Source organism: Ostrea edulis, chromosome 5, assembly GCF_947568905.1.
Source record: "Ostrea edulis chromosome 5, xbOstEdul1.1, whole genome shotgun sequence".
In the NCBI taxonomy this organism is placed as follows: domain Eukaryota; kingdom Metazoa; phylum Mollusca; class Bivalvia; order Ostreida; family Ostreidae; genus Ostrea; species Ostrea edulis.
Window position 1 is genome coordinate 61,800,419 of NC_079168.1, and position 72,089 is coordinate 61,872,507.

General features: G+C 36.2%; 4 protein-coding genes across 5 annotated transcripts in view; 2 read left to right on the plus strand and 2 right to left on the minus strand.

Moving 5' to 3' along the window:
- The window catches only part of LOC125648868 (glucosamine 6-phosphate N-acetyltransferase-like), a 73,212-nt gene extending 68,488 nt beyond the window's left edge, over positions 1-4,724 (minus strand). Inside the window, exon 1 of the mRNA XM_048875899.2 lies at positions 4,596-4,724. Coding sequence (XP_048731856.1) covers positions 4,596-4,604 — 9 coding nt within the window. The 5' untranslated portion in view covers positions 4,605-4,724. The remainder of the gene's footprint in view (positions 1-4,595) is intronic.
- A 17,435-nt stretch (positions 4,725-22,159) lies between these two features.
- LOC125651089 (uncharacterized) lies at positions 22,160-30,381 on the minus strand. Its single transcript, XM_056166116.1, has 4 exons — positions 30,189-30,381; positions 29,550-29,655; positions 23,225-25,603; positions 22,160-22,907 (listed from the first exon to the last, which is right to left on the minus strand). The coding sequence occupies exons 1-4, from the start codon at positions 30,379-30,381 to the stop codon at positions 22,160-22,162; spliced, it is 3,426 nt and encodes a 1,141-aa protein (XP_056022091.1).
- A 2,446-nt stretch (positions 30,382-32,827) lies between these two features.
- Positions 32,828-35,608, plus strand: LOC130054629 (uncharacterized). 2 transcript variants are annotated; one of them, XM_056165045.1, is made up of 2 exons: positions 32,828-32,952; positions 33,078-35,608. In XM_056165045.1, exon 2 carries the CDS (start codon positions 34,605-34,607, stop codon positions 35,526-35,528), a length of 924 nt encoding a protein of 307 aa, XP_056021020.1. In that variant the 5' UTR covers positions 32,828-32,952; positions 33,078-34,604; the 3' UTR covers positions 35,529-35,608. The 2 variants fall into 2 exon arrangements, with proteins under 2 accessions (XP_056021020.1, XP_056021021.1); XM_056165046.1 differs by having other exon boundaries at positions 32,841-32,952.
- A 1,986-nt stretch (positions 35,609-37,594) lies between these two features.
- LOC130054630 (uncharacterized) lies at positions 37,595-39,398 on the plus strand. Its single transcript, XM_056165050.1, has 2 exons — positions 37,595-39,193; positions 39,319-39,398. The coding sequence occupies exon 1, from the start codon at positions 37,991-37,993 to the stop codon at positions 38,702-38,704; it is 714 nt and encodes a 237-aa protein (XP_056021025.1). The 5' UTR covers positions 37,595-37,990; the 3' UTR covers positions 38,705-39,193; positions 39,319-39,398.
- The last annotated feature ends 32,691 nt before the right edge of the window (positions 39,399-72,089 follow it).

A 72,089-nucleotide genomic window follows, 5' to 3' on the forward strand; every position in this document is an offset into this window, starting at 1 on the left:
TAAGATGGTCTATATCTAGACACAGCAAAGTTTGTTTATACCGAGCAAAGCTCGGACGGGCCGAAGGCCCGTCCCGCAAAGCAAGGCTCTAAAGGTAATACGTATATAAAAGAAAAAAGTTAAAATCAGCAAAAGAAAAAGAGATAATCTCTATATATGTTCACCGAAATTTTCGTGATCCATATGGGTGTCGCCATTTATTTTTTCATTACCTGCTTCAACAGTTATTCGTTTTTTATTTTGAATGCCAATAACAGAAGACTCTGACATGCAATTCGTAATTTAAACACCCAATTTGCTCAAAGTGAATAATATAATTATCATTGTAACAGGTTTTAGCAAATAAATACATATAAAACCGTAATACGACTAAATAGATGAACGAGTTCATGAGTTTCTTTGAATAAGAATATACGATAAAATTACGGTTACTTTTTTACGATTTTCAATTTATTGGTTAATTTTGTTTAGTGTTAACGGCCTTTTTCATTGCATACGGAATGTATTATTATTGTTTATAATTGTTTGCTTTGAAAAAGAGAAATAAGTCGAGGCTAAATGTGACGTCAAAATGCACAATTTTCCAGAGGGGATATTTATCAGCACAGTTTGACATACAAAGGGGGTGTAGACAAGGGGACCCTATAGCACCATATTTATTTCTCATGTGTGCTGAAATTCTTGCAATATTGATAATACAAAACAATAATATTAAAGGCATATGTATAGAAAACACAGAACATAAAATATCACAAAATGCAGAATCTGATGATACTTCACTAGCCCTTGATGGTTCGTTCACCTGAATCCCTATTTGAAGCTTTTATTAAAAATACCATCAAATTTTTCTCTAGCTTTTCTGGTCTAAAGATTAATACTTCTAAAACAAAAATCATTTGGATTGGTTCTAAAAAAAATTCAGATCAAGTCTTTCATCATACAAGATGGAAATTGGATTGGGGATCTACAACCTTAAAAATTTAATCTATTAGGTATTCTATTCTCTGTTGATCTTAGTGAAATTGATGACATAAACTTTGGACTCCAAATTCCAAAAATTACTGCACTTATTGAGCAGTGGAATAGAAGAATTCTCACTCCTATTTGTCGAATTACAGTCATTAAAACTCTGCTAATCCCAAAATTAAATCATCTGTTTAGATCACTTCCTATGCCATAAAGGGAGACAATTTCATATCTATGTAAAATAATGTATGGATTCCTATGGAAATCTAGTATAGATAAAGTCAAGAGGTCTGTGATAACACAAGACTATCAGGGGGTATAAAAATGGTAGATATAAACAACTTTATTATATCCCTGAAATGGTCATGGATTAAGAGACTTACAAAATCTTGTAAACTGTGGATGAATATATTTTTTGCAGTCTATGGAAAAGATATCTCAAAGAAATTATATGACTTTGGTGACAGTTTTATTGTAGAATGCTTACTTAAAGAAAATAATACATTTTGGAAGGATGTTTTGAATTCTTGGCTTTCCTATGTGAAAATTAGACAGAATCCTCCAAATTTAAAAAGCAATTTTCAAAATATTCCAGTGTGGTATAATTCTAATATAAAAATAGCTGGTAAACCAGTTTTTATCAAAGTCTGGCATGAGAAAGAAGTTAAAGTTATTCAAGATTTTTTTTATGATGATTGTAATTTCTTAACCTTAGATAAATTTCAAACCACTTACAATCTCGAAAAAGTGTGTAATGAAATATAATAGCATTATAAAAGTAATTTCAAAATACTTAAAAACTTTGTCTATTGATAGACATTCAACCAAAAGAATCCTTAATCCATGTTTGCCAATATTTTTTTAACCTGTTTTGTTGCATGAAAAATGCTCCAAAATCATTCACAATCTTTTGAATGAAAAAGAGGATATCCCAACTTCTGTAGGCAAGTGGAAGGCTGAATTAATTCCACATGGAGTAGATGATTTTTCTGTGCAAAGTGTGTTTAAGATTTGTTTCAAAACAACAACTGATTCTTCAGCTCAATGGCTACAGTTTAGAATTTTACATAGAATCCTTCCTGTTGGGTATTATCTTAAGAAAATTAATGTTAAAACATGTGACTGCAGTAGATTTTGTACAAAAAATGTAGAAACAATGATACATATTTTTACTTCATGTGATATAATCCAAACATTGTGGAGTGAGTTGAGTCTTCATATATACAGAAAGACTTCAGAAAGAGTTGGTTTTAATGTGTCCAATATCATATTAGGTGAATTTCCATTGTCTTTTAATAACACAGTTATTAATTTTATAATCCTAAATGTCAAACAATACATATTTACTTGTTTAATGCAGAATAAAGAACCAAACTTGGTTGGATTATTATGTCATGGTTTAAATACCATGTGGAAAAATATGTTGCAATCCAAAAGTTTAAACTGTACAGCTTTGATAAAATGTGGACCAGATGGAAGTTTATTTTTGATTGATTTGTCTTTTATTAGCTACTTTTCACTTGTGTTTGTCGTTTTTTTCTTCTTTTTTTTCTGTTTTTTTTCTGGGGTTTTTTGGGGGTTTTTTTTTTGTACAGCAAGTAACCACAGATTTAATTATTCTATTAATGAATGAATGAATCAGTGTGAGAGGGTAGTATATGTATGTATATATGTGACAAAAATCGAATAAATTATAAAAAAAAAAAAAAGAAGAAGAAGAAAAAAAAGCAACCCATTTGTAAAATTGTCTGTTTTTGTTTGAATAGTGTGTAACATTCGAACGATTATAGTTCTACTTAAAAAATTATAGTTTGCTTATTCACATTTACTTTCACTGTCTGAAACAAGACGTTTGGAAACTTTGTAATATTTAAATAATAGGAAACCATGGACAATACTGACGAAGAAATAAGTTTTCTAGAAGAGAAAATTAAGGAACTTTCTAATGAACGTATGAGAATTAAAGAACATAGGGCACAATCAACACCTGGGACTGTGAGATACTCAGGCATTGGAGGGTCTGGGCGTAAAATAGAACATGATGCAGAGGAAAACTATGAGGCAAAAGGAGGAGGACCTAACTACGATTAATGCTCAGATAGAACATTCATATGAACTTTATGAAAGAAAAGACAGGTCTCAGGTGGAAACTACACCAGTGGTGTCAACCCAAAGCAGCGGGACATACACAGCATGCATCCATACAGAATTTCAGTTTTGGAAAGACATACAAGTCTTCTAGTACTCAGACTGAGAATCAGTCTACTGAGGGACAAAAGAAAGTCCTCAAGAAACGAAAGTTGCATACAGAATAAATGACAATGATTTTAAGACTCTGACACAGACAGAAAACTGTTTACAATTGAAACATTGTAGTTTACTTAAGGATAACTATAATAATAATGATTTTTTTTTAAATTGTTTGTTTCTTTGTTCCATATGCAGGGTCACATATATTTCGGAAACGTGGGTAATGTAATGAAAATTCCTTTGATTATGTAAATGAGGCAATCAGGGTCAATCAAGTCTTGTTAATGATTCTATTCCTTACAAGTATGTTGTACATTGTCTCAAACATTTTGGAGACTTGAATATGATTCAGCAGAATTGAGTGGAGGTATAAATAGAAGGCATTTCTGCGTATCTGAGTTAGTCTGCTGGTAGACGGAGAAGAGAGAAGATCACATCTCGAATCCAAAATTTAGGTAAGGTTTATTGTCTCATATGTGGGACTTCAAATTACTGCGGGTGGACCATTTGAGACATTATATTCCTTCAGAAGATAGCCCAGGAGCAAAAGCTTAAATAAATAAAGGGACTTGTAGTTTGAAACAGCGTCTGAAACAGACCAGAGGTTGAAACACTAGCCTAGTGATTAGACTAGGCAAGGAATAGTTAGAGAAAAATCATATAATAAATCAATAAGGAAATAATCATAGTGTTTGATTCAAATTGATTATCATCGTTTAGAACTATATAAGTTTAATGCAATCAATTATCATTTAGAAACGTAGGAAATGTTAAAGAAAAATTATTATCCGTGGAAAAATTGAACCCACGTACGTGCTATACATGTATATGTTACAGGTATATTTAAACAGTGATATATTTAACGTCTTAAAGATTACAGTGAAATTCATTAGAGACTATTTTGAATATAGAAGTCAATTACTTAAAACTACATAAAATTGATGTAAACATTATTCAATGATGTTCAATAGGCCTTTCTCCCAATTATTGTAATTGTGTTTGTGCCAATAAATATTTGTGTATACATATGAATAGTGCTATATACATATATATATTATATATATTATATATTATATATATATATATATATATATATATATATAAAGCACAAACAAACAATTATAACACCCAACCTTACGTTTACCCCTAGGATCTAAACGATACACACACACACACACACACACACACACACACACACACAGCGTCAACAGTCACTGCTAAGTAACAGAGAACACACTCTTATGTCGTCGGAATGTAACAGAGTAAATTCGGTTGGTTCCAAGAAATGTAATGACACAAGTACACGTTTAAATATGAATTACAATATAAAAACCTGACAATATAAGACAGGAAAGGGTAGCTGAATAAAGTATCGTTACCGTCGACATATTTAATTCGAAGTGCCACGTCACTCTTAAGTCTTTTCCGATCGCATCAAATCCAAAAAATATTCGGGTATCGTGTCCATTCGTCTTATATTTGCATTTGGCCCGAGTCCGTTCGTCCCCACTCTTAGCAGAGAATAGTCATGCAAATTATTTGGGTTTCATAGGGGACAAGTGACACTAATGCATTTTGATATTCTTTTTATGCTTATTACGTACATATTACTTTGCTTTTTAGCTCACCTGAGCTGAAGGATCAAGTGAGCTTTTCTGATCACATTTTGTCCGTCTGTCAGTCCGTACACATTTCACACTTTAGTAAACTTTTTAGTACATTTTTAGTAAACTTGAAATCGCTTAACTTTTCTCAAATCAATAACATCAAAACCTATGACTTTTCAACACTTTACACGACCATTCCTCACGATAAATTAAAGACTAGACTTTTTGACATCATGGACAGTTAATTGCTTCTTCACCATAAATGGAAAACAAAAATATTCATATCTAGCGATCAGTCATCCAAAAATTACTTTGTTAAGGTATCTCCATCCTCATGTGACTTATCAATATTAATTGGTTAAAAGTGGGGAAAACTTTATCAATTTCCACTCAGTATAGTTCAATTTAATTAATAACCAACGAAATTAAGCTTTGCGCATGATAGAAATATATCTTTTTGAGGAATTTTATTCACTGGATATAATAAAAATCTGGTAAACTATTATTACTGAAAAAGTTTATATTTTCATAGATAATCAATTATTTATGATTTAAAAATTGTTGTCAAGGGCAATAACTCCTATGCTGGAATTTTCCCTACTGGATGTCTATTATACATTGGTTTCCCTAATGTCCACAATTAATCTATACATATTTATGAATTAGCAGTTTTTTTAAAACTGTTAATATTTAAATTTTGTCATTTCAACAAGTTTTTATCTATTTTTATTATTCTGTTTCACGTTAAACAGAATAATAAAAATTGATCTAGTTTGCCAATACAACCTATCATTGGGTCAAATGCTGTCTGACGTGTTTCATACCGATTGTTAGACCGTTCTTGGCACACTGATTTTGACTGCGGATAACTCAGTTTACCTGATCAAGATATAGGCCTTTCCGAAAACGTGAGTTATCTCTCTTTGTATTCTTACATTTAGTGTGAATATGACAACTTCCGGGTAGTAACACACTCAGGCTGCGCATATATTATAAAAGTTATATTAGTATGGGTGTTGTTCAAAATCGTAAACAGTTGAAATAATTTGTACGAGAGAGTAAGAAAATGTTAATGGAAACAAAAACGAATTTCTTGATCGAGTCGGCTGTGATTTTTCGGGGGGGGGGTGTTAAAAATAATTTGTACGAGAGAGTAAGAAAATGTTAATGGAAACAAAAAGGAATTTCTTGATCGAGTCGGCTGTGATTTTTTTTTGGGGGGGGGTGTTAAAAACTGAATTGGAAATCACGCAGACATTCATTTGTTTACATATGTCTCCAATAACGACTGACATAATTATTTTGTATGAAATCAGAACAGAACTTCTGATTCTCAAGAGATGATGGTATCTCATCAACTCAAAGCTCGGGTTTTTACGAGGATCGACATGTGCAAAGATCTTGCATAACATGCCCCCCCCCCTCTCCAAAAAAAAAATCAATTAAATTAGGAAATCAACGCTCTCATTGTGTGTGTGTGTGTGTGTGTGTGTGTGTGTGTGTGTGTGTGTGTGTGTGTGTGTGTGTGTTATATTCTCAAATGTACTTTCTGAGGGAAGGTAAGTTTAACCCCCAATAGAATGCTTTTGACGTCTCTGTATCTTCCCTCTTTTATTTGTTTTAGCCCCCTTGAAATGTAAGTGATTATATATAGGCACGTATCGTGTCATAACAGAAATTGCAATGACAGATTTAGATCCCCCCTTTTCGCCACAAATTTACAAAATAATTTGAGTAAAACTCCAAATATTTTACCCCAAATGGCTGTATTTACAGGTACACACTCTTGCCGACTATAAATTCAGGGCGTTCAATTATAAGTTATTTTATTTTCAAAACAATTGTATGTGTAAATGTCAGTTTAAAGATGGTTTGTGACGATGAATTTCTTTATGGTTATACTTGTATTTGAAACTGTATAAAATTTGTGAGTAGTCAGCTGGAAATCTGTCAGTGGACTCTCACTTATAAGTACAGGCTGGGATAAATTTTACTCGCCAATCAAAGAGATGGACATTTTCAAAATCCAGAGGTGTCAGTCCGACATACCTAGACGTTCATCGTGGCAGAACTGTTATCGCTGAATGTACTACATTGATATTGAACAAGTAACTTCTGATATTTTATTATAAATCTGACTATTGAAACACGGACTAAAGATCCTGATGAAATGTATGCAATATATAATATATACTAATTTCAGTCATAAAACACGTGAAATCCTGGAAAGTGGGAGGGGGAAGGGTAGTTAGAATAATCTAACTGCGTCTCATGACAGGCCCGCCGTAGGAAATTACATCACTTTAACGATAGAACATTCTATCGGGGAGGGGGGGGGGGGTCCTCCTCTACTTATAACATTAATTTTCTATTATTTTTACATGCAAAGTTGGTTATTTTCACGTGTATGAAGTAAACTTATGCATTGGGATTTTTTATTAACGTTAACATATTTGTTGGCATGATTACTGTAAAATTATACAGCAATATCTTTGCGGTCTTCTGCACTGTTGATAATGACGCTTCTCGAATATACTACCCGGAAGTCTTAAACTACTGTTACGCAAGGGCACTACGCTCCGGATTGATAAGGAAAGATAACTCATGTTTTCGGATTGGCCTATAGCCGGGCTCATAGCGGGTGTGACCGATCGACAGGGGATGTTTACTCCTCCTAGGCACCTGATCCCACCTCTGGTGTGTCCAGGGGTCCGTGTTTGCCCAACTATCTATTTTGTATTGCTTGTAGGAGTTATGAGATTGATCACTGTTCGTTATCTTCACCTTTCACCTTTTATAATAAGTGATTTGAGGTCCTCATTTTCAACTATATCAACATCAGTAATGACATGTCCAGATGGACTATAGTTGAAAGAAGATGAAGAACACGTAGATGGATTAAGTATAAGATGGTCTATATCTAGACACAGCAAAATTTGTTTATACCGAGCGAAGCTCGGACGGGCCGAAGGCCCGTCCCGCAAAGCAAGGCTCTAAGCAAAGCAAAGCCCGAGGGACCGTGAGAGCGGAGCTCTCCCTATAGGTAACACGTATATACATGTTTAAAAGGGAAATATAGGAAAATAATGAAAAATTAAACCATACCTATGGAACTTGAAAAGTTTGGTACCAATGGCGTCGATTCGAATATTAGCGCGTGGACATGTATTCCTCCATTTTGAATCTCGTCTACCCTAGTTCACGTCGTTCTGAGATGTTACATAAAATTCGTAAAAGCATGTAAATCTTATTTTCTTAATCATATATAATCACTCCACGATTAACGCCATGTTTTTTGTTGTGGTTCAAATGCTATGTTTGTAAATTTGCTATATAACGACGCTGAATATGACGTCACAATGTACTGTTTACATCAATTGCGTTATATTTCCCGCGTTCAATATATAGGCGGATCAAATGTCCAAAATTAGGATGCTTTGATACAGCTCCGTCCGCGTGCTAACTTCGGGTTGTTTTTTGTCCTGTTTTGGATATAGATACTAATGCCAAAACTTTTTTGCTTCGCCCTTAAACACGGTCACGCCGTAAAACATAATATGATTACGGTGTGACCGTTGGGGCGAGCGCATCATATCTGACAAAAGATTGAAAGTTTTCTACTTTCAAATCTATATATCTATATCGACATATTTTTTTATCACGATATATCTCAAATGAAAAGGGGGGAGGAACGTTGTACTTATGTTTACGGTTTTAAAAAAAATCAGACGTCCGGTTGTTTGCGAGGTCATCAAAATTTACGGAAGCAGCCGAACGTATGCCTCATGCAATCGGAACATCACTCGGCCTATTACGGAAGGTTCCGATTGATGCCTCATGGTCTGGCGGAAACATATATGAAAAATATACTTCAAAACATTATTATTACATTTTCAAAATTTGATATTGAAAACAAGGAAAACTGATCTGGTTCACTGTCTTGCTCTTCTCGCCAAAGTAGGAACCAGTTTAGCAGGAAATGCAACGAGCGTGTTGTGACGTAGCCTGGTAGTTGTGACGTGACTGTTTACATTTCTTTAGACAATTTTAAAAAGAAAAAGAAAGGGGGAAGAATATGATTGCCATCCTTTCCGATCAAATAAGAAAGGTTTGTAATACAAAGATTTTTTTTTATTATTATTATTTTACGAATCGAACCATCCGCCATTTTGTACTAGGGACTTCTGGGATTGGCGTAAAAAAAAAAATTCTTGTTAGAGGTTGAGATTCAGCTCGGATTATTTCCCGCGCTCTAGTCATTAGAGCTCGCAGTACGAGCCAGCGCTCCGCGCTCGCTCGTGCGCTCGCTATTACGTATATACATGTTTAAAAGGAAAATATAGGAAAACAATGAAAAATTAAACCATACCTATGGAACTTGAAAAGTTTGGTACTAATGGCGTCGATTCGAATATTAGCGCGTGGACATGTATTTCTCCATTTTGAATCTCGTCTACCCTAGTTCACGTCGTTCTGAGATGTTACAAAAATTCGTAAAAGCATGTAAATCTTATTTTCTTAATCATATATAATCACTCCACCATTAACGCCATGTTTGTTGTGGTTCAGACGCTATGTTTGTAAATTTGCTATATAACGACGCTGAATATGACGTCACAATGTACTGTTTACATCAGTTGCGTTATATTTCCCGCGTTCAATATATAGGCGGATCAAATCCTGCTAACTTCGGGTTGTTTTTGGTCTGTTTTGGATATAGATACTAATACCAAAACTTGTTTGCTTCGCCCTCAAACACGGTCACGCCGTAAAACATATTACGTATATAAAAGAAAAAAGTTAAAATCAGCAAAAGAAAAAGAGATAATCTCTATATACGTTCACCGAAATTTTCGTGATCCATATGGGCGCCGCCATTTATTTTTTCATTACCTGCTTCAACAGTTATTCGTTTTTTTATTTTGAATGCCAATAATAGAAGATTCTGACGTGCAATTCGTAATTTAAACACCCAATTTGTTCAAAGTGAATAATACCGAGCGAAGCTCGGACGGGCCGAAGGCCCGTCCGCGAAGCAAGGCTCTAAAGATAACACGTATGTAAAAGAAAAAAGTCAAAATCAGCAAAAGAAAAAGAGATAATCTCTATATACGTTCACTGAAATTTTCGTGATCCATATGGGCGCCGCCATTTATTTTTTCATTACCTGCTTCAACAGTTATTCGTGTTTTATTTTGAATGCCAATAATAGAAGACTCTGACGTGCAATTCGTAATTTAAACACTCAGTTTGTTCAAAATGAATAGTATAAGTATCATTGTAACAGGTTTTAGCAAATAAATACATATAAAACTGTAATACGACTAAATAGATGAACGAGTTCATGAGTTTCTTTGAATAAGAATATACGATAAAATTACGGTTACTTTTTTCCCCCACAATTTTGAATCCATTGGTTAATTTTGTTTAGTTTAACCGCCTTTTCATTGCATACGGAATGTATTATTGTTGTTTATGATTGTTTGCTTTGAAAACGAAAAAGTCGAGGCAAAATGTGACGTCACGATGCACTGTTTACGTCGTCTTGCGTTTTATTTCCCGCGTTCAATGAATAGGCGGATCCCGTAAAACTGTTGTCCCCATATAAACCCCTTTAATACTGAGATGTTACTGCGTGTTTAGCGCAATGAAAATTTCATTCAAAATATATATTTTTAAATGAATCATAATCTATCGTACTTAACGGAATTATGATTACCACTTGGGACAGTCCAATGACCAGTACATTCTTCGCTCGGTCCAACGGTCACACCGTATACATATTATGATTATCATTGTAACAGGTTTTAGCAAATAAATACATATAAAACCGTAATACGACTAAATAGATGAACGAGTTCATGAGTTTCTTTGAATAAGAATATACGATAAAATTACGGTTACTTTTTTACGATTTTCAATTTATTGGTTAATTTTGTTTAGTTTTAAAGGCCTCTTTCATTGCATACGGAATGTATTATTATTGTTTATAATTGTTTGCTTTGAAAAAGAGAAAAAAGTCGAGGCTAAATGTGACGTCAAAATGCACAGTTTACGTCGCCTTGCGTTTTATTTCCCGCGTTCAATGAATAGACGGATCCTGTAAAACTGTTGTCCCCATATAAACCCCTTTAATATTGAGATGTTACTGGGTGTTTAGCGCAAGGAAAATTTCATTCAAAATATATTTTTTTAAATGAATCATAATCTACCGTACTTAATGGAATTATGATTACCACTTGGGACACTCCAATGACCATTACATGCTTCGCTCGGTCCAACGGTCACACTGTATACATATTAATTAAAAGGTTTGGATGCAATAGTAGAAATATATTTGTAGGAAATACTGTGTATAGACTTGAACTTGACTAAGTTGGAATACACAACTGAACTCTTTATGACGAGAATGTTGCTTATGTTGACGGCATCTATTCCTTTGTTTGTAGATCTGAGCTTATGGAACTGGCTGGATGATTTGGAAGGACTATCATCCATGACCCGTGGTGGATAAAGAGCTTGTGATTGGCAACATCCATAATCATAGAGTTCAGTCTATATTCAGGTGTTGAAAAATCCAAGTATAGACTAGCTGTGGCTTCTTCAAATAACGTATGTAAAACTCTCAATGGAACAGAGTAAAGTTTTGTACGAATATGATGTGGCCATCGTCGGAAACCCATGGTTGAGTACGCTTCGTTCCTCTCTCCATCACCTGTGGGTCCATTCATTCCTACTCGCTCGTTCTCATGAATAAATATTTTAAAATATCGTCCAATCAAAGTAATCGTTATAGTAAAGGAACTCTTCTGTTTTTAAAGGTAGTATTAATATAACAACAATTGTATACCGAAATTGGACTGAAAGCGTCTTGTTGATTGGACAAATTCGCTTAGGGTTTTCCATGAGCGCCAAATCAAATTGCCTCATTAATTATTCATGAGAACGAGCGAGTAGGAATGGATGGACCCACGGGTGATGGAGAGAGGAACGAAGCGTAATCAACTGTGGATTTCCGACGATGGATATGGACCTAATTGTCTATTGACAAAGTAAAAGTGAATCAAACTTTACATCATTTATGCTTGGTCTTTTATATGAATGATGTCCGTGACTGCGTTTCCGTCTTTGAGTATTGGGAAAGAGTCCTGGGCATCACAATCACGTTATGTCCTTGTGGACTAGTCAGATTTCCCACATCATATATATTCTGCCATTACTTTTGCAGATAGTATAACCAAAGACACAATAGTACGGTGCGTAGTCTTTATTATGTACTTCATGTGTGGTAAAAGACTGAAACAAGCAAAAGGAGTAATAAATATACTGTTAAATTACAAATGAATAAATAAATAATCAAAAATAAACTTGAGAAATGTTACAAAAAGAAAATAGTCAAAATTTGGATTTAATTTTATCACAGACTTGTTTCCGTAGAAAAAATTGTTAAGCGCGTATATTTATGTGAAATATACATATGACACTAACGGTGTTCCATAGAAAATATTCAGATCTATGCCACTTCTAAATATGATATACAAGAATAGCTAACAAACCAATATAAAGTAAATATGTATTCAAAGGCTAAGGGAATCATTATAATGAACTGCAAAAGACTACTTACAGTGTGTGCTATCTCTAAGTAGAAATGAATGATTGGAACAATCGACCGATGCGTGAAACACACTCACAGGTAAACAGGAAGTACGTGCTCGAATTAAGAATGGTAACTCTAAACGGGTTTGAAGTCTAAGTCGTAAAGAAAGATAATTCAATATAAAAAAAAAAAGAAAATATTTTAACAAATAATGATAACTCTTCACACTCCCCGTCTGATATCGGGAGATATCACTATATGTCTCTTGTAAAGAATTTCAATAATTCAAAGAAAATACTGTAACGTGTAATGTGGGTTCAAACCACGGATAATAATTTTTCTTAAACGTTTCCTACGTTTCTAAATGATTGCATTAAACTATAGTTCTAAACAATGATAATAAATCAATTTCAATCAAACAGTGATTATTTCCTTACTGATTTATTATATGATTTTCCTCTAACTATTCCTTGCCTAGTTTAATCACTCGTGTTTCAGCCTCTGGTCTGAATCCACTGTTTCAGACGCTGTTTCAAACTACAAGTTTAAACCCTTTATTTATTTTAGCATTTGCTCCCGGGCTATCTTCTGAAGGAATAATGTCTCAAATGGTCCACCCGCAGTAATTTGAGGTCCCGCATATGAGACAATAAACCTTACCTAAATTCTGGATGTGAGATACGATCTTCTCTCTTCTCCGTCTACCAGCAAACTAACTTAGATGCGCAGAAGCGCCTTCTATTGATACCTCCGCTCAATTCTGCTGACTCATATACTAGTCTCCAAAACGTTTGAGACAATGTACAACACACAAGGAATAGCTAATCATTGACAAGACTTTGATTGACCCTGATTGCCTCATTTACATAATCAAAGGAATTTTCATTACATTACCCACGCCTCCGAAATATATGCGACCCTGCATATGGAAGAAAGAAACAATTTTTTTTAAAATCATTATTATTATAGTTATCTTTAAGTAAACTACAACGTTTCAATCGTAAATGGTTTTCTGTCCGTGTCTTTTTTTTTTTAAATCATTGTCATTTATTCCTCATATTCGAATTCTTCTTCTTCAATAATTTCCTCATCATGTTTGTTATCTTTGGTGTAGGTCGACACGACTTTATGCAACTTTCGTTTCTTGAGGACTTTCTTTTGTCCCTCAGTAAACTGGTTCTCAGTCTGAGTACTAGAAGACTTGTATGTCTTCACAAATCTGAAATTCTGTATGGATGCTGTGCATGTCCCACTGTTTTGGGTTGACACCACTGGTGTTGTTGTCTTTGGTGCGAACAGTGCAGCTGGTTCAGTGCGCTTTCGCACAACTCTGCCCTTTTCCAAAGGACTACTGTTTCCCGGTATTGTTTGGCGTGTTTCTTTCTCATTATCAGTTTTATCTTCATTTGGTACGGATTGAGACTTCTGCATTTTGATTTCTTTTGGCCTTCCTTCACATGTCTCATCTTCTTCATCACTGGAACTTTCACTTGAACTGGATACCTGTCCAATTAAATTCCCTGGGTCCTGTCTAGCCAACTCTTCGTCGCTCTCCACACCATTGTGATTCGTTGATTCTTTCTCATGGAACTTCTTCTCGTGTCTGACCAGATATTCCTTCTTCTTGAATAATTTTCCACATGTTCCACATGGAAACTTTCCACCCGTGCAACTCATTAAATGTCCAGGCCAATGATTATTCTGCACTTCTCCATCACACAATGGACATTGATTTCTTACTTTGGCTTTAGTTACTTTCAGGTTTGGCATTTTCTACAAAATAAGATAAAACAATTTGCTGTAGTTAACTTTTTTTTAAAGTTCCATGCATCTCTAATAGGACCCATAGTCCTCTAACCACTTTGGTGGACCACATTTTCGTCTTGGTTTGGTAGACTTAACAAGTTCATCGACACTCTCAACAGTTCTATCAGGTTCTTGCTCTATTTCATTTGCTTCAATGTCACTGTCTAACAACTCGATTATCATACAGGAATCTTCCCCTCGGAGGATTTGGTCCCTCTTTTTTCGCATTCGATCGCAATGTATTATCTGCCTTTCACCTTTTCTTCCACAGTTAACAGCATAGAGCACTTCTGACCACTTTTCCAGGACTTCGAAAGGCACACGCCAAAACGAAGTGAGCTTCGGAGAACAACCTATTTTCTTTTGTGGAAAGTAAATAAAAACTTGATCACCTGGTTTAAATTTCTCCCAGGACATCTTCATATCATGATAGTTTTTCTGTCTACTCATGGCAGCATCTGTGTAATTGCAAACAAAACTGTGGGCTCTCTCTATCCTTTCTTTAAGAATCCAAGCCCATTCATTTGGACTCCTACCTTTAAGAGGCTCTGGCATCTCATACTGCAAATCTAATGGCAAAGATGTTTCTCTTCCAAGCATTAACATGTTCGGCGTGAAACCTGTCGACTCATTCTCTGCTGACCTATATGCCATCATGATATAGGGAATATGAGTGTCCCAATCTTTTTGATTCTCCTGTACATATGCGCTTAGAATACATGTTAAGGTTCGGTTAAATCTCTCTACCATCCCATCAGACTGGGGATGGTAGGCCGTGGTCCTTGTTTTCTGAATGTTCAAAAGTTTACACACTTCACGGAAAAGCTAACATTCAAATTGTCTGCCTTGGTCAGAATGTATTATCTTAGGCGTTCCAAGTCTTACAATAAATTCTTCTACAATCAACTTAGCCACGGTCTTAGCCTCCATATTTGGCATAGGAAAAGCCTCCGTCCACTTAGTGAAGTAGTCTGAGACCACTAAAATATATGCAAAGTGAAGATAACGAACAGTGATCAATCTCATAACTCCTACAAGCAATACAAAATAGATAGTTGGGCAAACACGGACCCCTGGACACACCAGAGGTGGGATCAGGTGCCTAGGAGGAGTAAGCATCCCCCGTTGACCGGTCACACCCGCCGTGAGCCCCATATCCTGATCAGGTAAACAGAGCCATCCGCAGTCAAATCAGTGTGCCAAGAACGGCTCAACAATCGGTATGAAACACGTCAGACAGCATTTGACCCAATGCGAGGCTGTATTGACGAACTAGATCGTCATAACGACCATAGAATTTGCGAAATGCTGACTTCAATCGAGACTGTTGAAATCCCTGTACCATCAACTTGTCTGTCAGCAGCCCACCCCGATTCAAAAACTGACCACACCCAGAACAAGCCCCCGCACACCGAACCAGTTGAGATATATAAACACCACACGCAGGCGACAATGGAACACTGCCACACAAACGCGGGAAGCCGACGACGGAGAAGCCGAAATCACCCCGCCTGCCACACAGCCGAACTGCCAGTCCGCCGTCAATGTCCACCCTCAACAAAACATCCAAGTACGAAGCAGAAGTGGACGACCCTGCGGCGCCCCCCCCCCCCCTCGAGCCCACAAGGACACACCAAATCGACACATGAACGAAAGCCATCACTGCCAACAGACAAAACGCCATCGACACATCCAAAAGTCGAACCGAAGGCCACAGCGAGAGATTCCCTCCCCTCTATTGCCATTTTCCGTAATTGGTAGTTCGCCCAGAATATCATCCGCTATGCGTTCCAACGGCATCCGTGATGGAACAATCTGCATCGGCGCTATCTTTTTCTTATTTGGGTTCTTTCGCTTCGTACAAATGTCACAGCCTGTGACATATTGTCTTACATCTTGATGTAAGCCAGGGCAGTAGAACCTTTGTCTCACTCGCGCCAAAGTTTTATGTACTCCTAGATGTCCTGAGGTTCTGTCATCATGGCATTGTCTTAAGATTGTTCTTCTGTCAGAGAGAGGAATAACTTGCTGGAGTATTTCGTTATTTGTTTCCAACACTGTCCATCGTCTGCATACAATTCCGTTTGTCAATTTCAGTCTCTTCCATTGACTCCATAGTGATCTAAGAAAATATCCTGTACTTCTTATATCTTCAAACGATGGTCTCTCATTTGTTTCTAGCCAAGACTTGACCAAAGCTATGTCTTTATCTGCTTTTTGACTTTCTTGCATCGACATGCTGTCTGTATCCTTTTCTTCAAAGACTGATTTAAGTTGCCCTTTGCTTATCAGGCTTTTGCCATTGCAGTTATCATAACCACATTGTCTACATGGGATGCGGCTCAAATCGTCTGCATTGGTGTGCATTTTCCCTGGTCTATGTTGAATTTGGAATTCATATGTAGAAAGTGTTTCTATCCATCTTGAAAGCTGGCCTTCAGAATCTCTCTTTTTCAATAACCATCGTAATGAACTGTGATCTGTTCTGATTAAGAATGGCTTCCCATACAAATAATGTCTGAAATACTTCACAAAATGTACGATGGCCAGCAGTTCTTTACGTGTGACACAATACTTTCGTTCCGTTTTGCTTAAACAGCGACTTGCATAGCAAATTACTTTTTCTTCCCCGTCTTGTATTTGTGACAACACGGCGCCCATGGCCATATCGCTGGCATCAGTGTCTAATATAAATGGTATTGTGAAGTCTGGGTGTGCCAGAATAGGTGAACTGATTAATCTATTTCGCAAAGTATCAAATGACTCCTGACAATCGCCAGACCAAATGAATTTCATTCCCTCTTGTGTTAACACATGTAATGGTTTCGCCAAAACTGCAAAGTTTGGTACGAATTTACGGTAATAGCTACAAAATCCAATGAAAGATCTTAGCTCTGTTACATTACAAGGTTGCGGCCATTTCTTGATAACCTCAGTCTTCTTTGGATCTGTGGAAATGCCTTCTTCAGACACAACATTTTGCCATAAGTAGTCAACACTACGTGAAAATAGGGTGCACTTTTTCGCTTTCAATTTTAGTCCAGCTTTTGCAAGTTTGTCGAAGACCTTGGACATATTAGTTTTCATTTCATTAAAGGTTCTGGCATATACAATGATATCATCCAAATAGATAAGACAAATGTCCCACTGCAAACCCTGTAGAGTTGACTGCATTAACCTCTCGAACGTAGCTGGGGCATTACATAGCCCAAAGGGCATGGCATTGAATTGATATAGCCCATTTCGAGTTACGAATGCTGTTTTGACTTTGTATTTTGAGTCCATTTCAATTTGCCAATAACCAGAGTGTAAATCGAGGGTTGAAAACCATTTGCAGCCAGCCAGTTGGTCCAGGGTCTCATCAATGCGTGGAATTGGATAGGTGTCTTTCTCAGTTATTGCATTCAATCGCCTTTAGTCCACACAAAACCGTGTAGACCCATCCTTTTTTCACCAATACTACTCTAGAAGACCAAGGGCTATTTGAAGGTTCTATAACCTTTTTCTTAATCATTTCCTTCAAGTGCTTTTCTACTTCTGGATTCATGTGTTCTGGGAGTCGTCTTGGAACGTCCTTGATTGGTTTGTGATCCCCGGTGTCGATGCTATGTTTAGCAAGTCCTGTTCTTCCCATGTCACTATCAGACTTTGTAAAGAGTTGAGCATATTTCGAGTTTTAACTTCATTTGCTTCTGTCTTACTCATCTTCAGGCAAGTCCTCATATACAGCTCATTTAAGTGCTCAGGCAATTTGTCATCATCAGTTGTAGGTTTGTAATCATCCTCTATTATACACTCTATGGGTGATAGTTGTCCAACTGTTGTTCCTGTGTGAATTATTACATTGTCGCCAGATGGATTAAAAAGTCTTACTGGGACGGTAGAGCTACCTCTCACTACTGTCCTTGCAACCAATCCTCTGTCAGAACTCAAAAACGTTTCTGCAGGCTCCACCACTCCAACATCTAAATGCATCTCATTGTTGTCTGGAACTACAACTTTTCCTGTTGTGACAATTTCCGTTTTTGATGGTATCGACACCGTTTCTAGTGCCACAATTCTGAAACACCCTATTCTTCCCTCAAATTCTAGAGAGTGAGTTTCATCTCCTAACTGCAGCGTTCTTTCATGTAAATTAATTATGCCTTTGTTAAACAATCAAGGCCCAGAACAGTATCAACAGTCATGTCAGCAACCAGTATTGTCTGATACAATATTTTCTTGCCAAACTTGCATTTCACGAGTGCCTTTCCGTATATTTGAAGAGGCGTTCCTGACACTGATAATATTCTCTGATTCGTTTCAGCCAATTCCAGTTTACACTTTTTATTTATCTCTTCAAACTTCTTCCGAGATACCAGTGTAACTGTAGCCCCTGTATCAACCAATGCCAGGACAGGAATATCATTTATGTTTCCTCTAATATACATTCCTGGCTCATTAGCATTCTTTGAACTCCAATGCTTCCTTGATACTCATGTCTAGGTTTTCTCCCACTATGGGTGGTCTTTTTGAAATGTCCAGAACTGTCGGGCTTGCCTTTGCCAGTCTTGTCAATTTTGCTTGTGTTTGGTTGTGGAAACTTCTGATCAACTCTTCTGTTTGACTGAGCAAGTCTGCAGTCTCTCTTTAAATGACCAGGTTTGTCACAATTGCATCACTTCTTTGGAATCCCTACTTTAGAACCCTTCTCGAACACCCTTGGCACATTATCGGTTTTAGAAGTTCTCTTTTCATATTTTATATCATTTACTTCTTTCTGCAACCTGACCAGTATCTCCTTCATAGAGCTAACTGTTTCTTCTAAACTTTCACGCTTAGTTTCACGTTTATTATCATCTCCAACTTCTCGAAGAAAACCAGTTTCTTCATACTTTTTGCGTTCCGCTCCTACAAAAGCGTCAAGCTCAACTGCATGCCGGATAGCATCGTTGAGGTCCTGTGGTCTAGATTGTTTTATCCTCAGACGCATATCTGCGCTTGTGAGAGCATCAATAAAATACTCTTTAGCAAGAGTCTCACAAACATCTGCTGGAGCAGTAGGATAGGCTAGGCGTGTTAATCGTCTGACATCTTGTCCAAGCTGTGGTATGGTTTCGCTAGCCCTTTGTCTTCTCTCTCTTAGCTGAGCTCTATATAATTCTGTTTGGTTAGCTGGAGAAAATCTCTCTTCTAGGGCTTTTGAGAGTTCCTTGAAATTCATTTGCAGTGTTTCAGTTAGGTTCTCAAGCACTCCCTGAGCCTGACCTCTGAGGGAAACAGCAAGGTACATTCCCTTTTCAGCCTCAGACCAATGGTTCAAACAGGCACAAGCATTAAAATGTGATTTATAATCTAACCACGATGTTGAACCATCATATGTTGCTGGTTTAAGCTTACCAGACTTATCTGTATTTTCTTGAGCACCTTCATTATTTAGTGCTTGTAACATGTCCTTTCTTCTACGTGTTGTAACATTTCTTGGCATATTGTCTGGCGTTTCTAGATACATCGGTGTTATTTCCGACCGAGACCTGTCTTTTCTTTTATAAAGTTCATACGAGTCTTCTGTCTGAGCATCAAGCTTAGTTTTAGGTCTTGCTCCCTTTGCCTCATAGTTTTCCTCTGCATTATGTTCTATTTTACGCCCAGACTCTCCAATGCCTGAGTCTCTTACATTCCCAGGTGTTGACTGTGTCCTATGTTCCTTAATTCGCATGCTTTCATTAGAAAGTTCCTTAATTTTCTCTTCTAGAAAACTTATTTCTTCGTCAATATTGTCCATGGCTTTCTATAATCTAAATCTTACAAAGTTTCTAACCGTCTTGTTTCATACAGTGAAAGTAAATATGAAAACGCAAAATATAATCTTTTAAGTAGAACTACAATAGTTCGGATGTTACACTACTATTCAAACAAAAACAGACTATGATTTTACGAATGGATTGATGTAGATTATTCCACCGCTGCCACCAAAATTTTGTAACTTGTAATGTGGGTTCAAACCGCGGATAATAATTTTTCTTAAACGTTTCCTACGTTTCTAAATGATTGCATTAAACTATAGTTCTAAACAATGATAATAAATCAATTTCAATCAAACACTGTGATTATTTCCTTATTGATTTATTATATGATTTTCCTCTAACTATTCCTTGCCTAGTTTAATCACTCGTGTTTCAGCCTCTGGTCTGAATCCACTGTTTCAGACGCTGTTTCAAACTACAAGTTTAAACCCTTTATTTATTTGAGCATTTGCTCCCGGGCTATCTTCTGAAGGAATAATGTCTCAAATGGTCCACCCGCAGTAATTTGAGGTCCCGCATATGAGACAATAAACCTTACCTAAATTCTGGATGTGATATACGATCTTCTCTCTTCTCCATCTACCAGCAAAATAACTTAGATGCGCAGAAGCGCCTTCTATTGATACCTCCGCTCAATTCTGCTGACTCATATACTAGTCTCCAAAACGTTTGAGACAATGTACAACACACAAGGAATAGCTAATCATTGACAAGACTTTGATTGACCCTGATTGCCTCATTTACATAATCAAAGGAATTTTCATTACAATACATATGCAAATCAAAATGTCATGATGTTCACACGGGTAACAAAAGAACCCGTTCTGTAACAGGACGAGTATAATACACAGCTTGTCCATCTCGAATCACACGTAACTCCACGGTACGTACTCTTTTGTCTGAATGGCTAGGAAATGTACGTTCAACTACAGCCATTTTCCAGTCGCAACGATGAGCACCGTCATCTTTCAGAAGAACAACATCACCAACAGTTATGTTTCTCTGGTTTGTTGGCCATCGTTTCCGATTTTGTAGGGTTACGAGATATTCTTTTCTCCAAAATATATCAGCTAAATGTTGAGCTCTTTTCCACTGGGCCACGTATGCATCTTTTTCACTGAAAGGTCCAAGAGGTTCCCCTCCCTTGTCTGTTTTCAAGGTTAGAAGTGTATAGGGTGTAAGGATCAGAGGGTATTCAGGATCTGATGAGGTAACTACCAGTGGTCGCGAGTTGATGATTGCGCTAGCCTCTGCAAGAAAGGTGGTGAGTATTTCATGGGTTAATGCCTTGACTGCTTTGTCCATCGACATGGTATCCAGTATGCGTCGTGTCAGGCCTATCATGCGTTCCCATGCTCCGCCCATGTGCGAAGCATGAGGTGGATTGAAGATCCATACTGATCTTTGATCGAGGAGAAATCTCTTGATAGGTCCATCTTCAATGTTGATGACATCTATCCCTAGGTGTTCTGTTGATCCGATAAAATTTGTCCCTCGATCGGATCGAAATTCCTTTACATGTCCTCTAATGGCAATGAACCTCCTTAAAGCGTTGATGAATGAAGATGAGGTCATATCTTCGATCACTTCCATGTGTAGAGCACGAGACGTAAGGCATGAAAACATAATTGCCCAACGTTTTCCATGGGCTTGACCTCCTCTGGTACGACGGGTGACTATTTGCCATGGTCCAAATGTGTCAACACCAACGCTTGAAAATGGAGGACCTGGTGTTAAACGGTCCTTTGGCAAATCTGCCATTATCTGATGCTGTACACACCTTCTCAGCTTTCTACACGTCACACAGTGAAAAATGATGGATGACACTTGGTGCTTTCCACCAATTATCCAAAAACCTGCAGCTCTGTATAATGACGTCCTTGATGTTTCGTGATGTCATGGTAGTGTCGTATAATCAATTTTGCAATGTGATGTTTACCCGATATGATGATTGGATTATTTGCTGTAACATCAAGGGAAGCCTTGTTGAGCCTGCTTCCAATACGCAAGATACCATCCGAATCGATGAAATGATTGAGTTTGAATATGGTACTCCCGTTTTTGATTGGTTGTCCTGTTTGCAATTGTTCAATTTCTTCAGCAAAACTTTCCTTCTGGACTTCCCTGGTGATCACTTTTTCAGCTTCCTATAGAAGATGTATATCTTTAGCTTTAGAACAAGCATGCCAGCCTTTACATGGCGATTGCCCACTCCAGCTTCTGGCGATGTGTTTCAGATGAGCTATTCCTCCAACCAAGCCTTTCCAAGTTGAGTAATTTTTGAATCCAGATACAAAAGTTGTCAGATCTACGCATGATTTGATGACTGATATCACTGGTCTAATTTCTTTATCCAACTCTGAATTCACAAGTTTATAATTTGGACCAAGGTTCTCTGGTTCAGAATATTCCGTATCATCTGGATCTAAACGTTTGGTAAACCAGCAGGTTGGTCCTTTGAGCCATGTGGTGTCTGTCAGAATTCTGTTTAATGATGACCTGGTTGCTTCATCAGCTGGGCTATATTCAGATGGAACATAATTCCATTGTTCTGGGACAGAAGCATTACGAATTTTTTCCACTCTGTTGCTTACGTAAGTGTAAAACCGTCCAGTGTTGTTACAGATGTAGCCAAGTACCACTTTGCTATCTGTATGGAAGTGAAATTCTTCTGTTGGGATACTCATTTGTTTCTTTATGATATTGATGATTTCAATGCCAAGAACTGCTGCACATAATTCTAAGCATGGTATTGTCACAGCACTCTTAGGAGCAACTTTAGCTTTTCCAAGTAAGAAACCTTGTTGTTGGTTGCCATCGGCGTCCGTTAATTTGATATAGGCAACTGTAGCAATGGCTTCCTCAGAAGCTTTAGTAAAAAGATGCAATTCTCGTCTGATGGAACAGGTTAACGGCAAAGTAGTATACTCACAACAGATGTGCTCCCTATCCAGCGAAGTTTGGGGATGAGTTGGGATTTAAAATCCGATTCGTTTACATTCAAAATCTCAGCTGATGAAAAACCATTTACACGTCGTGGGTTACTTTCAACCTTGAATAGCTTCTACGATCCTCTAGGATTTTTAGCTCCTGTGTTTATCAAAGGCAAGTTGCTTTTGAGAAAACTGAATGCTGAAACAACAGATTGGGACCAGGTTTTACCCTAAGAATATGAAAAACAATGGACTGATTGGAAAGAACAGATGCAAAACCTTGAGACTTTGTATATTCCTCGACAGTTGAGATCTAAAGGCATTAGATCTTTTGCAAGGTCTTCTGAAGGGAAACTGTTCATTACGTCACTGTTGTTTGATACAATTTTGTGTAATCGTAGTCCACCTTCTTGAATCAATGCTTGTTGTGGCCTCTTCATCAAACTCACTGCTTGCTTGACTGATGGTAGGGATACAAGGCCATCATCCACGTAGAAGTTGTGCTCTACAAAGCTACGAACATCATGTCCAAATGTAGTTTCCGCATTTTGTGCTGTTCTTCGCAAGCCATATGTGACAACAGCAGGTGAGGGGCTGTTACCAAACACATGAACGCACATCCTATAGTCCACTAACTCTTTTTGAGGGTTGTTATCTTCATACCACAAAATTCGCAAGTAGTTCCTATGGTCTTCCTTTACTTTGAAGCAATTGAACATCTGCTGGATGTTTGCCATGATGCCTATTTTTTCAACTCTAAATCGCATCAACACTCCAAGTAAGCTATTTGTAAGATCGAGTCCAGAGAGCAAGACATTGTTCAATGAGACACCATTAAACTGAGCGGACGAGTTAAAAACCATTCTGATCTGATTTGGCTTTTTGGAATGGTACACACTGAAAATAGGTAAGTACCAGAACTCCTCCCTTTCATTGACTGGTGGTGCACGTTCAGCATGACCAGAATCCATTATCTGCTGCATGAATGTGGTGGCATGTAGACATTTTTCTGGGTTTCTCTTTAGATTCACGTCCAAAATATGAGCTCTTTTAACAGCTATTTGTCTGTTATCTGGGAGTTTCCGTCTTGGTTTCTTGAACGGTAACGCTGCAACCCATTGTCCACTGTCATTTCGATAGAGCTCTCGATCCATCATAGACAAAAACAATCTATCATCTATGGATAGTCCAGGTTGGTCATCGTATTCAGTTGTATGAAATACAGAGTCTCCAATAAGATCTGTTTCAGGAATGCATGGTATTTCCTTAACAGCGATGTTACTTGTACACGGATCACATACAGTAGTTCTACCGTTTGGTAAAATAGTTATTTTGTTTGCGATAACAATCTCTGGTCTGTGAGTTCTGCCTAGACACACCTCTCCGATGACAACCCATCCAAGACCAAGTTTCTGCGCGTATGGTGACTGTGATGGGCCTATTCTTTGCTCAATAATATGGCGCGCATCTCCAAGATCACATCCAATTAAGAGAAGAATTTCCATATCGATCTCAAGAGGGTGTAGTTCAATAGCAATTTCTGACAAATGGGGATATGCATTTGCCACTTCCGGTGTTGGAATTTCCTGTCTGTTGTTTGGTATATCATCGCATTCTATGACAGTTGGAATGTTTAGCTGATAGCTGCCATCAATAGCTTCGATAACAAAACCACATGCTCTTCTTCCACTACAGATAGAACGTCCGCTGCATGAGAACAATGTGTACGTTTGGGTTTCATTGCGCGTGTCGAAAAGATTGAAGAATTCTGATCTGGCTAGTGTTCTATTGCTCTGCTCGTCTATAATGGCGTACATCCGGACAGCGCTATCTTTATTTCCTAAGGGATACACTCGTACAGGAACAACTTTTGTACAAGAGTGTCCACTGAGCGTTTGTTCACAGAGTTCAGTACATTTACTATCCACTGTTGATTTTGTTGGTAAATTCCTCTCCCCGCCATCTGCAACTGTGCTGACGCTGGTTGTCGCATTGCTGGGCCTTTGATCGGGGTGCATCACTGTCGCGTGACGCTTATTTCCACGTATATCACATTTAATGGTCGCCTTACAATTTCTAGAAAGGTGCTTGGACATACAACACTTGTAACAAAATCCATGCTCACGAAGAATATCCTTTCGTTCTTGGAGCGGTTTCGCACGGAAAGCTCTGTATGCATGTAATGTATGATCCGCTTTCTGTATAGGACATCTCGAATTGGTGTTAGTTTTGTTTTCTTCGCCTTCCCCTGCTAACTCCGTTTTACGGCTATGAACAGAAGGAGATCCTGTAGTTCCTTTACTTTCTTGTTGTCGTTTTTTCGATGTAGAAGATGATTCTGAACATTCATATTGAAGAGCTAGATCATTTTTCATCGTGCTGAGCTCTCGGATGAAGTTGAATAAGAATCCAAAAGGTGGAAAAGGAACATCAAACTGTTTTTTGTATCTGGCAGTTTGGGAAACCCACTTCTCTTGCAGTCCATGAGGGAGCTTATTGATGATGGGAATAACTCCAGACGATGAGTCGAAATATGAGACAAGAATCGCATATGTCGGATTTTCTTTGACAGACTCAATTTCTGTAAGAATGTCTAAGAGATCGTACAATTTCTTGGCTTCAAGGCAGTTTCTATCATTTCGGGTCTGCCATATCTCTCTTCAAGGCGATCCCATATGCGACGTAACCCTGTGAATGGGTTGTTGATATTTGAAGCTCTCATGCTGCTGGCAAACTTTCGTGATTTGGGTCCCAACCATTTCACCAATAAATCCATTTCCTCAAATGGCGTCACATTCAGCTCTTTAGTGATGTTTTTAAAGGTAGCTTTCAAGGTTTCATATGTTTCTGGTCGATCGTTGAAGGAACTAAAACTAAGGAAACCGGCAAAACAAAACTAAATCATTATAATATTTCTTACAATTAACAAATCACTTTCATCAATAAATGTATCACAAAGTGCAATTAACACATCCTTGGTGATAGGTTGTTTTTTCTGGATACTATGACTGGCTTTTCCTCTTGCAGCTTCTTGTACAGAATTAAAGACCCCCCAAAAAACACCGTACGGTTGCTCCACGGATCACTGAATGTGGGCGGAGCTTATCCATGGTCAATGTTATTTACCTGGAATTTACCTGGCCAAGAGATCGGTTGTTGTGTATATTTTTATGATATACACAGGAAATTTTTCAGGTTATTACAAATTATGCTTAGTGTCTTGATTTGTGCAAAAAAAAATTATTAAAATTTCTACCTACATGCATACCGCATTTCTATTTCCCGTAAACCTTCAAACTTGGTCATATTTATGTATTGCAAATGACAGGTTTAGCCCATTTCTAAACATTTGCTTTTTAAAACTTCTAATTAAATTGTTATATATCGTATATAAATAATTTCCTAAATATAATATTACCCGGTGTTTCCGGGCACTTCCTGGTGTCCTGGAAGTTCGCGGTGTCGTGGGTGTAGTAGGTAAAATATCCATGTTTCGAGAGAATGAATAAATCCAAGTAGATCTGTGTACATGTACAACCAAATGAAGAATGATCAAGATACCCCTCAATATGGGCCGTCTGTAGGGTTTCTGTAGCTGTAGTGTTTGCGTAATGGTGGTATCCCAAACAGAAGCTCACACGAAGTCTACACCCCCTCCTCTCTCTCTCTTTAGGGTTTCTGTGGACGTAGTGTTTGTGTAACGATGGTATCCCAAACAGAAGCTGACACATACCTAGTCTAACCCCCCCCCCCCTTCTCTCTCTCCCTTACTCTCAAGCATTGACTAAATGAGTAATTATTGTCATACGTATGCAACATTATTGCCATGCCATATTATTTCATCTATATTATTGCTACAGTTTTACACATTCTCTCTCTCTCTCTCTCTCTCTCTCTCTCTCTCTCTCTCTCTCTCTCTCTCTCTATATATATATATATATATAAAACCGTGATAAATTATAAATAGCTCAATAACTCTCTCTCTCTCTCTTTATCTTTATAAATATAAAACCGTGATAAAATAGAAATACCTCAATAACTCTCTCTCTCTCTCTAAATATAAAGCCGTGATAAATTATAAATAGAAATATCTCAGTAACTCTCTCTCTCTCTCTCTCTCTCTCTCTCTCTCTCTCTCTCTCTCTCTCAATATAAAGGCGTGATAAATTATGAATAGAAATATCTCAATATCTCAATAACTTATTTATGCTTTTTTTTTTTTTTTTTTTTTTTTTTTTTTTTTACTATTGTTTGATTTCTGATTGTGTAATTTTTAATCCATGTGGTATCTCAAACAGAAGCATTTTTTTTAAAAATACTGTAACAGTTTTACGCATGGGCAATACAACCATTATACATGTTGATGTGCTGCGCCAATAAAGAATTGTTCATGTTTTTATAAATATAAAGCCACAATAAATCATTAATAGAAAATATTTCAATAACTTATGTTTTTTTTTTTTTAGTTTTTTTATTATTATTATTATTATTGTTTGATTTCTGATTGTTTGATCTCTAATACATGTATAAAGATGGAGAGAGAAAATACGATGATAAAATACATTGTATAGGGGACGTTAGAAATTAAAATATTCTAGGTGCGAGTCAATGCTATCAAAACTCAGGTATACTGGGGCTTTCCTCGAGATCTGAAGACTGCCGGTCATCATTAGCCATGATTGTTATCAAAACATCTTTCTCGGGTAGCTGTAGATCACAGTCTCTGCAAACGTCAATCAACCTAAGCTCTATTGTTAAAAGTTTGATTGACCAGCGGCTTATCATTGATCGCGACACAGGTAAAATTTGGGGGCGTTAATTTAAAGTTGGGTCTTTAACAAATGAATTTTTCGTTGGATCAGTTAAACCCACACAATCATGAGCCCACTTAATAGCGTATACCGCATTGTTCACGGGATGTTGAGATGCCCCCGACTGTAATAAATGCGTCAAATATACTACTCAAAATTTGATAAGGATCATAGATATTTTTCTGTTTAAAAAATTAATAACTGCATAACTGGCAATATTGTGTCCAAGTGAAATCAAAAACGTCTTCAACAAACTTGAACGTGCATTTCATGCCATGGGAAATGCGTTTCTCATCACAGTTTATGCTTTTGCTACCATTGCACTATTTTCACTCAGGCATCGGTGTCTGATTCTTTCTAAAATTTCAAACTCACTTGAGTGTTTACACTACGTTTATCAACACAATGCCCCCTCAACGTGTAAGGCGTCGCCTGACGACAGAACAACTGGGCAGATGTATTGGAATGCTTGACGCTGGCTATTCACAACGTGACGTTGCAAATACACTAAACGTCAGCCAGAGCGTTGTAAACAGGGCCTGGAACCGACAGCAAACTTTTGGTACAGCAGCACACCGACATGGGGGTGGTCGTTAGAGGTCGACAACCCAACGCCAAGACCATTTTGTGGCTCTTCAGGCACGACACCATCCCTTCTGGACAGCAACCAGCCTACGTAACGACCTCCTGAACGCCTCGGGGGTGAATGTGTCCACTCAGACAATACGGAATCGGCTTCACAATGTAGGTCTCAACTCGAGGACATATGTTCGAGTCCCTCTGACTGTTCGACACCGGCGGGAGCGATTGGACTGGGCTGAAGATCATGTCACTTGGACACAGAACGATTGGGTTCAAGTTCTGTTCACCGATGAGTCCTGGTATTGTTTGGACTTTACAGACAGGAGGCACCGAGTGTGGCGACGACAACGTGAACGTTTCCATGATGCCAACATCAGTGAACATGACCATTATGGTGGTGGTTCCATCATGGTCTGGGGTGGAATCAGCAGGGATGGAAGAACAGATCTTCATGCCCTGGAGAGAGGAACAATGACGGGGGTGCGGTACCGGGATGAGATCCTCGATGTTTACGTCAGACCCTACGCTGGTGCTGTTGGCCCTGAGTTCATCCTGATGGATGATAACGCCCGTCCTCATCGCGCCAGGGACAATTGTCCGTATGGACTGGCCAGCGCGCTCGCCGGACTTGAACCCGATTGAGCATGTATGGAACATGCTGCAGGTTGCCCTTTCACGCCGTAGAACACGACCCACGACTTTGGCAGAGCTCCGAAACGCCCTCGTGGAAGAGTGGAACAACCTTCCCATTGGAAACATCCGGGTGCTTACTGACAGCATGGCTCGACGTTGTCAAGCCGTCATTGATGCAAGGGGAGGCCATACCCGGTATTGACACTTCATCGACTAAGTGTAATGATGGACTATCTCCAAAAACTGTGTAATTCTTTCTCTGGTTTGCTGTTAACTTTTTGTAATGAAATGCCTTTTGGTGTTGTTATCAGATTTCAAGCATTCCGTATTGATAAAAGTTCATGTCGTTCATGAATTTTCATTCATAACCTGAGTAAACACGTTTCTGAGTCAAATTTATGTCTTTTGTTATGTTAGTGGTAAATTACACACATATAACCTAGTGATCCTTATCAAATTTTGAGTAGTATATAATGCTACGTGGATCGGACTTGCCGGTAACGCACTGTGTCCTTGTGTTGTGATGAACACCTCCCATCTTTTAAAAGCATTGAAGTAAGATTTGATAGTGTTTTCACTTTTGCTGCACAAAATCCATTTGCATAAGAATGGACACATATCTGCCAACAGGTTCAACGCCATGCTTTTCTGCAGTCTTTTTAATGCTGTTCTGCAGACCTATTCCTGTAAATATATTTTACAATGTAATCAAAATCTAATTTTCAGAAAGAGCATGTTAAACAGAAGACCCTTTTTACCAAAGATTCCATTATTTCCTTTACCCCTGCAGATAGCATGCACATTTTGTATTCTCGAAAAATTCTTAATGTAAAATTTGAAATTTCCCTCCATATCGACCAACATTGGCCAATAATGAGCGGACTTCCATTCCGGTATAACCAACGTGCAACTGCATTTATCATTCTCAATTTTCCTTACTACCTCCGGAATTAACTTTGGCGGTGGTACAATCCAGTTGACATCATATGTCCACACTTGAGAAAACGCATCTACAGCGCCTGACCCCTCACACCAATATTTGTAATTAAAATTCTTGCACTTACTTTTATAAAAGTTGGCGAATCTATCGCACGTGTGTGATCCCCATATAATATCAAAACAATCAAATACACATTGTTTAACTGACCAGTCATCACAATCTGTAATTGTACTTAAAGAATCTGCCTTACTATTTTGTTCTCTGGGTATCCATTTACCTTCTATTTGAATGGCCTTGTCTTTGCACATACTATGCACCGACATTGCAATGTCTTGTAACTTTTTCTTTTTATTTCCCACTCTCAATATATGCGCCACATTTTGATAATCAGAATTTATCTCAACTGACATGCCTTCAACTTTGTCAACTGACAACTCTCCAAGTAGAGCTTTGCTTACTTTCCCATTCATTCCACTCTAAATCAGTATGCCCACCCTCTGAGCATAATGTCAAATGACCCCCGAACCCCGTGTCTGAGGCATCACAATAGACTACCACTTTGTTTACATCAGACTGTCAACTGACTTAATGGGGTATCATTGTTATTTTTTTCCCCTACGGATGTCTCCCAGAATCTAAGTTCACTTATTGCCTCTGGCGACAACATTATTTTTGAATTCCAACTGGAACGATTCAAAATACATGCATATAAATACCTTGTCCTAAGTCTGACCTCATCACCCAGTACTGTCTGCATTGAGATTATTTGTCCAACCACTGCTGCGATATTTCTTACCTCAAACCTCAAACCAAACAACTCCAGAATTGTAGCCTTCCAGAACATTTTCTAAAGAAACTAAGCTTTTTCACCCTAGGCATAGCAACCGATATTTTGTTGCTTACTGTACTCCAAACATACCCTAACCATATCAGTTCCTGCACTGGCTCCCAATGACTTTTATCTACTGTGATTAGAAACCCGAGTTTCTCCAAATCTTTTTGAATTTCTAAACTCATCAACTCTGCTTTATGCAAAGTTGAAGTTCCACCCATTCCATCATCTAAATAGATGACTATTTTATAACCTTTGGATCTCCAAAATTTCAACACTTCTCTCATAACCTTAGAAAATATGTAACCTGCTGTACTGAGCCCAAACGGCAACACTTTAAACACATAATACTTACTTCTCCATTTAAAACCCAGATATTCCTTGTCTAGTTCATGCATTATAATGTGATGATATGCACTCTTTAAATCAAATGAAAAAATATGATCACCTGCTTAACATAAGCTTTTTGAAACATAAGCATTGTCATACTTGTGCAGACATTTTCATACTTGTGCGTATATTTAAACAAGTGAGGATTCACGTGCCTAGCGTCCAATAGTAACCTTTCTTTTATTTTGTTTCCCGCTACCGTCAATGGATTTACAACCCTCGGTTTACTTGAACACACCTCAATACAATTCTTTCTGAGCAGTTTTTCAATCTCTTGTCTTGATCTACAAACTCAGCGTTCTCTAACGCAGATCTATTGTTACATAGTTCAACCGGTTTTGGTGTGGTAAACAAAGGCATTTTGTAACCATACTCAATAGTGTCAAAAATATACCTGTTTGCACCAATCGAACGCCATTGACCTATATTTTCCTTTAAACGACCAACAGGTGAAATACATATATTACTGATTTTTCATTGCATTATCATAATTCTCGCTATTATTTGCGAGTGTATTCAAATGATTTTCTTAATGAACAAATGCACTTATCTTATCATCTAATTTCTCTGTACAATCCTTTCTCCAATGACCCCTTTTGTTACATCGATAACAATGGCCGGGCTTCCAGGTAGATTCATTGGGCGTTGTCTGAGACGACAACAATGGCTTCATGTAGGGACTCTTGGCTTCCCTCAGTTCCCTGTGTCGCTTTTTTATGTCTTTTACTTTTCTGTCAGCCCTAAACTGCGCTTTGAGGATTTTCTTCTCGTCGTCGGAATCTGATGCGATGGGGTTTTCGTTATTGGCAATACGAACAGTTTCATTAATCTGTCGTTGAACTGCTTGGGCGTCCATTTCGTCTATCTCGTGACGAACGGCGGCTAGAAGTGAATACCTGAATTGCAGCTCGAAAACCTGTTTTTCTAGCTCACATTCTATTGGCTAATAATTCTACCTGTACAATATACTGTACCGTCAATACAACATTTTCCCGCTATTACTAACGAAACACGGGAAAATATAATTATTAGTTAACTTGTTGCAAATGTGGTAGTTTTGGTTTTACTTTTATTTCTGGATTTAGATCCCGATGTAAATTATTCACCCTTGTATTTGACCACGCCCACTTTATCTTTCAGCCAATAACTTTAATTGTTTAACTTCTATTGTTTAATTTGCTATATAAAGCCATGCAGCTTACTATTCGTTGAAGTGAGACAGCTGGCCTTGATAGCTACTCTTCTCTGCAAATCACGTTATTTGATTCGCGATTCAAATAATTTTGACGTTGTAGACGTTAACGTCAAATTTTACATTAAAGAGGTATTAGTCTCTTTCCCAACTCAAATGTGATAAACAATGCAGGATTCAGCCATTTTTTCTGCAAAACGTAAAACCCAATCCGTACAAAATAATAAAATCTGGATTGTATTGCAACATCATAATATACAAAAATATTTTCCATCTTATTTAATGTACATTAAAAACGAAACAGACGAATCAAATAACATGAGTATATACCGACGCAAAACTATTTATTTCTAGCGATATTCATGACATTTCGGAGTCCGTGCTTTCCCCCGCATGGATTATAAGTAAATAGCGAATCAAATAACATGAGTATATGCCGACGCAAAATTCATATAGTCCGATATTTATTATGGAGTACATGCTGTTGTGCCCATTCCAGAAATATTTGTTCTGTTTTTGTCCGGATATGTTTATACATGTATTTTGTCATCAGCCATTTTTTCACGTTTTCGTTTCATCGTTCATACTCATCATTTTTACATGACCAATTTCTCGTGTCACCACCATGTAAGTTCATATATATGTGATAATATGTTTGTGTATCATGATATTTGATTCGTATCTCAGTGTTTTCATTTCTTTCCTTCTTGATTTGATCATTTCTGTCATTGTTTACATTTTTCATGTTTCAGTTCTTACCATCAATGTTCCATCTACATCGACTATTGTGTTTGTTTTTATTTTCCTGGACTATTGTGGTTAAGCTAGCTGCATGTCAGCATAGTAAGAAATGGTGAATTACGAATATCGGCCGGCAGAACTTACCCGTGAGTGGATTTTCCAATCATCAACATCGCTGAACTGAAGGAACCCAGCAAGCAAAATGAACACTAGATCATTTCACCATGAACATTTATTATATATATATATACATATAAATTGACATTATTAGCTATACCTTGCAAGACATTTAGAAATTATCATGTCTCATCAAGAGATAAGAGAGTCAAGACAAAGGTCACTTACAGAAAAAGGTGAAGAGCAATTTGAATCATTATTGAACCAGTACCACAAGAGATATGAAGCTTCAAATGTGAAATTACAGAGACTTATAGCTGAACTAGTCAACATTCCTAATGACGATGAACATTTAGTGTATAATTTTGAGAGAAACCTGTCTGTGTTATTTGTAAGCTATACAGAAAAACTTGGGAACTTGTGTAAATTCTTGTCACATTACAATACACCACAGAGTGTCAGTTTACAAAGAGACATTGATAAGGAAGCTAAGGAAGTACAAGCCAAAGTAAACCAGTGTTTTGAGAATGTGAAACATCTCATACCAGCAAAAGTAGTTACAGACACTCATGAAGGAGATCCAAATAAAAATGAAACTGAATCTCGTGCACCAACTCAACCAAATTCAGTAAGAAGTTTGCGTAGTTCATCAGCCGGTTCATCGTTGAGATCTGTTCAAGCCCAAAAGCGAGCGAAGGCCGAAGCAGCTAAAGCAAAATTGGCGTTCAGTGAAAAAGAAAAGGAACTTCGTGAAAAGCAAGTTCTTCTTATTGAACAGAACGAAGTGTACAGTGCTAAAACAGAGAAAGAAAAATCATTTATTGAAGCTGAACTGAAATTCTTGGGTGATAAAAAAGAAGCAACAACTGCTATTACTGAGGCAGAAATTCTTGAGGATGCTGTCCAACATTTAGGAAATTCTTCATTAACCCGACATTCTGTGCGGAGCCTAGAATCCATCAGCCCTAAGGACCATGTGGATTATTATGTGTCTGAACAAAATGAACTAAATCCAGCCATGTTGGCTCATGTTCCACTTCAAAATTTGGGGATAAAAAAAGAATTTTGGATTCTGTCAATCTTCAGAGTTTAATAATTAATACCCTGCAACGAGAACACCAGTTCCATCTGCAAGAAAACCAAAGATAGTGAAGCAGGATGATTCATTGGATTTGAGTTTAGACTCGGACGAAGAACAATCTCGCATTAACTTTCGACAAACATCAAATCCTATACCTTCTATTGTTAATCCTCATGAAAATTCTACTGTTGCAGAATTGGGACAATTCTTATTGAAAAAGGAACTATCCATTTCAAGACTGACACAGTTTAATGAAAAACCAGAAACTTACGAATCATGGAAAGTCAGTTTTAAAAGACTGGTTACTGAACTACGCACGAGTGAAATATACGAGCTTGACATGCTTATCAAGTGGCTTGGCCCTATATCTACAAAGTACGCTGAAAGTACTAAAAACTCAAACATGACTGATCCTGCAAGAGGAGTGAGGTTACTTTGGGAACGTTTAGATCGGTGCTATGGTACCCCAGAGGAAATCGAGGCATCCCTCCTACAAAGACTGAACGAGTTCAAACCAATTACTTGGGACGAACCAAGACGGTATTATGATCTTGTTGACTTGCTGTCCGAGATAGAATCTCTTCAAAACAATGAACGCTATAGAACTCAACTTGCCGTGTTTAACACGTCATCCGGTGTCACTCCAGTCGCTCGAAGACTTTTGCCCCGTGCTATTTATGAGAAATGGATGTCAAGAGCTACCAATTACAAATCAAAACACAATGTGATTTTCCCACCCTTTTCTATATTTGTAACATTTATCAAAGATACCTGTGTGATGCGCAATGATCCAAGCTTTACGCATGAACCTTGCAAAAATACTTCAAACACAAACTCAGGGAAACAGAAACAAAGTAAGCCAAAGCTCAGTGTTAAAAAGACATCTGTTGTGAATGTAGATCAGAAAACATTAGATGCATGTCCAGTTCATCTAACGAATCATTCTCTGAATGAATGCCGGACATTTAGAAACAAACCAATAAATGTGCGTCGCAAGTTTCTAAAAGAAAACAATATTTGCTTCGGATGTTGTAAATCCAAAGACCATTATAAACAGAACTGTTCATTGAAGACAGAATGTAGTGAATGCAAAAGCAAAGATCATCCCACAGCGTTACACATTCAGTTCAAACCAGCAGATAGTGATGGGAAACTAGAACACTCTAACACAAAATTAAGTGTTCAGGACGGGGAGAGAAATTCGAAGGATCACAAAGTGACTGCAGATGCGAAGTGTACCGCAGTTTGTGGACAGAATTTCTAAGGAAAGTCTTGTGCAAAGATTGTATTAGTGCGAGTTTACCGCAAAGACAATCTCAAAAATTCAATACTGACTTATGCAATTTTAGATGAACAAAGTAACCAATCACTTGCTAAGACAGAGTAATTCTCACTACTCGATATTGTCAGCGCAGAGATAGTCTTCAAAGATACAGAAAATGATTCAGAGAATGATTCGTTAGATGAACTGGACATGCATCTAATGTTTTCTGATCTACATTCACAACAGATATCTTTTTAACACTGAGCTTTGGCTTACTTTGTTTCTCTTTCCCTGAGTTTGTGTTTGAAGTATACTCAGTCACAACATGCGTCGGTTCGTCAGGATCTTCTGGTAGGATAGCAGACAATTGTGTAGTAGAGTCATACGATGGTACAGAGAAGCTTGCTTTACCGACTTTGATTGAATGTGATAACATCCCAACAAATAGAGACGAGATACAGACGCCTGATGTCGCCGCGTCATATCAGCATCTCAAAGATATTGAACCCTATATACCTCCCCTTCATGATGTGAAAACCCTTCTTCTGATTGGACGGGACTTAAATGCAGCACATCATGTTCAGGACCAGAGGCTAGGTGACAAATCTCAGAACTTACCTTTTGCTCAGAAACTCAGTCTGGGATGGGTAATTGTTGGGGAATCATGTCTTGACAAAGTCCATAGACCAAACATTACTGTGCAAAAGACTCATCTCCATGTGTTACCAAATGGAAGAGCTACAGTGTTTCCTCTTTGTGAGAATGACATAAAAATCCAAATTGAAAAGGAAGAAATCGGTGCAAATGTATTCGTTAAAAAGCCGAACGACAACAAAGTTGAAATGTTAATCGAGGACAAGGAATTCCTCCATATTATGGACAAGAGTTTTAGTAAAACTCAATCTGGCAATTGGCAATCATTATTGCCATTCCGTCAAGACCGTACAATTCTGCCTAGCAATCGTGCTTATACACTTCGACGTGCATTGAACCTGCACAGTAGTCTTATGAAAGATGAAGAGAAGCTTCGGTACATGATTTTGTTTGTTAGGAAGATGCTTGATCAAGTTCATGCGGACGTCGCACCCCCTCTAATGCAAGATGAGGAATCGTGGTATCTCCCGTTATTTGGTGTCTACAACCCCCACAAACCTGGAAAAATTTGAGTCGTATTTGACTCTTCAGCTCATTATCAAGGTGTATCATTGAACAGTGTACTACTACATGGACCAGACCTCAACAACAGTCTCTTGGATGTTCTATTGCGTTTCCGCATGGATGCAGTTGCGGTCATGACAGACATTGAACAAATGTTCCATAGCTTTGTTGTCAAGGAAGAGCATAGGAATTTCCTTCGCTTCTTCTGGTATGAGGATAATGACCCACAAAAACAGTTGATTGAATATCGAATGACAGTTCACTTGTTTGGTAACTCACCATCTCCAGCAGTGGCTTGTTATTTTTTTGAAGAAAACTGCCCATGAGAGTGAATTAAAGTATGGATCAGATGTCGAGACATTTATCTGTGATCATTTCTATGTCGACGATGGTCTTATTTCTTTACCGTCCTCAGATGAAACCATCGACTTAGTAAGCAGAGCGAAGGAAGCATTAAAAAAGAGGGAAATCTAAATCTCCACAAGTTTTCATCAAACAGTGTTGATGTCATGAGTGCTTTTTCGTCTGAGGAACTTGCAAGGGAATTAAAAGACTTGAACTTTAATCACGATTACTTACCAGCCCAACACAGCTTAGGAATCACTTGGAAACTCCAGTCAGATAATTTAGGGTTTCGTCTAGCTGAAACTGACAAACCATTTACCAGAAGAGGAGTACTCTCAGTCATCAATAGTTTATTTGATCCGCTAGGCTTCGCAGCTCCAGTCATTTTAGCCGGGAAACTCTTTCTGCTTAAAGTGATGCAAGGAAAAGTCAACTGGGATTAACCTATTCCTGCTGAACTTAAATCTCAATCTACAAACATGGATTGTTTATCTGACAGATTTGAGACGAGTGTTGTGGTTGGCATCTGTGTAATTTTTCAGAACTTCCGAAAAATATTCAAGTTGCTGAATTGGGTATTTTACGCATCGTGCAAAGAGATCGCTTCTCCGATGAGGTAAAGGCATTAGAGCTTGAGAGCAGTGTTTCACGTCACAACTCGTTATATCAGTTAGATCCTTATGTGGATGATGACGGACTTATTCGAGTGGGAGGACGTCTTCGTCATTCAAAACTTTCAAATAATGAGAAATTCCCGATCTTGCTGCCGAAAAATCATTCTGTTTCTTTCCTCCTTGCATCCCATTATCATCAGGAAGTTTATCACCAAGGGAGACAAATTACCGAAGGAGCCTTAAGATCAGCAGGCTACTGGGTTATTGGCGAGAAGACTGATATCGAGAATCATTCATCATTGTATCACCTGCAGAAAACTCCGAGCTAAACCCTTAGAGCAAAAGATGGCAGATCTTCCTGATGATCGTCTGACTCCTGCCCCACCTTTTACATTTGTTGGAGTGGATGTGTTTGACCCCTGGAAAATTGTATACAGACGTACTAGAGGAAGTAAAGTGAATCCAAAGCGTTGGGCAGTCCTTTTTACGTGTTTAGCTATCCGAGCCATCCATACCGAAGTGATAAAGGAAATGACCTCATCATGTTTCATTAATGCTCTGAGAAGATTCACAAGCATACGTGGTCCAATCAAGGAACTTCGATCAGATCGCGGATCAAATTTTATTGGTTCGGTTGATGATTTGGAGGCAAACGTCATTAACATTGAAGATCCCAAGACCTCGTCATACCTAAATTCCCAAGGAATCACCTGGAAGTTTAATCCTCCCAATTACTCACACATGGGAGGAGTGTGGGAGAGGATGATAGGAGTCTCCAGAAGAATTTTAGATTCTCTGCTTTCTGATATTCCTGGCAATTCATTGACTCACGAAGTTCTCGTAACGTTCATGTGTGAAGTTATGGCTATCGTGAACGCCAGACCATTGGTACCTGTTTCTACTGACCCGGACAACCCTCTTGTCCTCAGTTCATCAGTCATATTGACGCAGAAGACCAAATCAGATACTCAGACATTTAACCAGATCAATCAGTCGGATGTGTATAAATCTCAATGGAGAAGAGTGCAGACTTTGGCTGAAAAATTCTGGAAACGTTGATCTAGAGAATTCCTTCAGATTCTACAGAAGCGAAGAAAATGGGAAACAGACATTCAAAATCTACAGGACAGAGACGTCATTCTAATGAAAGACAGCAACCTTCCAAGGAATGAGTGGCCACTAGGAGTTGTCCTGCATGCCATAAAAGGTGACGATGGATGTGTTCGCAAAGCTCAAATACGCATTCTGCGAGACGGAACTCCAAAGGAATTTGTTCGTCCTATTTCTGAACTTGTGTACCTTTGTTCAAATTCTGACTAACATCAAAGACTCGTATTTGAACATTATTATGATTGTGATGTTTATAAGAGTGATATCAATTTTTTTAGATATCAGACGGGGAGTGTTGTGCCCATTCCAGAAATATTTGTTCCGTTTTTGTCCGGTTATGTTTATACATGTATTTTGTCATCAGCCATTTTTTCACGTTTTCGTTTCATCGTTCATACTCATCATTTTTACATGACCAATTTCTCGTGTCACCACCATGTAAGTTCATATATATGTGATAATATATTTGTGTATCATAATATTTGATTCGTATCTCAGTGTTTTCATTTCTTTCCTTCTTGATTTGATCATTTCTGTCATTGTTTACATTTTTCATGTTTCAGTTCTTACCATCAATGTTCCATCTACATCGACTATTGTGTTTGTTTTTATTTTCCTGGACTATTGTGGTTAAGCTAGCTGCATGCCAGCATACATGCCTTCCGCCGCATGGATTATAAGCAAGTAGCGAATCAAATAACATGAGTATATACCGACGCATACCTTTACTATATATATAGACGAAAATTGATAACAGTGCTTGCCGCCGCATGGATTATACACAATCAGTGATTTTGCGTCTGTATATACTCATGTTATTTGATTCGCTTGCTGCGATTTTTCAATATTTCACCCCCCCCCCAACCCCCCAAAAACCCAAGGCCCATTTTTTTCTTTTTTATCCCCCAAAGAAACCCTTTTCCGGGGAAAACCTCCCCTTTAAAGGATAAAACAGAAAAAAATGGGGCTTGGTTTTTTTCGGGTGAAATATTGAAAAATCGCAAGAAGCTAATCAAATAACATGAGTATATACCGACGCAAAACCATTCATTTCCATTGATATTTATGAGAGGGCGGAGTATGTAAATGAAAAGCGAACCAAATAATTTTACTACATATTTACAAAGTCAACATTATAAAATGAGATAAAACGATATTTTCCCCTGGGAAACGGTTTATTAGGGTGTAAAAATGACAAACATGTCGTTTGGTTTTCTTTGGATGGAATATTAAGGAAATGAATCATGTGAATCAAATAACATGAGTATACCGACGCGAATCATTTAATTTCCATTGATATTTATAAGAGGGCGGAGTATTGGGAATCAAACTAGTTCTAATTGTAACGGGGACCGTTACATATGTTCTCCAAACCTCCCCCAAAGAAAATGTGATGTCCTTGTGAATCTATAGCAAAAAATCATTTTATTTTAGCCTTTAATTACATGTAGTACGTTTAATATGGTCATTTCAGTACCAAGAAATGAAAGAAAGCGTTGCATGTACATACACGCGCACGCGTGTATGATTCCGAATTTTTGTTGAGGTCGTTCAAGAGGCATTTGTATCATATACCCACAGTATGAATTTCATAACGTTTCCATCAAATATAAGGAAGTTATAGCGATTTTAAAATCGTCCAATCAGAATTCAGCACACGTGCATGAACGTGCTGAGCAGTAATTCTAACCACAGCAATTTGTAAGGAGTACCAAGACACATCTAAAACCCTAATATCAATAGAATTTGATGAAAAACAAAAACGTTATCGTCCTTTAAAAATCGAACATTTGAAAAACGTCGCACGCGCATGCACGTGTGCGTTGGCCTTTTTTTTATTACACCAATATATAGATACACATATTGTCTACATATGATGTGAATATCATCTCATTCGCTTCATAAATAAGATAGTTAAAAACGTTTTAGTACTATCCAATCAAAATGAAGCGCACGTGCATGCGCGTGCAAATTGGTAATTTTGACCATACAAATCAGTTAAGGGTCTCAATATCTACCTATGATATGAATATCAAGCCATTTCAATGAACAAAAAAAAAGTTAGACTAATTCCAAAGTTAGTGTACAAATTTTGTAATGCATGTGCACGCGCATGCGTGCGCGTACAGAGAAAATTACTATCATTTTTCATATGTACAAATGATATACTACAATCCTATTTAGGTTTCATATCGATCCCCGTAATATTCTGATTTTCCAATTTTTGTACCAAAATTGCAGTGCACGTGCGCGCGCGTGCATGCATGTGCAGACAAAATGACTATCACTATGCACATCTACAAACGCTTTACTATCATCCTGGAAAGTTTCATATCGATCCCTTTTGTAGTTTTTGAGAACACTACCGGATAAAAAAGTACCGGAGAAAAAGAATAATAATAACTAGAATTTTTGTCGTTAAAACAAAAACAAAGGGCTTTTCGACAATGAAAATCAAGGAATTAAGATATGAATATCATAAAATGTCCAAATACGTTTTGCAAAAGAACCGATAAAACGTTAAAAGAAATCGGAGGACTTATCAGGGTAAATATCTACCTGGCGTTTTCTAAATGGTGAAAGAGAGATAACTCAATACACAATCATTGACAATTTCAGATGAAAACCTCAATCGACAAAATTCAAGGATTTATAAAACCAAAAGTACTGAAGATATTCAATTGAAACTTGAAAGACTGATTGTATTTATCATAATTAACAGTCTAATATGTCTGAAATAAATCCTAATCGTTGTTTCTAATTTTTGTAAATATCACCCTCCTTAATCTTTGACGCCCTGTATCTCGGAAAGAACTGGAAACAGGAGTAGGTCACCACTGACTTTTTTCTTCATCAAGACAAAATAAATATAACTGAAAAGTTTCAATCATTTTTATGGAAGAATAGTAACGTTTTGGAACTTTTTCTAAAATTATTTTTTAATGACTTTCGTGATTTTGACACCGGAAGTAAAGGAACCGGAAGTATTTCAATGATAAATAGAACTTAACTTGTCTTTAAGGATACAACATATTCTTTGAAAATATCAAGAGAGATAACTCTTAAGAACTTTTATTTAAAATAGCAATTTTTATAAGCTTTAAAAAGTCCCTTAACGGGTCAAAATAATTACCCACGATTAGTGATTTTTAGATTGCCTGTTTGTTGTTTAATTCAAATCACGAAAGAGTTTGGAAATCGGAAGCCAGATAAAAAAGTTATGGATAAAAGACTGTTTCTTACCTTGGCCCTTAAAAATACCTAATTCCTTTCCGGATTCATTCCAAAATCCTTTCCTCTGTGTGGGATGGTATAGACATATTTCGGGTTAAATATCACAAGAATTGTTTAAGAAGTTTTTGAGAAAACGTAGCAGGTGTTTTGAATTCTTTAACATTGAAACTTTCATAGGGAAATATTCAAAGATTGATAGAACCGGAAGTACTTAATATATATCAATGAAACTTGGCACACATGTTTGTTTTATCCCTAGTAATGAAATGACCTAACAGGGTTTCTGAAATGTCAAGAGAGACAACTCTTAAGGACTTTTGTTTTCAAAGTAGCATATTTTAAGCTCCAAAAACTCCCTGAAGGGGTCAAAATAGGGACCCACGGCTAGTAATTTTTAGATTGCCCGTTTGTTGTTTAAATCAAATCACGAAAGAGTTTGGAAATCGGAAACAAGATAAAAAAGTTAGGGATAAAAGACTGTTTCTTACCTTGGCCCTTAGATATCCCTAATTCCTTTCAGGATTCATTCCAAAATCCTTTCCTCTGTGCGGCATGGTATAGACATATTTTGGTTTAAATATCACAAGAATTGTTTGAGAAGTTTTTGAGAAAACGTAGCAGGTGTTTTGAATTCTTTAACATTGAAACTTTCATAGGGAAATATTCAAAGATTGATAGAACCGGAAGTACTTAATATATATCAATGAAACTTGGCACACATGTTTGTTTTATCCCTAGTAATGAAATGACCTAACAGGGTTTCTGAAATGTCAAGAGAGACAACTCTTAAGGACTTTTTATTCAAAGTAGCATATTTTAAGCTCCAAAAACTCCCTGAAGGGGTCAAAATAGGGACCCACGGCTAGTAATTTTTAGATTGCCCGTTTGTTGTTTAATTCAAATCACGAAAGAGTTTGGAAATCCGAAACTAAATAAAAAAGTTATGGATAAAATACTGTTTCTTACTTTGGCCCCTACTGATCCCTAATCCCTTTCAGGATTCATTCCAAGATTCTTTCCTCTGTGCGGCATGGCAAAGACATATTTTGGGTAAAATATTACAGGGATTACTTTAGAGGCTTTTGAGAAAACGTAGCAGGTGTTTCGAATTCTTTAACATTGAAACTCTCATAGGGAAATTCAAAGATTCATAGAACCGAAAGTACTCAATATATTTCAATGAAACTTGGCACACCTGTTCAACATGTGATTGTTAACAATACGGAATACCTCCAATAATTTTAAAATTTATTTGCAGTTTTTCAAACTGACACCCCCCTTTTCAAAATCTTAGGACCTTAATATCTCGAAAACAACAGGAGGTGGAAATTTGAGCTCGTAATGACTATTGTAGCTCAAAGTGTAATGAATCTAAATGTGAAGTTTCGTTATTCTGTGATAAAAATTGTCAAAGATATCAGGTCCCAATGAAAAACGCTTTTCAGCCTTGTAGAAACCGGAAGTAAAAGATCCGGAAGTCCAAAAGCTTATTTGCATTACACCGTAATTTTATCTACAAGAATCTTATAAAGCTTTATCCTTATTAACCACCCACCCAAAGTCAATAAAATCGTGCAATTGAGGGTTTCAAAATCATGGTTTATCGACCATTTAAAATATTTATGGTAACATGCGTTTATTAATGGTAAATATCTGTTGAACACTCACCTCAAATTGTTTCAAGTTAAGTATGACAGAGTTTTTTTTTTTACAGTAGGTCAAAGTATGGTATATTTTTCGAGATTTTTCTCACATGTAACCTTCGTTACTGAGTCCTTGACATGATAATATGTAAGATAAACATTAATTTTCCATGTATTATTCCATAACTTGTATTGGAATTGACTGAGCATATATTTTTCTAATTTGTGAAAGACAATAAATACAGGTTTTCAAAGAAAATATTTAATCAACACAACAAGAAATTATCTGCTGTAAATGTCAGCAATAAGATTTTAAGAGCGCAAAATAAACGACTAGATATCACTTTCAATATCTTTGAAATGGCAGAAAATAAAATTGATTAACAAATATTCTCGAACAGTTCAATATGTATGAAACATGAAAACAAAAGACTAGCAATAGATATAGAACGATAGCTTTTTTGTATGTAAATGAAGTAGCGCTGTAATTATGTAACGTATGTTTCAACACTTACACAACAGTACATCCATGAAAATATTATGCCAAAACGATGTCATCATCAGTTATTCTTTACGATTGATGTTGCAAAAATCATAACGACATCACTTAATTCAATGGAAATACCAATCTTAATAGAAATATAACGTAGACAAGCAAACATTTTTTTACCAAATGTGTCTTTTCTTCTGAATTTGTTAATTTGCAATAAATATGCGATTAAAACAAAAGTAAAAGATTGATGTTTCGCTAAATAAATACTCATGATTCTTATAAAAATAACAGACACATATTTTGAAACCCGGATTGTTCTTTGTTATAATAAACAATGAAAGTAACGTATGTTTCTTATTTTTCCTTTCATTACTATAAACACATCATTTCTATTCAAAAAATGGAAAGAAACATATTTACCCATTTCTAACAATCTGTTTACAATAATAATATAAAGAAAATGTTTAATTTCCCAACATTTTGATTAAATGTATACCGAATCTTATGTTTTTTGTTGCTTATTTTGGAATACCTTTCCATAGAAACTGTCAGTGTAATCCACCACGCGGTGTTATGAATGAATATTTAACGTGAACCTTAAGACATAGATGTCCCCTATTGATTTTGAGGTCAAAAGGACAACGGTTAAACTACTCTGGACATGCGCTATTGTCCGTTGAGAAGTCTTTCCTTGATAGACATCAAACTTGAAACACTGGTGCCCCCTTATGAATAGATGACCCCCATTGGATTTCAAGTCACAAGGTCAAAGGTCATACAAAATTACTCAAATGACCAGTTGCTAATAAGTATTTTGAGAGACAAAACTTACAAGTATCATTATGGTAGCCTTTGACCGGTAGTTAAACCTTTATTTTCACTGTCTATACAGACATTCTACATTTTCAGTATTGCCACAAGGGGAGCATATAATATTATTTCTAAAACATTTTTTCATGGTTGTTCTTATGTTTTAATACATTTTTTTTTCCATGATAGTTATTCTGTACTTCTGCTCTCACAAGCGCCATTTCTGAAAAAATAAATAAAAAATTAAAATCAAGTAGAATAATATTACGTAACGGAATTTCTGGTAACACGTTACACTCAGATAAAATATTTTTTAATGATTTCTCTATAAGATTGCATAGAACAATCATCAGAGATTAATCCCTTCATTTCTAAGATATAATATGAAAAGATGCTGAATTCTAGCAAATTGATAAATGTAAAGTTGCATAGTTACATGTATCATAAATAGGACAGTAGCAGAGAAAAACATGGCCTGTATATCTTGCAGAGGATATCTGTATATGCTAGTGAATACGGGAACAATAACACATTTGTTTCTTCATAACATAGTTGATATTCAACAAACATATCGTTAATGATGATATTTTGTCAATATGTAGTTCAATATTTGATGTCTAATCAAGCATTTCATTAAGTAGCATACGTTACTTTGAGTTACGTATGTTACCAGCATTCTACTCAATGTAATTCTTACACCAGAGGAATTTCGAGATATTTGGAATACGATATACATTCTTTGATATCGGAAGAACAAATTCAGACCAAAACATTCCATCTGCTTAATCAATATTGTATATCAAACATTGCAGTTGTTGTAACAGTACTTACCGTAAGAGAAAATTAATCCTAATTCTCAAAGTTTAACACGTATTGACTTTCAAACTCAAACGTTCATAGTAGACGTTCATGTTGTATACCACATCATGCAGACAGAGAGCAAAAATACGCGGGAAATTATTATATCATTCCTTTTAATTAATTTCTCGGTAACGAATGTTACATCACGAATGTTACATCTTGACACGTTTGTCAAACTTCAGACCAACCAATGACTTCTGCAAAAGAAATGTTTATATTTTCATTCTCTGTACACTACGAGATTTTCATAAAAGAGGCAACATTTGCTCTGCAAATACGTTTTCATAAAAAGTTTATTGTATCGTATGTTACATTTCTAAAATCGAAATGCAAAATTTTGAGAATAATGATAACTTCTTCTCAATGCCACATCTAAATATCGCTTGATGAATATTTTCCCAAAGTTTTTGAATATTTTAGCGCCAAAATAGATCCAAAACATAAAGATAATACGAAATCTTTGTTCATACATTGGGTGTTTAATTGACCCTATGATCACATGATATAATCTGGCGACATGGAGTAATCTATACACCACTGCTTAAAATCATACCCAAAGGGTGTTAAACTTTTATTGAATGAAAATTTAGGAAATACAAATGATATTAACGCAAAGAAAATTAAAAATCACGCTCTCAGATTTTTATATTTGCTTGTTCAATTTTAAAAATTGAGTCGGCGACAGTCACGTATGTTACAAAATTAGGGTATCTACGCTTCCTACCAAGTTTATAAGTAAAGAGGAAATAAAAAGTATACCATGCCTAGGGAGGCTATGGGTCCATAAATGTATAGCACACAAAATATATGATTTGACATAGCTTATTTTTTAATAAAGTGCAGGCGACATCGATTGCACGCTTTTATTGACTTTGAGTGACCGTTTTCTTGAAAACGCTGACAGAAATCTGTCGAGAATAAAAAGAATAATAACTAGAATATTTGTCGTTAAAAAAAAACAAAGGGCTTTTCGACAATGAAAATCAAGGAATTAAGATGTGAATATCATAAAATGTCCAAATACGTTTTGCAAAAGAACCGATAAAACGTTAAAAGAAATCGGAGGACTTATCAGGGTAAATATCTACCTGGCGTTTTCTACATGGTGAAAAAGAGATAACTCAATACACAATCATTGACAATTTCAGATGAAAACCTCCATCGACAAAATTCAAGGATTGATAAAACCAAAAGTACTGAATATATTCAATTGAAACTTGAAAGACTGATTGTATTTATCACTATTAACAGTCCAATATGTCTGAAAGAAACCCTCATCCTTGTTTCTATTTTTTGTAAATATCAACCACCTTAATCTTTGGCGCCCTGTATCTCGGAAAGAACTGGAAACAGGAGTAGGTCACCGTTGACTTTTTTGTTCATCAAGACAAAATATATATAACTGAAAAGTTTCAATCACTTTTATGGAAGAATAGTAACGTTTTGGGACTTTTTCTAAAATTATTTCTTAATGACTTTCGTGATTTTGACACTGGAAGTAAAGGAACCGGAGTTACTTCAATGATAAATAGAACTTAAAATGTATCCTTTAAGGATACAACATATTCTTTGAAAATATCAAGAGAGATAACTCTTAAGAAATTTTGTTTAAAATAGCAACTTTTATAAGCTTCAAAAAGTCCCTTAAGGGGTCAAAATAGGGACCCACGGCTAGTAATTTTTAGATTCCCGTTTGTTGTTTAATTCAAATCACGAAAGAGTTTGGAAATCGGAAGCCAGATAAAAAAGTTAGGGATAAAAGACTGTTTCTTACTTAGGCCCCTTTCAGGATTCATTCCAAAATCTTTTCCTCTGTGCGGCATGGTATAGACATATTTCGGGTTAAATATCACAAGAATTGTTTAAGAAGTTTTTGAGAAAACGTAGCAGGTGTTTTGAATTCTTTAACATTGAAACTGTCATAGGGAAATATTCAAAGATTGATAGAACCGGAAGTACTTAATATATATCAATTAAACTTGGAACACATGTTTGTTTTATCTCTAGCACTGAAATGACCTATAACTGTGTTGGGATGCCAACACAAATGTCTCCGAACACCTCCCCATGTCAGAAATTATTTTTGATGCCAGATATGCACTCTCAAAGAACCCTAGAAACTAAATTTGGCTGAAATCCGACGGACTTCATATTAGGCCGCCATTTTGTTCAAGGTCTTCCGTTTGAACACTTCCGGTACACAGATTTCTGTTCTTACGAGAATCATTCAAATATATCAGAGAATGTGCCTTTTCAAGACATGAGAGGACTGTTAATGAAGTTTTCACCCATTTCTCGCCACTTCTGGTGACGGCCGGAAGTAATATTCAGATGTGTTTTCCTATAAATGACAGCGACTCGTTACTGGCTATATTCCCTGAAATTTCACATCTCTATCTGAAAGAGTTCTCAACAAAAAGAAGTAGACTAAAGAAAGAAAAAGTAGTAGGTTACTACCGACCGGAAGTCAATTTTGAAAAACAAAATTGTCAAAACTTTAGAAGTTGATACTTTTATTAAGACATGTGAAAATCATATGAAAGACTTCAAATATAAGCGAGATTTATGGGGACAACGAGACAAAAAGGAAAAAGGTATTTTATCAAGAAACCGGAAGTAGTCGTTTTGACTACCGACAGAGTCAATATTCTTTTGACACTTTGAAAGACAGTTAATAAACTAGTATAAGTTTCAATTTAAAGGAAAAAGTTCAACCCCCTACTGCACGCTTACAAACGGAGATTGATCATCCCTGAATATTTGATGAACCTATATTTTTCCTTTTCCAAGAAAAATGCTGGACAAAATTCCTTTTGAGAAACAGAAAATCGGCCATATTTTCCGACCGGAAGTGAATTTTGTAAAAACAAAAGTAATTATAGCAAGGTCATTTCATAAGACATTATTCCTGAAAATTTCAAGAAAATATATCCAGCCATCTCTGAGAAATCACTCGAAGAAATCTGAAAATCGACAATTTTTCAAATACTTCCGGTATAGACCGGAAGTGACGGACAAAAAAATTGAATGTATGTGTACAATGGACTAATGTTACTTGATCAACTCTACAAGTTTCAAGCGTCTATCTATATTCATTATTGAGAAACTGAAAAAACAAGGTTTGAATATGTCCACCCCATATCTCACGACCGGAAGTGAATTTTACAAAACTATTCAAACATACTCTAGACATTTATAGTGTCTATAACATACGTAAAATTCAAATCATTAACTTGTTTTATGACCGAGATTTATGGCACTGAAAAATGAGAGAATGAATAGTCTTTCTTTGATATAACCGGAAGTTGGAGATTTAACTTCCGGTGGGGTCAACATTTTTTGAGAATTAGAACGAGACCTAGTCAACCGATATAGGTTTCAGTTTGAAAGAAAAAAGTTTGAAATTTATGATTCATTTAAACACTTCCGGTGACGACCGGAAGTAACGCCCGACATTCTTAACCATCTACTACAGGCCTACAAAGTGAGATCTATTAACTGTGAGAATTTGATGACTCTATCTTTTACTGTTTCTGAAAAAAACGCTGAACAACGAAAACAGCTAATAAGCCGTATTTGCCGACCGGAAGTGAATTTTACAAAAATATTTGACGTTACTCTAGACATCTATAGTGACTATAATATATGTAAAACTCAACTCATTAACTAGTTTCATGACCGAGATTTACGGCACTGAAAAATGAGAGAATGAATAGTCTTTCTTTGATATAACCGGAAGGTGGAGATTCTACTTCCGGTGGGGTCAACATTTTTTGAGAATTAGAACGAGACCTAGCAAACCGATATAGGTTTCAATTTGAAAGAAAAAAGTTTGAAATTTATGATTCATTAATCACTTCCGGTGACGACCGGAAGTGACGGCCCACTCTCTTAACCCCCTACTGCACGCCTACAAAGTGAGATCTATTAACTCTGAAATCAACTCTACAAGTTTCAAGCGTCTATCTATATTCATTATTCAGAAACTGAAAAAACAAGGTTTGAATATATCCACCCCATATCTCACGAAGGGAAGTGAATTTTACAAAAAGATTTAAATTTACTCTAGACATTTATAGTGTCTATAACATATGTAAAATTCAAATCATTAACTTGTTTTATGACCGAGATTTATGGCACTGAAAAATGAGAGAATGAATAGTCTTTCTTTGATATAACCGGAAGTTGGAGATTTAACTTCCGGTGGGGTCAACATTTTTTGAGAATTAGAACGAGACCTAGTCAACCGATATAGGTTTCAGTTTGAAAGAAAAAAGTTTGAAATTTATGATTCATTAATCACTTCCGGTGACGACCGGAAGTGACGGCCGACATTCTTAACCCCCTCCTGCACGCCTACAAAGTGAGATCTATTAACTCTGAAAATTTGGTGACTCTATCTTTTACTGTTTCTGAGAAAAACGCTAGACAACGAAAACAGCTAATAAGCCGTATTTGCCGACCGGAAGTAAATTCTACAAAAATATTTGACGTTGCTCTAGACATTAATAGTGACTATAATATATGTAAAACTCAACTCATTAACTAGTTTCATGACCGAGATTTATGGCACTGAAAAATGAGAGAATGAGTGGGCTTTCTTTGATATAACCGGAAGTTGAAGATTCAACTTCCGGTGGGGTCAACATTTTTTGAGAATTAGAACGAGATATAATAAACCAAAGTAGGTTTCAATTTGAAAGAAAAAAGTTTGAAATTGATGATTTATTTAATCACTTCCGGTGACGACCGGAAGTGACGGCGACAAAAAATAATACGTGCATGCACCATAGAGAAAATAGATCTATCATCCCTGAAAGTTTCATTCGATTATCTTTAGTGGTTTTCAAGTTTACCCCCAGACAAAGTTTCTTTCAAAAACCGGAAAATCGGACGTATCTGACGAACGGAAGTGAATTTTGAAAAAATGAAAAAAGTGCCTCGAGGTACCATCGTTCCCTATAACCTGTGAAAGTTTCAGGAAAATCCATCCAACGGTCTCGGAAACGAAAGGGGAAAAAAAAAAAAAATAACTAGTTCTAATTGTAACGGGGACCGTTACATATGTTCCCCAAACCTCCCCCAATTAAAAAATGATGTTTTTGTGAATCTATAGCAAAAAATCATTTTATTTTAGCCTTTAATTACATGTAGTACGTTCAATATGGTCATTTCAGTACCCAAAAATGAAAGAAAGCGTTGCACGCGCATACACGCGCACGCGTGTATGATTCCCAATTTTTGTTGATGTCGTTCAACAGGCATGTGTATCATATACCCACAGTGTGAATTTCATAACGTTTCCACCAAATATAAGGAAGTTATAGCGATTTTAAAATCGTCCAATCAGAATTCAGCACACGTGCATGAACGTGCTGAGCAGTAATTCTAACCACAGCAATTTGTAAGGAGTACCAAGACACATCTAAACCATTAATATCAATAGAATTTGATGAAAAACAAAAACGTTATTGTCCTTTAAAAACTGAACATTTGAAAAACATTGCACGCGCATGCGCGTGTTAGTTGGCCTTTTTTATTACACCAATATATAGATACACGTATTGTCTACATATGCTGTGAATATCATCTCATTCGCTTCATAAATAAGATAGTTACAGACGTTTTAGTACTATCCAATCAAAATGAAACGCACGTGCATGCGCGTGCAAATTGGTAATTTTGACCATGAAAATCAGTTAAGGGTCTCAATATCTACCTATGATATGAATATCAAGCCATTTCAATGAACAACAAAAAAAGTTAGACTTATTCCAAAGTTAGTGTACAAATTTTGTGATGCACGTGCACGCACATGCGTGCGCGTGAAGACAAAATAACTATCATTTTTCATATCTACAAATGATATACTATCATCCTATTTAGGTTTCATATCGATCCCTTTAATATTCTGATTTTCCATTTTTTGTACCAAAATTGCAGTGCGCGTGCGCGCGCGTGCATGCACGTGCAGACAAAATGACTATCACTATGCACATCTACAAACGCTATACTATCATCCTGGAAAGTTTCATATCGATCCCTTTTGTAGTTTTTGAGAACACTACCGGACAAAAAAGTACCGGAGAAAAAGAATAATAAAAATAATAATAACTAGAAACTCATTACTAGTAATGAGTAGGTCTTCCGTTAGACCACTTCCGGTAAAGAGCTTTCTATTCCTACGAAAATCATTTAAATGTATCAGAAAATGTGCCTTAACAATGAATGAGAAATGTATTGTCGAATTTTTTATTCCTTTCTCGTAACTTCCGGTGACGACCGTAAGTACTATTCAGATGCGTTTTCCTATAAATGACAGCGACTCTTTACTGTCGATATTCCCTGAAAATTTCACGTCTCTATCTGAAAGAGTTCTCAACAAAAAGAAGTAGACTAGAGAAAGAAAAAGTAGTAGGTTACTACCGACCGGAAGTCAATTTTGAAAAACAAAATTATCAAAACTTTAGAAGTTGATACTTTTATTAAGACATGTGAAAATCATATGAAAGACTTCAAATATAAGTGAGATTTATGGGAACAAAGAGACGAAAAGTAAAAAGATATTTTAAACCACAAACCGGAAGTAGTCGTTTTGACTACCGACAGAGTCAATATTTTTTTGACACTTTGAAAGAGAGTTGATAAACTAGTATAAGTTTCAATTTAAAGGAAAAAGTTTGAAATTTGCGATTCTTTCCATCACTTCCGGTGACGACAGGAAGTGACGGTCGACATGTTCAACCCCCTTCTGCACGCTTACAAACGGAGAATGATCATCCCTGAATATTTGATGAACCTATATTTTACCTTTTCCAAGAAAAATACTGGGCAAAATTCCTTTTGAGAAACAGAAAATCGGCCATATTTTCCGACCGGAAGTGAATGTTGTAAAAACAAAAATAATTATAGCAAGGTCATTTCATAAGACATTATTCCTGAAAATTTCAAGAAAATCTATCCACCATCTCTGAGAAATCACTCGAAGAAATCGGAAAATCGACATTTTTCAAATAGTTCCGGTATAGACCGGAAGTGACGGACGAAAAATTGAATGTATGTGTACAATGGACTAATGTTAGTTGATCAACTCTACAAGTTTCAAGCGTCTATCTATATTCATTATTGAGAAACTGAAAAAACAAGGTTTGAATATGTCCACCCCATAACTCACAACCGGAAGTGAATTTTACAAAAATATTTCAATTTACTCTAGACATTTATAATGTCTATAACATATGTAAAATTTAAATCATTAACTTTTTTTATGACCGAGATTTATGGTACTGAAAAATGAGAGAATGAATAGTTTTTCTTTCATATAACCGGAAGTTGGAGATTCAACTTCCGGTGGGATCAATAGTTTTTGAGAATTAGAACGAGACCTAATAAACCGATATAGGTTTCAATTTGAAAAAAAAAAGTTTGAAATTTATGAATTATTAATCACTTCCGGTGACGACCGGAAGTGACGGCCGACATTCTTACCCCCCTACTGCATCCCTACAAAGTGAGATCTATTAACTCTGAAATTTTGGTGACTCTATCTTTTACTGTTTCTGAGAAAAACGATTGACAACGAAAACAGCTAATAAGCCGTATTTGCCGACCGGAATTGAATTTTACAAAAATATTTGACGTTACTCTAGACATTTATAGTGACTATAATATATGTAAAACTCAACTCATTAACTAGTTTCATGACCGAGATTTATGGCACTGAAAAATGAGAGAATGAATAGTCTTTCTTTGATATAACCGGAAGTTGGAGATTCCACTTCCGGTGGGGTCAACATTTTTTGAGAATTAGAACGAGATATAGTAAACCAAAGTAGCTTTCAATTTGAAAGAAAAAAGTTTGAAATTGATGATTTATTTGATCACTTCCGGTGACGACCGGAAGTGACGGCGACAAAAAATATTACGTGCATGCACCATAGAGAAAATAGATCTATCATCCCTGAAAGTTTCATTCGATTATCTTTAGTGGTTTTCAAGTTTACCCCCGGACAAAGTTTCTTTCAAAAACCGGAAAATCGGACGTATCTGACGAACGGAAGTGAATTTTGAAAAAATGAAAAAAATGCCTCGAGGTACCATCTTTCCCTATAACCTGTGAAAGTTTCAGGAAAATCCATCCAACGGTCTCGGAGACGAAAGGGAAAAAAAATATAATAATAACTAGTTCTAATTGTAACGGGGACCGTTACAGATGTTCCCCAAACCTCCCCCACTTAAAAAGTGATGTCCTTGTGAATCTATAGGAAAAAATCATTTTATTTTAGCCTTTAATTACATGTAGTACGTTCAGTATGGTCATTTCAGTACCAAGAAATGAAAGAAAGCGTTGCACGTGCATACACGCGCACGCGTGTATGATTCCGAATTTTTGTTGATGTCGTTCAACAGGCATTTGTATCATATACCCACAGTGTGAATTTCATAACGTTTCCATCAAATATAAGGAAGTTATAGCGATTTTAAAATCGTCCAATCAGAATTCAGCACACGTGCATGCACGTGCTGAACAGTAATTCTAACCACAGCAATTTGTAAGGAGTACCAAGACACATCTAAACCATTAATATCAATAGAATTTGATGAAAAACAAAAACGTTATCGTCCTTTAAAAATTGAACATTTAAAAACCGTTGCACGCGCATGCGCGTGTGTGTTGGCATTTTTTTGTTACACCAATATATAGATACACATATTGTCTACGTATGCTGTGAATATCATCTCATTCGCTTCATACATAAGATAGTTACAAACGTTTTAGTATTATCCAATCAAAATGAAGCGCACGTGCATGCGCGTGCAAATTGGTAATTTTGACCATGTAGATCAGTTAACGGTCTCAATATCTACCTATGATATGAATTTCAAGCCATTTCAATGAACAACAAAAAAGTTAGACTGATTCCAAAGTTAGTGTACAAATTTTGTAATGCACGTGCACGCGCATGCGTGCGCGTGCTGACAAAAAAACTATTATTTTTCATATGTACAAATGATATACTATCATCCTATTTAGGTTTTATATCGCTTCCTTCAATATTCTGATTTTCCATTTTTTGTACCAAAATTGCAATGCACGTGCACGCGCGTGCATACACGTGCAGACAAAATGACTATCACTATGCACATCTACCAACGCTATACTATCATCCTGGAAAGTTTCATAACGATCGCTTTTGTAGTTTCTGAGAACACTACCGGACAAAAAAGTACCGGAGAAAAAGAATAATAATAATAACTAGAAACTCATTACTAGTAATGAGTAGGTCTTCCGTTAGATCACTTCCGGTAAAGAGCTTTCTGTTCCTACGAAAACCATTTAAATATATCAGAAAATGTGCCTTAACAATGAATGAGAAATGTATTATCGAATTTTTTACTCATTTCTCGTAACTTCCGGTGATGACCGGAAGTACTTTTATGATGCGTTTTACTATAAATGACAGCGACTCTTTACTGTCTATATTCCCTGAAAATTTCACGTCTCTATCTCAAAGAGTTCTCAACAAAAAGAAGTAGACTAAAGAAAGAAAAAGTAGTAGGTTACTACCGACCGGAAGTCAATTTTGAAAAACAAAATGATCCAAACTCTAGAAGTTGATACTTTTATTATGACATGTGAAAATCATATGAAAGACTTCAAATATACGCGAGATTTATGGTGACAAAGAGATGAAAAGTAGAAATGTATTTTATCAAGAAACCGGAAGTAGTTATTTTGACTACCGACAGACTCAATATTATTTTGACACTTTGAAAGAGAGTTGATAAACTAGTATAGGTTTCAATTTAAAGAAAATGTTTGAAATTTGCGATTCTTTCCATCACTTCCGGTGACGACAGGAAGTGACGGTCGACATGTTCAACCCCCTACTGCACGCTTACAAACGGAAATTGATCATTCCTGAATATATGATGAACCTATATTTTACCTTTTCCAAGAAAAGTGATGGACAAAATTCCTTTTGAGAAACAGAAAATCGGCCCTATTTTCCGACCGGAAGTGAATTTCGTAAAACAAAAATACCTATAGCAAAATCATTTCATAAGACATTATTCCTGAAAATTTCAAGAAAATATATCCAGCCATCTCTGAGAAATCACTCAAAGAAATTGGAAAATCGACATTTTTTCAAATACTTCCGGTATAGACCGGAAGTGACGGACGAAAATATTGAATGCATGTGTACAATGGACTAATGTTAGTTGATCAACTCTACAAGTTTCAAACGTCTATCTATATTCATTATTGAGAAACTGAAAAAACAAGGTTTGAATATGTCCACCCCATATCTCACGACCGGAAGTGAATTTTCAAAAAAATATTTAAATATACTCTAGACAATTATAGTGTCTATAACATACGTAAAATTGAAATCATTAACTTGTTTTATGACCGAGATTTATGGCACTAACAAATGAGAGAATGAATAGTCTTTTTTTTATATAACCGGAAGTTGGAGTTTCAACTTCCGGTGGGGTAAACATTTTTTGAAAATTACAACAAGACCTAGTAAACCGATATAGGTTTCAATTTGAAAGAAAAAAATTTGAAATTTATGATTCATCAATCACTTCCGGTGACGACCGGAAGTGACGGCCAACATTCTTAATCCCCTACTGCACGCCTACAAAGTGAGATCTATTAACTCTGAAAATTTGGTGACTCTATCTTTTACCGTTTCTGAGAAAAACGCTGGACAACGAAAACAGCTAATAAGCCGTATTTGCCGACCGGAAGTAAATTTTACAAAAATATTTGACGTTACTGTAGACATTTATAGTGACTATAATATATGTAAAACTCAACTCATTAACTAGTTTCATGACCGAGATTTATGGCACTGAAAAATGAGAGAATGAATAGTCTTTATTTGATATAACTGGAAGTTGAAGATTCAACTTCCGGTGGGGTCAACATTTTTTGAGAATTAGATCGAGATATAGTAAACCGAAATAGGTTTCAATTTGAAAGAAAAAAGTTTGAAATTCATGATTCCTTTAATCACTTCCGGTGACGACCGGAAGTGACGGTCGACATTCTTAACCCCCTACTGCACGCCTACGAAGTGAAATCTATTAACTCTGAAAATTTGGTGACTCTATCTTTTACTGTTTCTGAGAAAAACGCTGGACAAGATATCTTGTAAAAAGACGAAAATTGGAGATATCTTGCGACCGGAAGTGAATTTTGAAAAAATGAAAAATATGCCTCGAGGTACCATCGTTGTCTATAACCTGTGAAAGTTTCAGGAAAATCCATCCAACGGTGTAGGAGACGAAAGGGAAAAAAAAATAATAATAAACAGTAGAATCACTAGAAGGTCTTCCGTTGGAAACGGAAGACCTTTACTAGTTCTAATTGTAACGAGGACCGTTACATATGTTCCCCAAACCTCCCCCAATTAAAAAGTGATCATCTTGTGAATCTATAGCAAAAAATCATTTTATTTTAGCCTTTAATTACATGTAGTACGTTCAATATGGTCATTTCAGTACCAAGAAATGAAAGAAAGCGTTGCACGTGCATACACGCGCACGCGTGTATGATTCCGAATTTTTGTTGATGTCGTTCAAGAGGCATTTGTATCATATACCCACAGTATGAATTTCATAACGTTTCCAGCAAATATAAGGAAGTTATAGCGATTTTAAAATCGTCCAATCAGAAATCAGCACACGTGCATGAACGTGGTGAGCAGTAATTCTAACCACAGCAATTTGTAAGGAGTACCAAGATACATCTAAACCCCTAATATGAATAGAATTTGATGAAAAACAAAAACGTTATCGTCCTTTAAAAATTGAACATTTAAAAAACGTTGCACGCGCATGCGCATGTGCGTTGGCATTTTTTGTTACACCAACATATAGATACACATATTGTCTACATATGCTGTGAATATCATCTCATTCGTTTCATAAATAAGATAGTTACAAACGTTTTAGTATTATCCAATCAAAATGAAGCGCACGTGCATGTGCGTGCAAATTGGTAATTTTGACCATGTAAATCAGTTAAGGGTCTCAATATCTAACTATGATATGAATTTCAAGCCATTTCAATGAACAACAAAAAAGTTAGACTGATTCCAAAGTTAGCGTACAAATTTTGTAATGTACGTGCACGTGCATGCGTGCGCGTGCTGGCAAAATAACTATTATTTTTCATATGCACAAATGATATACTATCATCCTATTTAGGTTTTATATCGCTTCCTTCAATATTCTGATTTTCCATTTTTTGTACCAAAATTGCAATGCACGTGCACGCGCGTGCATGCACGTGCAAACAAAATGACTATCACTATGCACATCTACAAACGCTATACTATCATCCTGGAAAGTTTCATATCGATCCCTTTTGTAGTTTCTGAGAACACTACCGGACAAAAAAGTACCGGAGAAAAAGAATAATAATAATAATAATAATAACTAGACACGATCTCGTTGCGAGCAACGAGTAGGTCTTCCGTCCGATTTGTTGATGCACTCGGAGTTAAAAAAAAAAAAAAAAAGACAAATGAGTCCCAATTTAGTTTCCGACTTTAAGACACTTTAGATATAATCAATTTTTCATATGATAAGCTTCTGAAGCAAAGTTGCGGTGAAATTCGTTTGAAATTCAACTCTCCAGGCGAGCCATAAGGCCCGCGGGCCTATTTCTTGATGTCATTTGTTAGCCCTCTATAGACTCAACAACTTTAGTTCTATATGTCTTTACAAAATATTTACCTGTAAAAAGTTATTGAGATCGACCGATATCGACAAAAAATCGACTCTACAGGCGAGCCATTAGGACCATAGGCCTATTTCTTGATATCAATCGATAGATCTCGATAAACTGAACAACTTTTGTTCAATATGTCCTTACAAAATATTTACCAGTTACAAGTTTTTGAAATCGACTGATATCGACAAAAATCGACTCTACAGGCGAGCCATGAGGCCCACAGACCCATTTTTTGATATTGATCGATAGGTTATGACACATTGAACAAATTTTGTTCAATAATGCTTTTCAAAAAATATGTCGTTTTAAAGATATGAGGCGTCAAATATTTACGATTTTGGCCCTTAAAATCTCTAATTACGTAACATATGACCTACTTTTTGATTTGATAAGATCAAGCTCGTTGAGATGAACATTTCCGCTTCTACAACTTATTATAAAATATTAATAGTTTCTGAGATATTCTCAAAAACATTTGGACCCTTCTGAACCCCTAATTTAAAGGGCCAGCCCGTTTTGCTTGATATCGTAAGAAAGGCCTTGTCATTTGAAACATTTTTTGCTCAACAAGTATTTAGAAATTCTTTACCGTTCTCGAGTTATCTCTACAAGAAATATTTAGGGGCCAAACTGTAGCTCCCTAACGGGGCCACATAGGGAAAAAACGAAATGTACATATTGTTTAGATTATCATTCTGAACAACTTTTGTTCAATAATGCTTTTCAAAATATTTGTCGTTTTCAAGATATGAGGCGTCAATTATTTATGATTTTGGCCCTTAAAATCCCTTATTACGTAACATATGACCTACTTTTTGATTTGATAAGAACAAGCTCGTTTAGATGAACATTTCCGCTTCAATGACTTATTACAAAATATGAATAGTTTCTGAGATATTCTCATAAATCTTTGGACCCTTCTGGGCCCCTAATTTAAAGGGTCAGCCCCTTTTGCTTGATATCATAAGAAAGGTCATGACATTTCAAACATTTTTTGTTCAACAAGTATTTAGAAATTCTTTACCGTTCTCGAGTTATTTCTAGAAGTAATTTTTAGGGGCCAAACTGTAGCTCCCTAACGGGGCCACATAGGGTAAAAACGAAATATGCATATTGTTCAGATCATCATTCTGAACAACTTTTGTTCTTTATTGCTTTTCAAAATATTTGTCGTTTTCAAGATACAAGGGGTAAAAAATTTATGGTTTTGGCCCTTAAAATCCCTTATTACGTAACATATGATCTAAATTTTTATATGAATAGATTTGGATTGTTGAGATGAACATTTTTTGTTCTTTGACTTATACCAAAATATTAACGATTTTTGAGATATTTGATCTAGACTTCTAGATCCCTAATTTAAGGGGCTAGCCCCTAAATCTTGATATTTTCGAAAAGATCTTGTAAATGTGCACAACTTTTGTTCTACATGTCTTAACAAAATATTTGCAAGAAAAAAGATATTGGAGATCAAAGGTCAAAAATCACTAAAAGAGAGATAACTCCTGACCGGAAGTGACGTCAAGCACGAAATTTTGCAAGCAAAGTCTCGTCACCAAAAGACATCTTTCCTGAAAATTTCGTGAAAATCGATCGAGAAATGGCTGAGAAAAACGCGTGTACTACCAAGGAAAATAATAATAATAATAATAATAATGAAGAAGAAGAACGCGAACAATAATAGTAAGGTCTTCCGCAGGAGACGGAAGACCTTAATAAGAAACAGAGTAAAACCAATATGTTCCCAAACTTTGTTTGGGGAACATAACTAGTACTTATTGTAACGGGGACCGTTACAGATGTTCCGCAAACATTCCCCCATTTAGCAAGTGGTGTCATTTATTTCAGTACAAGTGGTTTTGACCATTGCAAACTGTGAAACATGTGAATATATAACTATTTTATAACGTTCAGTCCATTTCATACTAATACAAATCAGTTATAAAGATCTGAGAGTTTTGTGCACGTGCACGTACGTGCATAAACGTGCATATACATAATTCGACCATCTCGATACATCAGAAGTCTTACTATATGAGTACAAGAGAAGTTTCACAACTGTTCGATGAAAAACGAGAAATTAACGGCAACTCAAAACTACAAAGACCGAAATCAATGCACGTGCATACACGTGCGCGTGAGTACCACACAGCCATTTTGTTGATGCTATTCAATAGACATTTGAACAATATACTTACTAAATGAATTTGGTATCGATCGCTTCACTCTTAAGAAAGTTATTGGGATTTCAAAATCGTCCAATCAGAATTAAGCGCACGTGCATCCGCGTGCAGGGAAGTGTTTTTGAGACTATTAATAAATGGAGAGGCCCAAAACATACCTGCAACCTAATTTTCAAAGCTATTCATTGCAATCTAAAAATGTTATAGACCAAGACTTGAATTTAGACGTCAAAAATTACAATGCATGTGCATTCACGCGCATGCGATTTTGATAATGGAAAATTTGTTGACACCATTTCATAGACATTCATATCATAGATTCTCAGGGTAAATTTGAATTCATTTCAGTTTTTAATTCAATAGTTATGACCATTTTAGTACCCGAAAAATGAAAGAAAAGCTATGCACGTGCATACACGGGCACGTGAGTATGACTCAGCATCAATGTTGATGTCATTCAATAGACATTTGATAGATATACTTACAGTATAAATTTCATATTGTTTCCATCATTTATAAGAAGGTTATGGCGATTTGAAAATCGTCCAATCAGAATTTAGCACACGTGCATACACGTGCCGAATGGTAATTATGACTATACCCTTTTGTTAAGAATATCAAGATACATATACAATACAAGTTTGAAAAGATTTTGACAAAAAACAAAAAAGTTAGGGTCATTGAAAGAATTGAACCTTCAAAAGACAATGCACGTGCGTCCGCATGCGCGTTTGCAATTTTTATTACATTGGTCTGTAGATATTTGACATGTCTACCTATCCTGTAAATATCATTAAATTTCCTTGATTGGTATGAATGTTATAAACGGTTTTGTATTATCCAATCAAATTGAAGCACACGTGCATGCGCGTGCAGAGTTGAAATTTTGACGATGCCAAACAGTTAAGGGTCCCATGTTATACCTACGATATAAATAGCAAACGATTTCATTGAAAAATAAAAACGTTAGACTCAATCTAAAGTTTGTAAACAAAAACTCCAATGCACGTGCATGCACATGCATGCATTTTCAGACAAAATGACATTCGTTCCGCACATCTACATATGCTATACTATCATCCTAAAAAGGTTTCATATTGATCCCTTGAGTAGTTTCTGAGAACACTCGTGGACAAAAAAGTCCCAAGAAGAAAGAAAGAATAATAATAATAATAATAATAAGAAACAGAGTAAAACCAATATGTTCCCAAACTTCGTTTGGGGAACATAATAATAATAAGAAACAGAGTAAAACCAATATGTTCCCAAACTTTGTTTGGGGAACATAATAATAATAAGAAACAGAGTAAAACCAATATGTTCCCAAACTTTGTTTGGAGAACATAATAATAAGAAACAGAGTAAAACCAATATGTTCCCAAACTTCGTTTGGGGAACATAATAATAATAAGAAACAGAGTAAAACCAATATGTTCCCAAACTTTGTTTGGGGAACATAATAACTAGTACTTATTGTAACGGGGACCGTTACAGATGTTCCCCAAACATTCCCCCATTTAGTAAGTGGTGACATTTATTTCAGTACAAGTTGTTTTGACCATTGCAAACTGTTTAGCATGTGAATATATAACTATATTATAACGTTCAGTCCATTTCATACTAGTTCAAATCAGTTATAAAGATCTGAGAGTTTTGTGCACGTGCACGTACGTGCATATAAATAATTCGACCATCTCGATACATTACAGGTCTGACTATATGAGTACAAAAGAAGAACGAGAAATTAACGGCAACTCAAAACTACAAAGACCGAAATCAATGTACGTGCATACACGTGCGCGTGAGTACCACACAGCAATTTTTTTGATGCTATTCAATAGACATTTGAACAATATACTTACTATATGAATTTGGTATCGATTGCTTCACTCATCAGAAAGTTATTGGGATTTCAAAATCGTCCAATCAGAATTAAGCGCACGTGCATGTGCGTGCAGGGAAATGATTTTGAGACTATTAATAAATTGAGAGGCCCAAAACATACCTGCTACCTAATTTTCAAACCTATTCATTGCAATCTCAAACTGTTATAGACCAATACTTAAATTTAGACGACAAAAATTACAATGCACGCGCATTCACGCGCACGCGATTTTGATAATGGAAAATTTGTTGACACCATTTCATAGACATTCATATCATAGATCCTCAGGGTAAATTTGAATTCATTTCAGTTTTTAATTCAATAGTTATGACCATTTTAGTACCCGAAAAATGAAAGAAAAGCTATGCACGTGCATACACGGGCACGTGAGTATAACTCAGCATCAATGTTGATGCCATTTAATAGACATTTGATAGATATACTTACAGTATAAATTTCATATCGTTTCCATCATTTATAAGAAAGTTATGGCGATTTGAAAATCGTCCAATCACAATTTAGCACACGTGCATGCACGTGCCGGATGGTAATTATGACTATACATTTTTTTTAAGAATATCAAGATACATATACAATACAAGTTTGAAAAGATTTTGACAAAAAACAAAAAAGTTATGGTCATTGAAAGAATTGAACCTTCAAAACACAATGCACGTGCGTGCGCATGCGCGTTTGCAATTTTTATTACATCGATCTGTAGATATTTGACATGTCTACCTATCCTGTAAATATCATTAAGTTTCCTTGATTGGTATGAATGTTATAAACGGTTTTGTATTATCCAATCAAATTGAAGCACACGTGCATACGCGTGCAGAATTGAAATTTTGACGATGCCAAACAGTTAAGGGTCCCATGTTATACCTACGATATAAATAGCAAACGATTTCATTGAAAAATAAAAAAGTTAGAGTGATTCTAAAGTTTGTAAACAAAAACTCCAATGCACGTGCATGCACATGCATGCATTTTCAGACAAAATGACATTCGTTCCGCACATCTACATATGCTATACTATCATCCTAAAAAGGTTTCAGATTGATCCCTTGAGTAGTTTCTGAGAACACTCGTGGACAAAAAAGTCCCAAGAAGAAAGAAAGAATAATAATAATAATAATAATAACTAGACACTCATTACTAGTAATGAGTAGGTCTTCCGTTAGACCACTTCCGGTTAAGAGCTTTCTATTCCTACAAAAACCATTTAAATGTATCAGAAAATGTGCCTTCACAATGAATGAGAAATGTATTATCGAAATTTTTACTCCTTTCTCGTAACTTCTGGTGACGACCGGAAGTACTATTCAGATGCGTTTTCCTATAAATGAGAGCGACTCTTTACTGTTGATATTCCCTGAGAATTTCACGTCTCTATCTGAAAGAGTTCTCAACAAAAACAAGTAGACTAAAGAAAGAAAAAGTAGTAGGTTACTACCGACCGGAAGTCAATTTTGAAAAACAAAATTATCAAAACTTTAGAAGTTGATACTTTTATTAAGACATGTGAAAATCATATGAAAGACTTCAAATATAAGCGAGATTTATGGGGACAAAGAGACGAAAAGTAAAAAGTCATTTTATCAAGAAACCGGAAGTAGTCGTTTTGACTACCGACAGAGTCAATATTCTTTTGACACTTTGAAAGAGAGTTAATAAACTAGTATAGGTTTCAATTTAAAGGAAAAAGTTTGAAATTTGCGATTCTTTCAATCACTTCCGGTGACGACAGGAAGTGAGGGTCGACATGTTCAACCCCCTACTGCACTCTTACAAACGGAGATTGATCATCCCTGAATATTTGATGAACCTATATTTTACCTTTTCGAAGTAAAATGCTGGACAAAATTCCTTTTGAGAAACAGAAAATCGGCCATATTTTCCGACCGGAAGTGAATTTTGTAAAAACAAAAATAATTATAGCAAGGTCATTTCATCAAACATTATTCCTGAAAATATCAAGAAAATATATCCAGACTCGAAGAAATCGGAAAATCGACATTTTTTCAAATACTTCCGGTAGAGACCGGAAGTGACGGATGAAAAAATTGAATGTATGTGTACATTGGACTAATGTTAGTTGATCAACTCTAGAAGTTTCAAGCATCTATCTATATTCATTATTGAGAAAGTGAAAAGACAAGGTTTGAATATGTCCACCCCATATCTCACGACCAGAAGTGAATTTTACAAAAATATTTAAATTTACTCTAGACATTTATAGTATCTATAACATATATAAAATTCAAATCATTAACTTGTTTCATGACCGAGATTTATGGCACTGAAAAATGAGAGAATGAATAGTCTTTCTTTGATATAACCGGAAGTTGGAAATTCAACTTCCGGTGGGGTCAACATTTTTTGAGAAATAGAACGAGACCTAGCAAACCGATATAGGTTTCAATTTGAAAGAAAAAAGTTTGAAATTTATGATTCATTAATCACTTCCGGTGACGACCGGAAGAAACGGTCGACATTCTTAACCCCCTCCTGCACGCCTACAAAGTGAGATCTATTCACTCTGAAAATTTGGTGACTCTATCTTTTACTGTTTCTGAGAAAAACGCTAGACAACGAAAACAGCTAATAAGCCGTATTTGCCGACCGGAAGTGAATTCTACAAAAATATTTGACGTTACTCTAGACATTTATAGTGACTATAACATATGTAAAACTCAACTCATTAACTAGTTTCATGACGGAGATTTATGGCACTGAAAAATGAGAGAATGAGTGGGCTTTCTTTGATATAACCGGAAGTTGAAGATTCAACTTCCGGTGGGGTCAACATTTTTTGAGAATTAGAACGAGATATAATAAACCAAAGTAGGTTTCAATTTGAAAGAAAAAAGTTTGAAATTGATGATTTATTTAATCACTTCCGGTGACGACCGGAAGTGACGGCGACAAAAAATAATACGTGCATGCACCATAGAGAAAATAGATCTATCATCCCTGAAAGTTTCATTCGATTATCTTTAGTGGTTTTCAAGTTTACCCCCGGACAAACTTTCTTTCAAAAACCGGAAAATCGGACGTATCTGACGAACGGAAGTGAATTTTGAAAAAATGAAAAAAATGCCTCGAGGTACCATCGTTGTCTATAACCTGTGAAAGTTTCAGGAAAATCCATCCAGCGGTCTCGGAGACGAAAGGGAAAAAAAAAATAATAATAATAATAATAACTAGACACGATCTCGTTGCGAGCAACGAGTAGGTCTTCCGTCCGATTTGTTGATGCACTCGGAGTTAAAAAAGAAAAAGAAAAGACAAATGAGTCCCAATTTAGTTTCCGACTATAAGACACTTTAGATATAATCAATTTTTCATATCATAAGCTTCTGAAGCAAAGTTGCGGTGAAATTCGTTTGAAATTCGACACTCCAGGCGAGCCATAAGGCCCGCGGGCCTATTTCTTGATGTCATTTGTTAGTCCTCTATAGACTCAACAACTTTAGTTCTATATGTCTTTACAAAATATTTACCTGTAAAAAGTTATTGAGATCGACCGATATCGACAAAAAATCGACTCTACAGGCGAGCCATTAGGACCATAGGCCTATTTCTTGATATCAATCGATAGATCTCGATAAACTGAACAACTTTTGTTCAATATGTCCTTACAAAATATTTACCAGTTACAAGTTTTTGAAATCGACTGATATCGACAAAAATCGACTCTACAGGCGAGCCATGAGGCCCACAGACCCATTTTTTGATATTGATCGATAGGTTATGACACATTGAACAACTTTTGTTCAATAATGCTTTTCAAAAAATATGTCGTTTTAAAGATATGAGGCGTCAAATATTTACGATTTTGGCCCTTAAAATCTCTAATTACGTAACATATGACCTACTTTTTGATTTGATAAGATCAAGCTCGTTGAGATGAACATTCCCGCTTCTACAACTTATTATAAAATATTAATAGTTTCTGAGATATTCTCAAAAACATTTGGACCCTTCTGAACCCCTAATTTAAAGGGCCAGCCCGTTTTGCTTGATATCGTAAGAAAGGCCTTGTCATTTTAAACATTTTTTGCTCAACAAGTATTTAGAAATTCTTTACCGTTCTCGAGTTATCTTTACAAGAAATATTTAGGGGCCAAACTGTAGCTCCCTAACGGGGCCACATAGGGAAAAAACGAAATGTACATATTGTTTAGATTATCATTCTGAACAACTTTTGTTCAATAATGCTTTTCAAAATATTTGTCGTTTTCAAGATATGAGGCGTCAATTATTTATGATTTTGGCCCTTAAAATCCCTTATTACGTAACATATGACCTACTTTTTGATTTGATAAGAACAAGCTGGTTGAGATGAACATTTCCGCTTCAATGACTTATTACAAAATATTAATAGTTTCTGAGATATTCTCATAAACCTTTGGACCCTTCTGGGCCCCTAATTTAAAGGGTCAGCCCCTTTTGCTTGATATCGTAAGGAAGGTCATGACATTTCAAACATTTTTTGTTCAACAAGTATTTAGAAATTCTTTACCGTTCTCGAGTTATTTCTAGAAGTAATTTTTAGGGGCCAAACTGTAGCTCCCTAACGGGGCCACATAGGGTAAAAACGAAATATGCATATTGTTCAGATCATCATTCTGAACAACTTTTGTTCTTTATTGCTTTTCAAAATATTTGTCGTTTTCGAGATACAAGGGGTAAAAAATTTATGGTTTTGGCCCTTAAAATCCCTTATTACGTAACATATGACCTAAATTTTTATATGAATAGATTTGGATTGTTGAGATGAACATTTTTTGTTCTTTGACTTGTACCAAAATATTAACGATTTTTGAGATATTTGATCTAGACTTTGAGCCCTTCTATATCCCTAATTGAAGGGGCTAGCCCCTAAATCTTGATATTTTCGAAAAGATCTCGTAAATGTGCACAACTTTTGTTCTACATGTCTTAACAAAATATTTGCAAGAAAAAAGATATTGGAGATCAAAGGTCAAAAATCGCCGAAATCGGCGAAAATTTTTGGCATCCATTTTTTCAGGTCCAGGCGAGCGTTCAGGCAAATCGCCTCCGGTAAAATCGAATCCCCCACAAATCTTCTAAAATGTTTACTCTATTTTGTGTAGAAATTTCAAGACTCTAGCTTCAAAACTAACGGAGGAGATGCGTGGACAACAAGGCCCTTCAAAAAGTCACTAAAAGAGAGATAACTCCTGACCGGAAGTGACGTCAAGCACGAAATTTTGCAAGCAAAGTCTCGTCATCACAAGACATCTTTCCTGAAAATTTCGTGAAAATCGATCGAGAAATGGCTGAGAAAAACGCGTGTACTACCAAGGAAAATAATAATAATAATGAAGAAGAAGAACGCGAACAATAATAGTAAGGTCTTCCGCAGGAGACGGAAGACCTTAATAATAATAAACAGTAGAATCACTAGAAGGTCTTCCGTTGGAAGCGGACGAACTTAATAATAAGAAACAGAGTAAAACCAATATGTTCCCAAACTTCGTTTGGGGAACATAATAAGAAACAGAGTAAAACCAATATGTTCCCAAACTTTGTTTGGGGAACATAATAATAATAATAAGAAACAGAGTAAAACCAATATGTTCCCAAACTTTGTTTGGGGAACATAACTAGTACTTATTGTAACGGGGACCGTTACAGATGTTCCCCAAACATTCCCCCATTTAGGAAGTGGTGTCATTTATTTCAGTACAAGTGGTTTTGACCATTGCAAGCTGTGAAACATGTGAATATATAACTATTTTATAACGTTCAGTCAATTTCATACTAATACAAATCAGTTATAAAGATCTGAGAGTTTTGTGCACGTGCACGTACGTCCATATACATAATTCGACCATCTCGATACATTAGAAGTCTTACTATATGAGTACAAGAGAAGTTTCACAACTGTTCAATGAAAAACGAGAAATTAACGGCAACTCAAAACTACAAAGACAAAAATCAATGCACGTGCATACACGTGCGCGTGAGTACCACACAACAATTTTGTTGATACTAATCAATAGACATTTGAACAATATACTTACTATATGAATTTGGTATCGATCGCTTCACTCTTAAGAAAGTTATTGGGATTTCAAAATCGTCCAATCAGAATTAAGCACATGTGCATGCGCGTGCAGGGAAGTGATTTTGAGACTATTAATTAATTGACAATCCCAAAACATACCTGCGACCTAATTTTCAAACCTATTCATTGCAATCTCAAAATGTTATAGACCAATACTCAAATTTAGACGTCAAAAATTACAATGCACGCGCATTCACGCGCACGCGATTTTGATAATGGAAAATTTGTTGACACCATTTCACAGACATTCATATCATAGATCCTCAGGGTAAATTTGAATTCATTTCAGTTTTTAATTCAATAGTTATGACCATTTTAGTACCCGAAAAATGAAAGAAAAGCTATGCACGTGCATACACAGGCACGTGAGTATGACTCGGCATCAATGTTGATGTCATTCAATAGCCATTTGATAGATATACTTACAGTATAAATTTCATATTGTTTCCATCATTTACAAGAAAGTTATGGCGATTTGAAAATCGTCCAATCACAATTTAGCACACGTGCATGCACGTGCCGGATGGTAATTATGACTGTACACTTTTGTTAAGAATATCAAGATACATATACAATACAAGTTTGAAAAGATTTTGACAAAAAACAAAAAAGTTATGGTCATTGAAAGAATTGAACCTTCAAAAGACAATGCACGTGCGTGCGCATGGGCGTATGCAATTTTTATTACATCGATCTGTAGATATTTGGCATGTCTACCTATCCTGTAAATATCATTAAATTTCCTTAATTAGTATGAATGTTATAAACGGTTTTGTATTATCCAATCAAATTGAAGCATACGTGCATGCGCGTGCAGAATTGAAATTTTGACGATGCCAAACAGTTAAGGGTCCCAAGTTATACCTACGATATAAATATCAAACGATTTCATTGAAAAATAAAAAAGTTAGACTCATTCCAAAGTTTGTAAACAAAAAATTCAATGCACGTGCATGCACATGCATGCATTTTCAGAGAAAATGACATTCGTTCCGCACATCTACATATGCTATACTATCATCCTAAAAAGGTTTCAGATTGATCCCTTGAGTAGTTTCTGAGAACACTCGTGGACAAAAAAGTCCCAAGAAGAAAGAAAGAATAATAATAATAATAAGAAACAGAGTAAAACCAATATGTTCCCAAACTTTGTTTGGGGAACATAATAAGAAACAGAGTAAAACCAATATGTTCCCAAACTTCGTTTGGGGAACATAATAACTAGTACTTATTGTAACGGGGACCGTTACAGATGTTCCCCAAACATTCCCCCATTTAGGAAGTGGTGTCATTTATTTCAGTACAAGTGGTTTTGACCATTGCAAACTGTGAAACATGTGAATATATAACTATTTTATAACGTTCAGTCCATTTCATGCTAATACAAATCAGTTATAAAGATCTGAGAGTTTTGTGCACGTGCACGTACGTGCATGCACGTACATATACATAATTCGACCATCTCGATACATCAGAAGTCTTACTATATGAGTACAAGAGAAGTTTCACAACTGTTCAATGAAAAACGAGAAATTAACGGCAACTCAAAACTACAAACACCGAAATCAATGCACGTGCATACACGTGCGCGTGAGTACGACACAGCAATTTTGTTGATGCTAATCAATAGACATTTGAACAATATACTTACTATATGAATTTGGTATCGATTGCTTCACTCATAAGATAGTTATTGGGATTTCAAAATCGTCGAATCAGAATTAAGCGCACGTGCATGCGCATGCAGGCAAGTGATTTTGAGACTATTAATGAATTGAGAGGCCCAAAACATACCTGCGACCTAAATTTCAAACCTATTCATTGCAATCTCAAAATGTTATAGACCAATACCTAGATTTAGATGTCAAAAATTACATTGCACGCGCATTCACGCGCACGCGATTTTGATAATGGAAAATTTGTTGACACCATTTCACAGACATTCATATCATAGATCCTCAGGGTAAATTTGAATTCATTTCAGTTTTTAATTCAATAGTTATGACCATTTTAGTACCCGAAAAATGAAAGAAAAGCTATGCACGTGCATACACGGGCACGTGAGTATGACTCAGGATCAATGTTGATGTCATTCAATAGACATTTGATAGATATACTTACAGTATAAATTTCATATTGTTTCCATCATTTATAAGAAAGTTATGGCGATTTGAAAATCGTCCAATCAGAATTAAGCACACGTGCATGCACGTGCCGGATGGTAATTATGACTGTACGCTTTTGTTAAGAATATCAAGATACATACACAATACAAGCTTGAAAAGATTTTGACAAAAAACAAAAAAGTTATGGTCATTGAAAGAATTGAACCTTCAAAAGACAATACACGTGCGTGCGCATGCGCGTTTGCAATTTTTATTACATCGATCTGTAGATATTTGACATGTCTACCTATCCTGTATATATCATTGAATTTCCTTAATTGGCATGAATGTTATAAACGGTTTTGTATTATCCAATCAAATTGAAGCACACGTGCATGCGCGTGCAGAATTGAAATTTTGACGATGCCGAACAGTTAAGGGTTCCATGTTATACCTAAGATATAAATAGCAAACGATTTCATTGAAAAATAAAAAAGTTAGACTCATTCCAAAGTTTGTAAACAAAAAATCCAATCCACGTGCATGCACATGCATGCATTTTCAGAGAAAATGACATTCGTTCCGCACATCTACATATGCTATACTATCATCCTAAAAAGGTTTCATATTGATCCCTTGAGTAGTTTCTGAGAACACCCGTGGACAAAAAAGTCCCAAGAAGAAAGAAAGAATAATAATAATAATAACTAGTACTGATTGTAACGGGGACCGTTACAGATGTTCCCCAAACATTCCCCCATCTAGCAAGTGGTGTCATTTATTTCAGTACAAGTGGTTTTGACCTTTGCAAACTGTGAAACATGTGAATATATAACTATCTTATAACGTTCAGTCCATTTCATGCTAATACAAATCAGTTATAAAGATCTGAGAGTTTTGTGCACGTGCACGTACGTGCATATACATAATTCGACCATCTCTATACATTAGAAGTCTTACTATATGAGTACAAGAGAAGTTTCACAACTGTTCAATGAAAAATGAGAAATTAACGGCAACTCAAAACTACAAAGACCGAAATCAATACACGTGCATACACGTGCGCGTGAGTACCACACAACAATTTTGTTGATGCTAATCAATAGACATTTGAACAATATACTTACTATATGAATTTGGTATCGATCGCTTCACTCTTAAGAAAGTTATTGGGATTTCAAAATCGTCCAATCAGAATTAAGGACACGTGCATTCGCGTGCAGGGAAGTGATTTTGAGACTATTAATAAATTGACAGGCCCAAAACATA

Coding starts and splice junctions, on each gene's coding strand:
- LOC125651089 (XM_056166116.1), bottom strand. CDS start 30,381: ATGAATGGGAAAGTAAGCAAAGCTCTACTTGGAGAGTTGTCAGTTGAC. Junction 29,656..30,188: donor CAAGGCCATTCAAATAGAAG/GTAAATGGATAC, acceptor ATATATTTACAG/GAATAGGTCTGCAGAACAGC. Junction 22,908..23,224: donor GGAATATACAAAGTCTCAAG/GTTTTGCATCTG, acceptor CTGTTCCATCAG/ACGAGAATTGCATCTTTTTA.
- LOC130054629 (XM_056165045.1), top strand. CDS start 34,605: ATGCTTATCAAGTGGCTTGGCCCTATATCTACAAAGTACGCTGAAAGT.
- LOC130054630 (XM_056165050.1), top strand. CDS start 37,991: ATGGCAGATCTTCCTGATGATCGTCTGACTCCTGCCCCACCTTTTACA.